A 65,205-nucleotide genomic window follows, 5' to 3' on the forward strand; every position below is an offset into this window, starting at 1 on the left:
AAATTTTGGTAGGAAACTTGGTAGGAAAACGTATTGTTTTCTTGTAGTGAAAGGGTTATCAATCCAAATGGTTGTTTATGCTGACAGGAATGATGCAATCAGAACAATGCAAGTCAAGCCAAGCAATAGTGGGGTTTTCATCTAACAATCCTAAAAATAATAAAAGGAAAGAATATAAACAAAGAACCACACGACCTAAGCACTCGATGCAAGCATTCGAGTACAGGATCGGGTGGGGTGATCGAGTAAGCAAAGATGGTATGAACAACTCGAGGGGTTACTCGATGCAGGTTATCGTGTACCTGATCGGATAAGGGTTCGAGTGATGAATGAAAATACAAGCAATTAAAATACAAAAGCTTCTAAGGATGGGGTAATAGAATCCTAAGTATTCCAGACCAGTACAGATGTCTTACATGCCTCAAGCAAATATTTCCTAGACAATGAATCTCTAAAATCTTATTAAAACAGTCTCGTGATAGAAAAAATCAACCTTAATCACTTCCCTACCCAACTCTCGTTGGAGAAACATGACCAAGCAGACATTAAGATCCGATTCCTTATTGTTAGTAAACCCCTTACTCATCTAATCTCTTAGGCTAAGTGAGTAAACCTCTAGCATTGGTTGATTCAAGCATCTCATCTACACCTCTCGGTTGTAAAACACCTTAGATCTAATCTCACCCTCTCGGTTTGTTGACAGCATTAAGAACACCAATCTAAAAGGAAATCTATTAAACATATACAATCAACTAAGACATCCTAACCGATCGAGAACACAAAATCATCTATCCCATCCCTAGAAACTTTACTACACTACTCGGAAATCATAGCAAGAAACATAACAGCATATATGAACAAAAATTACATTATAATAAATGGTAAAGTAGAGAAGTAAGGATACAAGATAGAAATCTAAAGAAATGATAAAAAGTTATGAAATAAAATCTAACAAAAGGAGAAAAGTGTTTTGAGTCGCTCAGTTCTCTCACAGAAGCTCTCGCTCTCTGGTTTGAGGGTCTGCGGCGTGCTCGTTTGCAAGGAAGGAGAGGACGAGTTTATATATGGAAACCCCTTTGACCTAACTTCCCAGTCCTGCCCGAGGGTCTACTCGATGGGGTACACGAGGATGAGGTCGGGTTACTCCTCGGGTAGATCTTTGGGTTGTTCTATCGGCTCTTGGATCCTCCTCGATCGTGTTGGGGCTCGGACTCGTTCTTCCAGCTCGATGGCTCCTTCGGGTACATGCTCGGGTTTGTCCTTGTTTTTCCCCATTTTAGGCTCTTAAGCACCTATTTTCATCCAAAATATGCAAATGCAAAAATGCAACACCCTAAATGACCTAAAAGTAAATTCCTACAATTAATGACCTAAAAATGCTAAGTTAAGTGTATGAACAATGCAAAATATGGACAAAAAAATGATGCTAAAAACATGTAAATTAGAGAGTTATCACCCATACCAACTAGCCACCTAACCACAATCACAATCAACAGCGGAAATAACCAATACCAATATCCAATAATAAACCAATAATTATAACATAAACAATATCCAAAATTCAACCAACAGAAAAAATAAAACCAGCAACCTAGCAATGTTTCTAATGACCCAACTCTAGCAACCTAGCAATGCTAGACAACAACGAATCGAGTCCCTAGAACATCCTCCTCTTCATTGCCTTGATTCCACGATCACACTTTGCCTTTACATGCACCACAAACACAAATTGAGATGCATGAGTATTCTAAAAACACTCAGTGAGGCAATCCTCTCATCTACTGGGCTATACACACAAGCAGCTGAGATACCAATATCTAAAACAATCAACAAACAAAGCAAACAAACCAGGAAGCAACACATTGTCTCGCTGGAAGGGAGGTGTCGACCGACACCAGCCAAGTGTCGACCGACACTACCTCACAGTGTCGACCGATGCTACTCACTGGTCTCTGCAATCGTGTTCCGCTCGAAGCTGAGAGTCGAATATCGATTCCAAACTCCTCCAAACCGTCCAATACTCGATCCCATAGCCATATGAATCCGTAGTGACCCTATAGCAACCCAACCAAGCAACAAAACACCACAAACAACACCAAACAAGCAAGAGAAAGGAAATCTCAGGCTTAGATAAGCCATGGTCATGCACTCACCTCTATGCAGGAAGATTCTGACAAACAATGACGAATCCCACACCCCCAGCAAGCTTCTCACACGTTCCTAGCCTTGGATCTTCACTCCCACAGCAAGATCTCACCCAGAAAGCCTTGAAATCTCCCAAAAACTCACAAAAACTCAAGAACAAACTTTTCTCTTCTTTTCTCTCTGTTTCAGCGGCGAGACAACAATAAAACACGACATAGGTCGTTTTCTCACTTAATAGTCCAATCTTATAGTTTTCCTTAAACCAAACCGACCAAAAAACGACAATTATTACAATATGGTTCGACCAGAGAAATGATGGTGTCGACTGGTGTCGGTCGATACCTACCCCAAAACGCCGAGTTTCGGTCGCGGATGTTACACTTATGGTGAAGATTGAATATGAGATCTTCATTTCAAATTTCAGATCTTTTAATTAAGTGCCAAATCAATGACCGAAGCCTCAATCAAGTGCCAAATCGATCAACTGAGATCTTCTCCAACGTCGTCAAGTGGTTTGACATCTAGAAGGGCTTCGGTTTCATCAACGACGGTGGCGAGGATCTCAGGCTTACAAAGATAACAACAGTGGAACTTATTTCTGCGTCTCCAAACAAACTCTCGATCTGATCCAATCCAATTACTACGTGTCTCAATTTTGAACCAATTAGTTGTTCTCCCAGCTGCTTACAAGGAGCGATTCGTTCATTTGGGTGAGATGAAGACCAAGTACTCGATCATCATCAGCGGTGAAAACTTCTGATCCGGATCGTCTCGCTATCATGCTTCGGTTTGTCTTGGTGCGGTGGGAGCTAAGGCAGTGGTGGCTTAGTCTTATGCTATATTCTTTTTGAGAAACTATGTGGCTACGGGTGAGAATTATCCGTTGGATTCAGAAGTTAGAGTTTTTGATGTCTGTAAAACCTGAGATGTTGCGATGACTGATTTGAGAGAAGGTGATAATATTCTTATCAGTCACACGACAGGGAAAGACTATAAACTGAAGCTTATATGGTGAAGTTGGACCTATTATTGATGTTGGAGGTATATTTGCTTATGATAGGAAAGTTGGGATGATTCATATGTTGTTACCTGATTTTGCCTTTATATATGTATGATTCAAACCAAACTATCAATTGTGTAGTGGCAAAGGTGTATAAGATGAGAACTGATGATGGGAAACATAGTGTTTTAGTAGAGAAAGATAACACAGTAGTAGGGATTGATGATGGGAAACATAGTGTTCTAATAGAGAAAGATAACACATTAGTAGGATTCTGGTTTTGTGTGAGATGATGATAATGACTTAACCACTTATAAAGTGTTTCGAATTTTGTCTGTTTATCCACTTATAAAGTGATCTTGAAGCTGAGGATTGACTTACTTTTTAGGCAACTACAATAAGTGAATGGAGGAGATTGGGTTTATGTTTCCCACATATCATCCTCCATGCTCAAGTCCTTTTTTTTTGTTTCTCTTCCATCTTTTCAATTTATGTTTCTCTCTTTTGATTATCAGTTTTGATATTGCTATGTTTTTTTTTTTGGTTATCTTAGATAGGTTCATGTAAGTCAGTGACTTACATGTTATTCATATTCTCTCTTTTTAATCCTCAATGATCTTATATGCTAGTTGTGATTGTTGTACCCACTCGAGAGCTCGGTATGCAAGTAAGTGTAGTAGTAGGCATTGAAAATTGATATCTTTATGATATGCTTGTAAATTGTTGCGTCTTTTTGTTTATGTTACAAAAGTTGTTCGAATGTTGGCTGCAAAATCTGATGTTGATGTGAAAATATGTACAGTAATGGCTCTCTTAGATGGAGACATACTAAAAAGGCATAAAAGATGGCTAATTGTTAAATTTGGATTTTATTAAGTTAAAAATATTAGTTTACTCAAAAGCGTTTCTTTAAAAGGATTTCACTCACTTCTTCTTGTGAATTAGTTCCTAGTGGTAAAACGAGAAAAGTCCTGCCACCTGGATTCGAATAGCATTAGTTATGTGGGTTCAAAATTTAACATAGTTTGACCCGACTCCAAGAGATTAGTCTATGGGACTAGAAAACCTTTAGGATCACCCCTGATTTATCAAAAAAAACAAAAATTAGTTCAGAAAGTTTAACTTCTTTTCAGGCTGACCCACCATCAATTTAGGTTGCGCGATCATGCAGACGCTTTTTTTTAAATGAAAGCCATCATGAATTTTAAAAGATCCTTCCTAAACATAATTTAATCTTTCCTGAATAATTTTGTTTCCATCCAGCCTGGTGTTTTACCTATATAAATATTTATTATTATACTTTCCATGAATGAACAAAATGACTTATTGGTTACACTCTCTTAGACAGTTCGTAAAAGCTTCGGGTTTGAATTATTTAAATTCAAAATCAAACTGAAAATTTGTTTCAACAAACAATGATTTGTTAGTTATTGATGAATAGATAAATATATAGAAAGTTCAAAAGACATGACTATTTAAATAGACACACCTATTAGAACGAAAAGTTGTGATGAAAAAATATGAATAAAAAATTGTGAAAAGACACAACTCTACAATAAACAGATACAGTTGTTTGAGTTTTTTTTTAAAAAACCAAATAAAAACAATTTTTTACAAAAAATACTACAAAAAGTTGCAACAGTTGTTCTCATTTGTTAAGATTATTATTATTATTTAATATTAAACTATTTTTTTTTAACAAAAAGTTACGATAAATAGACGCAACTCTATATTACGCTGTATTAAATTTCTATTGCTATAATCTATACTAAATAAAAGTTGAAGCTATAAGCTCCTAAGGCGTCCACATAGGATTTTAAACATCCTAATAGAGATTCGACATGTTATTTATTAACATTTTAAAAAATTTCTAGAATTTTGTATATTCATATTTTTAAACGACCAATCGAAATCAGAGATCTCAATATTTGATTTTTTCGAAATTATAATTTCTTTATTAAAATACTTATAAATAGTGTATGTAAAACGTTCCACATCGGTTAGAAAAGTTTTAGACAATAGCTGAGAACCATTATAAATAAGATTAATATCCTTCCAACTACGAAGGAGCAGGAAGCTTGATTTAACAAGCGTCCAAATTTAAAGATTGAAAATTTTAAAAAGTTTTAAATATTACAATTATGAACTTTTAAAAGGTTAAAAAATATTATAATTTTAAATAATACAATTATAAACTTTTAAAAGGTTCAAAAATATTGTAAATATTTATACTCTATACAATGTTTAAAAATGTTATAAATACCCCCATAGAAAGTTTAAAATATTATAAAAGTCTATACTAAATAAAAGTATGAGCTATAAGCTCTTAAGACTGTCCAATACGGATTTGACATGTCATTTATTAACATCTTTTAAAATTTCCAGAATTTTGTATATTCAGATTTTTTAAACGACCAATTGAAATCAGAGATCTCAATATTTGAAAATTTCGATATTATGTAAAATTTCTTTATTAAAATACTTATAAATAAGTGTATAGACAACGTCCCACATCGGAGAGAAAAGTTTTAGACAATAGCTGAGAACCATTATAAATATTCCAACAACGAATGAGCAGGAAGTTTGATTTAACAAACATCCAAATTTAAAGATTTAAAATTTTAATAATTTAAAGATTTAAAGATTTTAAAAAATTTTAAATATTACAATTATAAAAATTTTAAAGGTTCAAAAATATTATAGTTTTAAATATTAAAATTATAAAATTTTAAAAGGTTCAAAAATATTATAAATATTTAAACTCTATATAATGTTTAAAATATTATAAATACCCCCATAGAAAGTTAAAATATTATAAAAGTTTCAATACGTGTGGATCTATAGCCGAGTAAATATACATGTGAAAGAATAATTGAGTTCATGTGGTGATTATGTTTATTTATGAATTGCAAATTTTACAAAAAAGAGGCAATGATTTTGGTCTTGGAAATTGATGAGTTAATAAGTTATGTGATAGTCTAAAACAAGATTTTAAATGATTATTGAGTGGAAGAATGTGAAAAAGCTGACGAGAAAGAGGAAGAAGAAGAGTATAACGAAGAACCGGACGATAAAAATAATGATGACAATTATCATGAAAATTTGACAATGAAAATGACGAAAAGAAATATGAAGGATAAGAAAACAGTGGAAAAATACACAAAGACATTAGATGATGGTGGTCAATTAAATATGAGAAAATGAGATTAATTCATGATTCTAAAATTTTTTTGTTTGTCCCATGGTCAAAGAAATGATTTAGTATATGCAACTTCACCAGTTCAAATGTTCAGTCCGCCTCGCCTCGACGTCCAGTTAAATCCAGTTAAATTCATGATTCTTTTGAACAGATTTAATTTTTAAACACAACTGATTTTTAGATTTTTTAAAAAAATTGTGTATTTAAAGTAAAAGTTTTGCCTTAATAGCAATTTAAAGTTTTGTACAAGATAATAATTCATAATTGTCATTAATAATATAAAATTTTCACTAAAATTTATCAAATAAACCCACGCGTAGCGTGGATTCAAAACCTAGTCATTTCTAAAAATTTAGTTAGATTATAGAATAACGTTTAATATTAGATATTAATATTCAATTATTTAGATTCAACACAAAATAGAAAATTTATTTCAACGAACTTGTTAGTTACTAATGAAGAGACAAATATAAAGAGAGTTCAAAAGACATGACTATTTAAATAGACACACCTATTAAACGAAAGTTGTGATAAAAATATGAATAAAATATAGTGAAAAGGCACAACTCTATAATGAACAGATACAATCGTTTGAATTTATTTTTTAAAAAACAAAAATTTTACGAAAATGTACTACGAAAAATCATAAATGGTGTGTCTGCAATTGATTATATTTATACCTGATAATCCATATAATCTGCTTTTAAATAGAATGCATCTTTATTACCATATTAAAAAGTCAAATTCAAAAATTCATTATATAATCCATCTAGCTCTTTTTTTAAAAATTCTAGGCATTTTTATTAAATTTTATATTTAAAATTAACTAAGAGTTGTAAATTAGATTCATCATTCCAATAATCTTTTGTTAAATCAAGAATTAGAGGAATTTTTTTACTTTAAAAAAAAAGAATGCTAGAGAATAATTTAGAAAACTGTAAAAACCGTTGAGATTTGACATTTTATATTATTTTGTGTCATAGCAAAAAAATGAAAACAGTTCAAACAGACAAATATATATATATATATATATATATATATTTCAAAAGATACGAATATTCGATAAACACAACTCTACAATGAACCGTTGCAACTTTACAAAAAAACCATTACAATAAACAATCACAACTTTTCGTAAAATATACAATTTAAATTTTTTACATATTTTTTTGGAAAATTATCCAAAAAATACGATTGAAAAAACACAATTTTTTGTGTCATTTATTTGGATTGCTATTATATATAAATCTAGAAAATATCCAAACCTTCGATAGTAAGTAAAATTAGAAAAGTTTGTTACATTTTTATGTAGTCTTCATATCATAAAATGTAGCAGACAAAGCTTTTAGTTAGGTGGTTAAATATCATCATCAACCTGGATTGCATCATCTCTTAGGCCCTACTCTTCTACAATTGATATAAAGACGATCTTATCAGATATACTAATAACTACATAGTTAACTAATTTGAACCCTGGTTAAATACAAAGAAAAAGAAAATAGAAGAGACATTCGTGAAAGCAACATCATTTAATATCTACACTACAAAATGGACCGAGTCTACCATTTAATAAGTTGATTGAATATAACTGAAGGTATTGATTAGTGAAGGAAGAAAGAAAAAAATAGAGTCAACCCGACAACAACAGCTACAATAACCAAACTGTTAACGTTTGAAATCGTCAACCTTTTTTATAACAAATCCCACGAACCGACAAACACAAAGCAGAATCATATAACTATCACTTAACGAACGTAATTTAGGTTATAGTTAGGCCTGGGCATTCGGGTACCCGTTCGAGTTTGGTTCGGATATTTCGGGTTTTCGGGTTTTCAGGTTTAGAGGTATAGGACTCGTTCGGGTATTTCTAAACTTCGGGTTCGGATCGGGTTCGGTTCGGGTATTTCGGGTTCGAATTCGGATTACCCGAAGTTCACAAAACTCAAAATTTTAGTATCTAATTTAGTCTAAATTATTCAATAATACGCAATATCAACTTCAGTCATCAATTATGTTTAGTCTAAATTAGATGACTAAATTTGTATTATTGTGTATTATTGATGACTAAATTTGCGCTTCTTCATTGATACGCAATATCAACTTCAGTCATCAATTATGTTTAGTCTAAATTTTCTCTAACATCCAGTTTTCGACTAATTATGTTTTCTCTTAGGTTTTTTAGTCATCAAATTAGTATGAAATTGATTTTCAATATATTCATATATATTAAGAAAAAATGTTAACTATAAAATACATTCTTTTTTTTTTTACTAAACAATTTTCATAACTATAAACCAATAAAAAATTTCAAATTCAATTTTTAGTCAATAATTTTTTTTTAGTTTATAATCAATTATTAGAAATACACAAAAAAGCTAGAAAAATATTTTATTTATGAACGGGAAGAGTACAATGTAAGTGAGTGACAAAATTTATTTCCTAAATTAGATGAGTAACAGTTTCAAACTACTATATTTTAGGGTCAGTCTGTTGGCTGTATACATATATTTAATTTAGACATACTTTTAGTGGTAAATTTGGTTGGTCCGAGGTTTCAATATTATCTGAATCATGTGCTAATACATCAATTAAAAAACTCTAATACATGCATGTTTTTTTTTTCAATAAAGAATTCAACAATAAATCTGAGAAAATTGAATTCAAAAATGTATAACCTATCAAAACGCCACCAAAAGCTTCCACGAGCTAAAGGTGGTTGTTGTTGTAAGACGAAAATCAAAACACGTTTAACTTCCAGAACTGACGGTGTTTTATTATATGACACGTTTAACAAAAGATATCTAGAAAGTAGAAACCCACCAACCAAAAGTCTTCAACTCAGAAGTCGAAATAATATGTTACATATCCAATGAGGAAGAAGACTAATTAAGACCAATGTCCAAAGATTTGCTAGGCCTTAATCGGTGGAGTTAAAGCTAGCATAACCTTATACAAGTTTAATCTGGTATTAGTCAGTGATTTTTTTTAAAAAAAATATAATGTTAAATATACATCAATAATGTATTTTCTTACTAGTAAATACCAGTTTCAAATCTACACTTGCTATGTGAATTTTTTACTGTCCATAATAATCGGTAATTAGCCTAACCTCTAACATTTTGGAAACTATGGGTCGAATGTACTAATAAGTTTTGATTATGTTATTTGCTTGAAGAAGCAACAACAGAAGCTCGATGGCTCCTCCATTAGCCGGGGCAAAACGTAAGTTTTCTTCATCCTACAGAAATGTGTATGCATGTGCGTTTTAGGATTTGTTAATCAAATTTTTTTTTTATATACATTTGTAGATAATTCTCATCAACGGAAGTTAAAACCCATACTCGGTACCCCTTCATTGCAACTTAGCTCTCTTGCTCATTGGTGGCCATAATAATATGCCTAAGTTTCTAAGGTGTATTTTTTATTTCAGGAGTCTCAACAGCTTTAATTGTAGTGATCATTATTGTTGTGACTGCGGTAATAATGAGAGCAAAGAGCACGAGAAGAAAGAGTCACTGGAATGACAACAACATTGAAGCGGCTGTGATGTTGAAACGATATAGTTATGAAAACGTCAAGAAGATGACTAACTCATTTGCTCATGTTATAGGGGAAGGAGGTTTTGGAACTGTCTATAAAGGAAAATTACCCGATGCTAGTGGCCGAGATATTGCGTTGAAGATCTTGAAGGAGTCAAAGGGGAATGGAGAAGAGTTCATCAATGAACTAGCTAGCATGAGTAGAGCATCTCATGTTAATATCGTTTCTCTGTTTGGATTTTGCTATGAAGGAAGCAACAGAGCTATAATTTATGAGTTCATGCCGAATGGATCGCTTGACAAGTTTATATCCGAGAAAATGTCAACGAAGATGGACTGGAAAATTTTATACAACATTGCCGTAGGTGTAGCTCGTGGGTTAGAGTACTTGCACAATAGTTGCGTATCGAAGATTGTGCATTTCGATATAAAGCCACAAAATATACTCATGGACGAAGACTTTTGCCCCAAGATTTCGGATTTTGGTCTTGCCAAACTGTGCAAAAAGAAAGACAGTGTCATATCGTTGCTAGACGCGAGAGGGACCATAGGGTACATTGCTCCTGAAGTGTTCTCCAAGAACTTTGGAGGAGTTTCGCATAAGTCGGATGTGTATAGTTATGGAATGGTAATTCTTGAGATGATCGGGGCAAAGAACATAAAAAGACCTGAATCTACATCCAAAAACAGTTCAATGTACTTCCCAGATTGGATCTATGAAGATCTCGAGAGGAAAGAAACCATGAAATATTTCGGAGATCATATAATTGAAGAAGAAGAGAATATAGTGAAGAAAATGGCATTGGTGGGCTTGTGGTGTATCCAGACCAATCCATCAGATCGTCCACCAATGAGAAAAGTCGTTGAAATGTTGGAAGGAAGCCTAGAAGCTCTGCAGGTTCCACCTAAGCCTCTACTGGATTTACATGTGGTAACGGCTTGGGAAAGTGTTGAAGAGAGTCAAGAGACTTGTTTCTCGACACCGAACCAGTTAGAGAGACCCATAACTCTTTAAGTTACTCTTAAGCTTTTCTTCGAGACGTATAGGCACAAAGTATTAAACTATAGTTTTTGTATTTTGGAATGAACTTGTTTAAAACTTAAAACTTCAAATAGATGCTAAGATTAATCAAGAACTCATGTATTGATAAAATATGAAACAAACGTGGTCTTCTACTAAGATTGATTTTTCTAGTTTTCCCTTGTACTATACATTAGTTCAAATCAATAAAGTAGTATATAACTTGACATATAATATGTATAAAGTAATAGTATTAGTATTATTCATAACTATATTGAGAAGTGTTTAGCGTGAGAAACTGATGAACGTAGATTATCATATTGATAGAAAGGGAGTATAAATCTATTGAATGTGACTGTAACTCCCAAATGTTATTTCTATTATGAACAAGTAAAGATATATATAACTAAATATGAATGTGTACTGTCACAAGAAAGAATCTCTATGAGCCATTTGAAACTCACATGCGGTTAGTAGCAGATCTTGCTCTGGCCACTGATCTCGTGTAGAGTTCTTCGTACTGTGTAGCCGATGATCCCCAACTGAAATCTATACTCATCACTTTCTCTATTAGTCTCATCCATTTATCTTCATCATTCTTGTAGTGCTTGAATGCTCGCTCCAATGCATAATTGAAACTCTGTTTTAACATTTTCTTTTTCAGTACATATAAACTGCTCACCACTGTTTTCAGCTATGATGAGCAACGACTGGGGAAGATTTGAAAAGAAGAGAGAATCGTTAAATTACCTGTTCGTCCGCGGTTTGAAATGTAAATCCGTTTTGAAATTGGGATGGTATTGTATCATCATCGATGTCAAAGACACTGAAATAAAGAATGAGAATAAAAAGAAATTTATCTTGAAACCAATGTTTTTGAAGGTAAGTAATGTTCCAGACCAGGTCTTAAGTTTTGGTTTTACCTGTCGTTTAAGCCTCCGGTTTTTCGCACAATAGGAATGGAGCCATATCTCATAGCGATCATCTGTGTAAGAGAGAAAGAATCCGACAATGAGATCAGCCGATATTTAGTCAAATCAATGGTTTTGGTTTCAGATCATGTTTTGTATTGTACCTGAGTAAGTCCACAAGGCTCAAAAATTGAAGGAATGATGAACATATCAGATGCTGCATAAATCGTATGAGACAGAGCTTCATCGTACTTCAGTAACAACCGGACATGATCATGGCTCTTAAACTGTTGTTCAATACCTTCAAATTCCCTCTAGAAAAAACCAACATGCATCAAATCCCAAAATCAAGAAATTTGAAATTAGATAGACGAAATGAAGAGGGAGAAGCTAGTGAGCATCTCAAGGACCAGGTCGGTTACCTGAATATGTGGAACCGGGCTAGAACCAAGAAGTACAAACTGTCCACCTAACTCCAACGTTCTGTATATGGCATGTCTGATTAGATGAACTCCTTTCTGTGGTACTAATCTTGTTATGCAACCAACCTACACCAAAACGAATGTATTATAAATTAACTGAATCTGTATGCTCAAGACTCTCTCAGCATTCGCGGAAACATGAAATTACCAGCGGCCGTTTTGACTCGGCTGAAGAAAGTCCAAGTTGCTTTCTAAGGGCGTATTTGTTTTCTTCTTTCCCTTGTAGATCTTTAACATTGAACTGAGCCTTGAGGAAAGGGTCGGTGGCAGGATTCCATGAATCCGTGTCAATGCCATTAAGGATTCCAATGAATTTCTTGGAGTGAAGATTAAGCGTTGAATGGAGTCCTTTTCCTCCCTGTAAATACATGTTAGTTAATAAACATTGAAACAAAATACCAAAGCAAATTCTCTACCTCGGATGTTCGAACTTCTTGTGCATAAGTAGGGGACACGGTTGTCACAATATTTGAGAAAATTATAGCACCCTGGACCAAAAGGAGAAAGAGAGATGAATAAGTGTAAAATGTCGAATATTTCTCTCGGTTTATATTGGCTTTGTAATCATTATTTACCTTCACAGGATTGACTCTATCTCCAGAGGAATGATCCTGCATTCTGTCTGGTCTATTTAACTGGTTAACATCAAGCCCACAAGATCCCAATTCTGAAGCAGACGCGGTACCTTGATACTCAAAATTGTGACATGTAAAGCATATTCTCGCAGAATCTAATCCCTTTGGAGCATACAGATCCCAATAAAGCGGCGCCTGCAATAAAAATAAACAAAATAGCTTCAAAGTGTATCCTAAACAACATCAATTATGCGACTGCTTCAATATAAAGATCAAACCGTACAACAAAAGCTGTTTGCCAGTCATGGCAATGTATGATGTCGGGTTTTTTGCCGGACTGAAGAAGCAACTCTAATGCAGCTCGGCTAAAATATGAGAAGCGTCTGAAATCATCTTGCTCTCCGTAAAACTGTCCTCTCCAGAAGAATTTGCTCGGATGTTGAGGTTCAATGAAATGTACAGGCAAACCTATAACCAAAGAGAAAATTTAAAGCACTTTGAAAACCAAAAGACACAAACACAAGCAAAAGACAAGAGTCACTTCACCTTCAACAGTGCCAATCCAGATTTTGTTTTTATATAGCTTCCCATCAAAATATGACTCCACAACAGTATCCAAAGCCTGCAGTGATAAATCAACCATCATCAAGAACAACTAAAAGTTTAAAGCTAAAGTCCTCTCATACTTTATTGATTCATCATATTGGACAGCTACATTACCCTTAAGTCACGCACACGATCATACTTCATACAGTCATATTTGGGGAGAATAATCTCCACCAGATGACCTCGTCTTTGCAATGCCTTACCAAGACCTGCCACAACATCTCCCAAACCTCCCACCTACAGAAATTACATAAGGAAATTAGGAAAGGGGATAAAGTTGAAAAATTACCATGCAATATGCTTCTATTCCGGAAAATTAACATGTAAATATTTTGGGGGTTTAGCTAAACACACCTTAGCTACAGGTGCCATCTCAGCCGCAATGTGAACGACATACAATCCTGAACTAGAATCAACATAAGAAGAAGAAAATAAGTTATCTTTTCAAAAAGCTTTGAAACCCCAGAAAAACAAGCGTTTTCAAAAGATGATAATAACCTTGTTGGAGATGACACAAGCTTGAGAAATGCAGAGATGGCATCACGTTCATTCTTATCTTTGACGTCGATATAAGTATCATGAATTCTTCTATCTTTCTTCCATACCATTTCTCTTAGGGAGTCAGCATCATTGCTTACTATTTTCTTTTCAAGCAGCCATCCATCAACAGTTAAAAGTAACCGACTCCAGTAATCCCAAGGCATATCATCAACCGGTTCATCTTTTGATTTTCTCTTGCTTTCTTCCTTCAAACTTTCAAGTGTTTCCTGGAATTCTTTTATAGATTCTTGATATAACTTAACATATGAGAATATCTCTGCATCAGACTTTTCAAGCCGCTCCTCGAGTAATGTCACCTTATGTTGCATTAACTCATTGTACTGCTGAATTTTTTCAGAAGATTCTTTATAAACATTGGCCTCTTTAAGTGATTCCTCGATTTTATCAACCTTATTTCTGAGATCTTGATTCTGCTGTAACACCATAACTGCTTGTTCTGCTTGTTTAGTAGCTCTATCTAACAACAGCTGTAGATTCTCTACCTTCGCCCATAGATCAGTGCATTCGGTTTTAAGAGTAGAAAGGTTCGAGACATCTTCCTGAGAAGCCGATAACTTAGACTCCAAATCCTTCACAGAAGATTCCAAACCTGAGCACTCTTCTTCCAACACAACCACACGTTCACCAGTATTTTTAACACTCTCAAGTTCTGACTTAAGCATATCTATATCGTTTCTCAACGAGAGATTCTCCATCTTCAATGTTTCGAGCTCCTTGCTAAGAGCTAGAACATAACCATCACTTTCTGGAGGGGAAATCATTTCATGACGAAGCTTCTCTAATTGTTCTTCCAGAAGCTCCACATGTACTTTCTCTTGAGCAGCAGTTTTAATCCTGTCATCAGTCTCAGCCAATTTCATTTCCAACACATTGATTTCTCCCTGCAATGATTCCTTTTCACTTAGAATCTTGTTAAGGTCGTCAAGAGCACTGGCCCGTGATTGATCAAGCCGAAGAATATCTGCCACAATTAAGACATCAGTAATTAATAAAAGGCTTTCACAAGATCAGAAAATACACATAACCAATCAGATTGGGAAAAATTACTTTTTTCTGCATTTCTTATCATTGTCATTAGTTCCCCAAACTGTCCATCTGAAATCTGCTGGCCTCCACTTTTGTTAATGGACTGAAAAAGATTACAAAAAATTATCCAAAGAAAGCCTTTTTCCAGCAGTGGAGAGTTACGATACTACACAAAAACGAAATACATACCAAAGCTTTTGCAACCTCAGGCACAGACAAATTGTTCAAGTTCTGCCCATCATCAGTATTGGCATTAACAATCTCCTCCTTCTTCTTCGCAGGTCTACTTCTGCGCCGTGTTACTTCAACTATTTGTATATCATCTCTCTTTTCAGTATTCTCATCAGCATGATTAACATCTACGGTGCCATGAATACTATTGCCCTTTTCTACATCTGACTCGAGGCTCGGCACACTCTCAGCAGAACCATTTCCAGTTTCTGATCCCTCATCGTTGTTGCCCTGAAGACTTGAATTTATCGATAGGATCGGTTCAGGAGAGCCTTTCTTGATTTGTTGTCTTTTACTAGGGCTGCAAATTTTTCAATGGAAATCAGAAGAAATGGGAGAATTGAAAGGAATTAAAGAGGGTAGACAAGCTACATACCATCACCATATAACAAACTAAAGTCATCAGAAACTCAAAATGCAACATTTATATCTAGTTTCTAATTAAAGTCGACATTTTTATCCTCTCTAAACTCATAATGCCCAAACAAATGAATCCCAAATCAAGAAAAGAACCAAATTCACATCTATGACTATGAGCATTCACCAAAACAGGCTAAGTTGAGTGTTAAAAAAATCAAAATCAAAACTTGAAAACTCGAAACCAGAGATAAAGTTTAAAAGGTAAGACAACCACATCACGCAATATACATAAGAGTAGAATCACCAAATTCAAAAAATGCCAAATGAAATTAATTACATAAAAGCAATCAAATTCATAAATAATTCTCAAAACCCAATACAGAAATCGAAAAAACAAAAAAAGACAACACTCACTCGAAACCACGTTGTTGACGCATCTTACAAGAAGTAGAAACCAATCGACGAGACGAAGGGAGATAGAAAAATCTACGAGAAGCTCCATGTTCTCTCTCGCAGGAGATTCTTCCTGCTGCTGCTAATCCATTGGTCAAGAAACAGAAGCTCGATAGCTTCGTCGTCATCTCTAATCAGATTAAAAAAAAATTCCAAAACTAAACGAAGAAAGATACAAAAGTTGTTGCTTCAATGGAGGTTTTGCGCAAAAATCTCATTTTTATTAGTATTACTGTGTAATATCTTCTTCTTCTTCATGAGTTCTTCCAAGTATCTTTTTTCAAGAAATTAAAAATTTGGGGGAATAATCATATGTTTGCAGGTCCACCACAAGATTTAAAAGTCACGTGCTCACGCCACGTGTATTCTAAGCAATATCCAAATCGAACGGTGGTAAAAGTAAGAGACACGTGAACCAATCTTTCTCGATCTCGCCACCGCGCCGGTATTCTCCGTGACTCCGTCGCCGGTGAGTTTCTTTTTTGACGATTTTAACGATTATTTTTAGGGTTTGTGGTTTTGATTTTGATTTATTTCTCGATTTGAAGTTTTTCTCTAAATCCGATCGCAAATTTTTGATTTTTTTTTTCCTTTCTTTTCGTAGTTTTGGGGGAAGAGAAGAGTGTTATCAGGATCATGGAGGAAGGTTGCAACTGCTTGACCTCGAAGATGGTCTCAAATTTGAGCATTGGTTTGTTTATTGTTTTGGGGATCGTTCTTCTGATGGTTCGTGTGCTGTACGTTGTATACCGGTGTGGCAAACCATTTCCAAAAGGAGCTTCACAGTCTTTTACTACTCTTGTTGTTCTTGGTTCTGGTAAGAAGAGTTAATATATAGAGTGTCTTGTTTTCATTTGATTCTATGTGATGTGCATAGTATGATTAGCTGAAATGTTATTGTGTTATTAGGGGGGCACACGGCAGAGATGTTGAGTCTTCTCTCTGTTTTGCGTATGGATAGATTTACACCGAGGTTTTACATTGCTGCAGCTACTGATAACATGAGTCTCCAGAAAGCTCGTAGTTTTGAAGATTCTCTAGCTGTTAAGGTTTTATTAAATCCTTTAGTTTGAGGTTTTGTCCTTCCTCTTTTGGATTTTTCTGCCTCTAGCTTATGACTGTGTGGAAAATTTTATATTTTGAAAGGTGCCTGCTGTTAAGAAAGTATCATCACAGTTCATGCAAATTTACCGGAGTCGTGAAGTTGGTCAGTCTTATGTGACTTCTGTTTGGACTACCATTGTTGCTATTGTTCATGCTCTGTGGCTAATGATCCGGATCAGACCACAAGTGGTATGATATTTAACTAAATGCTTTCAGACTTTCTTCTAAGGGTTTTTTTGTAAAAACATTTGAATCAGGTTATTAATTAGATTTGGTTGAAGTTTTTCAGATCCTTTGCAATGGTCCTGGGACCTGTATTCCTCTGTGTGTGATTGCTTTCTTATTCAAGGTATACACTCTTCAGAACTATTTTATCACGCAGGTCTTTCCTGGGACTTGTATTCCTCTGTGTGTGATTCCTAGTCATGGTTTCTCCATTAAATCTAGAATTCTAATAAGTGCTTGTTCCATCTTGGGTGTTACAGGTGCTAGGAATTAGATGGTCATCAATCTTTTATGTTGAGAGTGTAGCAAGAGTTAAGAAGCTCTCATTAAGTGGATTGCTACTTTACAAATTGAGGATAGCTGATCAGTTCTTTGTCCAATGGCCACAACTGCAAAAGAAGTATCCTCGGGCTCACTATGTTGGGTGCCTGATGTAAGCTGACTGGAACCCTCCTCACACCAAAATTTATTACAGTAACTTAGAATAGCTACAAAGCCTACACCTTCTCTTTATATACAAGATTGAGTCACACTTTAGTAATATTTCATCTCTGTTGCTATGAAGTCAAGTTTTAAATACTGAAGTTCTGTAATCAGTTGTTCTAAAGTTGTTAATGCTATTTCACTAGCGTATGATGTGATTTGGGCGAACGTATTCAAAACTAAACCAGAGTCCAGAGTCACTCACTATATATTTACTGAAATCTACTTCCTGTTACAACGATACAAAAAGTGTCAAGCTGAGACTTAACTTCAGTTGCATCAACAGATGTGTTATTTTTATTCTCCATTGTAGGCTGCCGGACATCGTCGTCGAAATATCGACTTATTTTGATTGCACACTTGACCATTCTGCTTCTGGTGGGTCATGGGATTCTATTGTTGAGATTCCATGACTTTTCTCCAGGTTTTGTTCATCAAGATATTGTTGGTAGACATAGGAAGTGAAACCCCAAATAGCTAGGATCATAGAAATCACCTTTAACCCATTCATTTTGTCATGGAAAATGATGACAGCCAGGATAGGAACCACTGGGAGTCCCAGAGCGCTTATTGCATTTGAGAATAGAGAGGAAAGCTCGAAGATCAGTCCTGTGCCACCGATGGAGAATACCTGCCAGGTAACAGCTGTCCACACTAGGTTCATAATGTAGGATACCTTCCCAAGTTTGTAGTTTTTCATTTCATTGCTCAAAGTTTTCCACTCGCTACTAGCAAATAGCCCCACCACGCCAACACAACTGGCCACTAGACTTACGTAGATTATCATCTCCATAACTTCTGAAAATGTTTGCTTCTTTAGAACTTTACGGAAGGCTAGCTGTTGTAGGGATAAAAGTAGACCAAACCCAGCAGATGAACAAACGGTGCATATGAAGCCTTTGACATACTCTCCTTTTGTAACTTTTTTGGAATTTGATTCTTCGTTATTAAATGCAAGGAGGGTAGAAGATATAGTGAGGAGGATAAGAGAATTCAAAATGATAGGAGTAAGTTTTTGTGAGTTGAGGAAATAAGAGAAGAAAGCGGTGAAGGCTAACTGTGATGCACAGATCAGGGACAGGGTAGAAACAGGTAGGTAAAGCAGTCCGATGGAGTATAGGTAGCAAGCTGCTCCTACAAGAAGTCCAAGCACTATGTAAACCAAAGCACGGTTCGTAAGTGAGGTTATTTTGTCATCTCTTTGAGTTGTTGTATGTGTTTTGACTGACAAGAGATAATATGGAAGTAGAATAGGAAAGCCTACAGGCTGAACTACTGTTGCTAGCCATTTGCTGTTTCCTCCATTGTCATAGTATAGTCTGCCCAGAATTGTAGCAACTGATTGGCCTGTAATGACAAAGAATGTATAAACGGCTATCCGGATCCACCGTTTGTATGTATTAGAGTAAGATACTTTTTTTTGGCTGCCACTGACTGAATTTTTTTCATCCTGATCTGTTGGATTTGGTTCTTTCTCCTGCTGAACTGGTAAGTGATAATAACACAAGAAATTAGTTTACGATTTATTTGTTGTCACACATAATGAATTTCGATATATTATTGAACTATAAGATACCATAATAATCTTTTCGGTTCTTTTTTTTTTAAGATAAAAGACCAGTAGGTTCTTGACGAACTGGTTTATGCTTACTCACCAATGACTTGTAGTTCTTGATCCCCTTTCATAGTGGATATGGAATCCCCTCCTTGGAGATGGACAAGGAGGAACTAGCAATGTTCTGAACAGATTTGAAGTATTAGGTATCTTATCATCAATTTTCTTGGTTACCAATGCTACCAAGTGATTTTGCTTCTGTGGTATGGGTGAGACATGCTGTAGCTATATATTAAGGGATTAGGACCCGGTCACCGTCTAAATTTTCATTGTATTTGTCCTATCATTCAGTAAATGCCAAATTGTTTATCTTTCTCTTGCCATGAATTTAATATCTTTTGTTATCTACAACCAGAGATGTCACTATTGTTGATCTAGATATGGGTCGAGTTAAGTCAAGAAGGAAAATGATGTGTCGCCATTATTCACTCAGTAAGTCAGTATCTTAAAGCTGTGTGGAGACACATCAACCATACGCATAGATAGAAACTTAACACGCATGAACACAATTTGTATGATTGTGTGACCTGTCAGGATGACTATTTTGAAAGCTCTTCGTCTTCTTTAATTTCTTTGGGTTGTTACGTCTGATTATCTTTCTCTTATGATCAGGCATATGGATTAGGAACACATTGACTTTATGTCATAAATGTCTTATCTTTTCAAAAGAATATTGGGTGGCAGAGGAAGTCACTTTATTAACTGCTATGAAAGAGACTTCCAAATGGTACTATTTCTGGTTATTTACCTGTCTTATTAAGATTTCTTCTTTTTTTAGTTAGACATGAATTTATGTTTGCCTTGTTTCAGGTAAAACTAGAAAGCGGAGTAGTGCATTAATATCTTCGTAAGTCATGTCTAACTGGTCAATTTTTATCGGGTGACAAACTCACAAATTGAAGATATCACAAAATTGACATGGTTTTTGGTTAAATAAATGTCTGCTATTATCATTCTACTTACACATTCTCGTTATACAAGAGGAGTTACATTTTCGTAGTACTCATCATTTTTATCAGCTGTTTTGAACTGGGTAATGCCGTTTCACTGAGCTTACGATGTACTTTGGGTAATCATAATCAAAACTAAACCAGAGTCATTCATTATTTATTGAAATGAAATCTATCTCCTGTTACAATGATGCAAAAAAAAAAAAAAAAATCAGCTGAGACTTCATTTGAGTTGCATCAAAAATTATTGTATGTTTATTCTTCATTGTAGGCTGCATCCAGGCCGATATCAGCTCGATGAAGTCTGTAAACTGTGGAACACCATCTTTCAAGATTTCAGCTTATTTTGATTGCCAAATGACTCTTCTGCTTCTGGTAAGTCAGGGGATTCTGTTGTTGTGATCCCATGACTTTTCTTCAAGTTATTTTCATCAAGATATTGTTGGTAAACATAGGAAGCGAAACCCCAAATAGCTAGGATCATAGAAATCACCTTTAACCCATTCATTGTGTCATGGAAAATGATGACAGCCAGGATAGGAACCACTGGGAGTCCCAGAACGCTTATTGCATTTGAGAATAGAGAGGAAAGCTCGAAGATCAGTCCTGTGCCACCGATGGAGAATACCTGCCAGGTAATAGCTGTCCACACTAGGTTCATAATGTAGGATACCTTCCCAAGTTTGTAGTTTTCCATTTCTTTGCTCAAAGTTTTCCACTCGCTGCTAGCAAAAAGCCCCACCATGCTAACACAGCTGGCCACTAGACTCACGTAAATTATAACATCCATAACTTCTGAGAAAGTTTGCCTCTTTAGGACTTTAAGGAAGGCTAGCTGTTGTAGGGACAAGGCTAGACCATACCCAGCAGACGCAGCAACAGTGCATATGAAACCTTTGACATACTCTCCTTTTGTAACTTTTGTGGCAGTTGACTCCTCATTATTGAACGCAAGGAGGACGGAAGATATAGTAAGTAGGAAAAGAGAATTCAAAATGATAGGAGTAAGTTTTTGTGAGTTGAGGAAATAAGAGAAGAAAGCGTTGAAGGCTAACTGAGATGCACAGATCAGGGAATAGGTAGAAACAGGCAAGTAAAGCAGTCCGATGGAGTACAGATAGCTATCTGCGCCTACGAGAAGTCCAAGCACTACGTAAACCAATACACGGTTCCTCGGTGAGGTTCTTTTTCCATCTCTAGGAGTTGTTTCATGTGTTTTGAGTGAGAAGAGATAATATGGAAATAGGACAGGAAAGCCAACAAGTTGAACTACCGTTGCTAGCCATTTACTGTTTCCTCCGTTGTCATAGTATAATCTCCCCAGAATTGTAGCAACTGTTTGGCCTGAAATGACAAGGAATGTATAGATAGTCACCCGGAGCCACCGTTTGTATTTGTCTGAGTGAGATACTTCTGTTTGGCTGCTGCTGACCGAATCTCTTTCATCTTGAACTGTCAGATTTGGTTCTTTCCCCTGCTGAACTGGTAAGTGAGGGAAGATAACGCAAATTAGTATATACTTTATTTTGTTGTTAACTGTTTCATATATTGAATGATAAAATATCATAACCATATTTTGAAGATGAAAGACTAGTACGTTCACTACGAACTGGTTTATGCTTACTCACCGATGACTTGTAGTTCTTGATCCCCCGCCATGTTGGATTTGGAATGACCTCCTTGGAGATGGACAAGGAGGAACTGACGATATTGTGAACAAATTTTAAATCTTGTTATCAATTTTCTTGGTATATAAATGCTACCAAATGATTGCTCCTTTGATATGGGTAAGGTATGCTATAGCTATATTTTCAGAGATTAGGAATCGGTCACCGTCTAAGTTTTCATTGTTCTTGGTCCCACATTCAGTAAATGCCAACCATATATATCTCTTCTCTTTCCGGGATTTTAGTTCCTGTAGTCTTTCTGCATGTAAAGATGCCACTATTGTTGACCAAGAGATGAGTTAAGTCAAGGAACAATGATCATTCAGGATATTTTTCTGCAACTTGAAGAAACATGAACCACATACGTATATAGACAAACATAAACTCCACGCATACGCATACACATATATGAACATGTGCACAATTTCTATTATTGTGTGATCTTGAGGACGACAATTTTGAAGGTTTGTCATCTTTATGAATTTCTTTGGCTTGTTCTGTCCGACTATTTTTATATGGTGCTGGTGGCATGTGGATTAGGAACACGTTTGGGGTTTCCCTGGCTAGTCTTGAAGTTGTTGTCCCCCCTATCTTTTCAAGAGTAAGACATTTGGAACAATAATATCTTGGACGGCAGAGAAGTCGCTTTACAATCTATTTAGTCATAGACTTCTAAATGGTATTATTTCTGGTCATTTACGTTTTGTTCAAAGCTCTGTTTCCCCAAGGATGTCGGGACCTGTTTGTCTAAGATATATTCTTTTTTCATTATACAGTACATGATTTGTTGTTTGTTCTTGTTTCTGTTTCAGGTGCATTTCATAAACTAGAAAGCAGTATAGTGCATTGACATCTTTGTAAGTAATGGCTAACGGTTCAATTTTTATTGGGTGTCACTCTCACGTAACGAAAATATCACAAAAGTAGACATGGTTTTTTGTCTGCCTTATCACCCTGCTTGTAATATACAATTTTCAAAAAAAGAAGTTCTAGATACCTGAGATGTGGGTACTTTATGTATAAAATTATTCATGCACTTAATACTGGAAATTTGGCCAAAGAGACTTGCACATTTCTGATATATGCGTCCCATTTGCATGGACAATTACGGAAACAACAGACAAGCTTTTTATATGTAATATGCACAACTTTGTTTGTTTGTTTTTGTGACATTCAAGGCTGCTACGTTTCATCATGTTTGTGTATTTTCCTCGACAGGGTTTGTGTGGCAAGTCTTCAACTTCTTTTCGTCGAGGTAGTGCTGATAGACAAATGAAAGGAAGCCCCAAATAGCTAAAACTATGGAGAAGATCTTTGATGCGTCCATCTTATCATGGAAAACGATCACTGCTACAACTGGAACGATAGGCAACCCGACAGCAGTTATGGAATTGGAGAACACAGAAGATGACTCGAAGATTAATCCCACACAACCAACAGTGTATACTTGCCATGAGATAGCTGCTGAGGCCAAAGTCAAGATATATGACATTTTCCCCAGTTTGTAGTTTCTCATCTCACTTGGCAGAGTTTTCCACTCTCCACTTGAAAAAAGTCCTATGAGTACCACACAACTTGCAATTAGAGATTGGTAATTGGCCAAGTCCAGGACTGCTGAGGATGTATGCTTTGTGAAAAGTTTCCTGAAGAGCAGTTTTATCAGAGATAGCACCAATCCAATCCCAGCGGAAGCACCAATGGTACATATGAACCCGATCACATACTTTGCTCTAGAGACATTTGTTGTGTTTTCCGAGTCAGTGTTTACCACGAGGAGGGCAGAGGAAACCGTAAGGAGAAACAAAGAATTGACTATGAAAGGAGTGAACTTTTGTGAGTTAAGGAAATACGAGAAAAAGGCAGTGAAGGCCAACTGTGAGGCCATGATAAGGGAGAAAGTAGAGACTGGTAAGTAGAGCAACCTAACTGCTGACAAATAAGCATAAGCAGACACTAGCAGTCCAGTGCACATGTAAACCGATGCAAGGGTTCTGAAGGAAGGGGACTGACTGAAATGTGTATCTGTTGATTTGGGTTGTCTGAATCGTGAAAAGAAGCGGAAGAGAACCAGTACAGGGAAGCCAATGAGTTGAAGAAGTGTTACCACATATGTGCTTTTCCCTCCATTTTCATAGTACAATCTACCTAGAATTGTAGCAAGTGGTTGGCCGAAGATGACAAATATTGCGTACATGGAGACACGGAGCCATCTTTTACAGTTCTTCGTTTGAGGTACTGATAATGATTCAGTTACCTCATGATCTAGTAGGTTTGCTTCTAAGTTCTGGTCACCTGAAAATTTAACACTCATGATTATTATATTTCATGAAAAAAAGAAAAGGATCTGACGTTGTCAGGTGCTTGTTGCATACCATTGGCATAGTGTTCTTGCGATCTGTCCATGAGAAATGAGAAGGTGTAGAAAGAGAAACTGAAAGAAAGAATATTGTGTTTATTGATTTCTTTCGTATGTGATGTCTTGCAGATACACAAGAGACGTTTCTTGATACACAAATGGAAAGTTATAACTAAATATCCCAGATAAGTTTCACTATCAAACTTGAAAGGCTTTTACTAAATCCATAATATAGATGGGACGGGCGATATATGACAGCAGTATCATAACTTAGTAGTCTCATGTTGTTGACCATTGACTTTTCTCGTTTGGCTTACACATGACTTGAAATTCTTGTAACCTTTGAATGGCGGCTCTGAGAAAACTTTTGTTTTACCAATGCAGTATATCAGAAATTAACAGAGATACAAGAAGCCAAACTCCTGCAATAGAATAAAAGAGTTACTGTTCAAGTCACTATATTGTTTATTTTTTATGTCAGTGGCGGCGTCCAAGTGGTATTGTTTTTGTTCTCTTGTTTTTCTATTCAAAGCTCTGTTTCTCAAGGATGCATTAGCCTATCTGTCTCTCTGTCTCTCTGCTTTCGTTGTTTGCTCTTGTTTTCGGTGTTTCAGATGCACTGCAAAATGACAAAGCAGAGTATAGCATTGTATCTTTTTGTTATGGTTATCTCTGATGTCACACTCACAAAACGGAAATATCGCAAATGTAGCGTGGTTTTATCTGCTAAGAATTATTGCTTTAATCATCTTTGCTAGTATTACACATTTCTCTATAGGATAGAAGTTAAAAACAAATCTAAAATATTAATTGGTATCTTATGTACAAAATATCATGATCACTTACTTATCAAATACAGAGACATGAGCTTTATACAGTATTGCCTGATCACACACTTTGTATGTTTGTGTGACCTTCTGTAACAGGTAGGTGAGGACCTCCAGCAGGACTTGTGTGGCTATTCTTCAACTTCTTTTCGTCAAGGTAGTGCTGATAAACATATGAAATGAACCCCCAGATAGCTAAAATGATGGAGAAGATCTTTGAAGCATTCATTTTATCATGGAAAACAGTCACTGCTACAACTGGAACTATAGGCAACCCCACAACAGATATGGAATTGGAGAACACAGAAGAGGACTCGAAGATCAATCCCACAACACCAATGGTGTAGACTTGCCAAGATATAGCTGCTGAGGCCAAAGTCATAACGTAGGGCGCTTTCCCCAATTTGTAGCTTTCCATCTCACTTGTTAAAGTTTTCCACTCCCCACTAGCAAAAAGTCCTATGAGAACCACACAGCTTGCAACTAGAGATTGGTAGGCGACCATGTCCATGACCGTTGAGAATGTTTGCTTCTTTATAACCTCCCTGAGGATTAGCTGTACCAGAGATAGCAACAGTCCAATCCCAGCAGAAGCACCAACGGTACATATGAACCCTATCACATATTTTACTCTAGACGCTTCTGTTGTGTTTTCTGAATCAGTGTTGACCACGAGGAGGGCAGAGGAAATAGTAAGGAGAAATAGAGAATTCACAATAAAAGGTGTGAACTTCTGTGAGTTCAGGAAATAAGAGAAGAAGGCAGTGAAGGCCAACTGTGAGGCCAAGATAAGGGAGAAAGTAGAAACTGGTAAGTAGAGCAACCCAACAGAGGACATATAAGAAACAGCAGCCCCTAACAGTCCAACAACAATGTAAACTGATGCAAGGGTGGTGAATGAAGGGAAGTGTCTGAAATCTGCATCTGTTGTTGATTTAGGAATTTTGATTTGGGAAAAGAAGCGGAAGAGAAACAGAACAGGGAAGCCGATAAGTTGGACAAGTGTTCCCATCCATGTACTCTTCCCACCGTTTTCATAGTACAATCTTCCTAGAATTGTAGAAAGTGCTTGGCAGGCAAGGACAAAGAACACATAAGTGGAAATACGAAACCACCTTTTGTAGTTCTTCGATTGAGGTACGAACGATGATTCGATTTCCATAGTGGTAGTCATTTCCTCTTGACCTGTCAGGTTTGCTTCTATGTTTTGATGATCTGAAAACATTAATTAAAAAAAAAATCACATAATATCCATGTTTTCATATGATTAGGGGTCTACTACGCGAGCTCTTCTTGCTTACCACTGACATAGAGTTCTTGAGTTCTTTCCATGAGGGCTTTAAGAGGACTTCCCACTGACAGATTTTTAGTGAAGATGTTGTATAGATGGAGCTTGAAGGCAAGTGCATTGATATATCATGGTTTTTGTGGTTTTTTAACCATGATATAAGGAGTCTTTTAGAGTCTTTTGATGTGTTTTCCAGGATGTTTTTGAGTCTTTACAGGTTTTCTAGGATTTTGGCATGAAAGGAGCGAAATGGAGCAATTTGGATCGTTTTGGAGCAGAAATCTCGGATCAAGACAAGAGTGTCGATCGACACCACTTAAGAGCATCGGTCGACACCCCTTTCTGCCGACTCAAGACCCAAAAATTGGAAGTTTTACAAAAGTTGCCCCAAAGTTTTCCATATTTGCAACATAAGTCCCTGACGTGTTTTAGGACATATAAATAGTGTTTTTAGATTTTCCAAACCCTTAAGTTATTTTCTAGCAGTTTTTGAGAGAGATATTGAGAGCTTTTTGGGAGAGATCTGATCTGCTTTGTAGAGAGAAGAATTTCTAAACTCTTTCTTTTATTTTTAATATCTATTCATGTTATTCAGAATTATGATTTGTTCTTCTTTGATCATGTCTGAGTAATTTGCTTGTTAGGTTTAGGGTTTTTCATAGGGTTTTTATGATTTATTAGATCTGAGATTTTTAGGGTTCTTAATCTTTTATGATCTTCATCTTTGGTTGTTCTTCACAATAGTTCTTGATTGATCACCTAGAATTGTTATCTTAGGGAAATAAATTGATATGAGAATATAATTGTTTTCCTGATTAAACCATTGATGAGCAGAATTGTTTATTACAAAGAGATTTGAATGAATAATTCTGTGAACTTATCTAAACCTGTTTTTAAAGCTGATTTATTACTTGGAATTTTACAAAGAGATTTGGATTTTCTGGTTTTAAATTTAGATATTATTTGCAGTGAGAACTGATTTAATTTACCAAAAGTTTAGAGTTCTAGATCTGATTTTATTGCATGAACCTTAATTAATTTATCTGATTTAATATTTCATAATTTCCTGAGAAATTCCCTAGGCTTAGCTCTTTTGATTTTCTGAATTCACATCACTTTTATTTAAATATTGCATTGCTTTATTTTAATTCAATTTAACTTGTTTAGCGTAATTTACAAAACTTTACAGTCTATTGTGTTTGATCTTGAGTCTCTGTGGATTCGACCCCTAAGTACTGCAATTGATCTCTTGTTTGAGAGAGTAGCTCTAGGGATTAATTTGAGCATATCAAATTTTGGCGCCGTTGCCGGGGACTCTCTGATTCTACCATTAGATTTAAGTTTTTAATTTCGTCTAAATTTTTCTTTTATTTTCTACTTACACGTTTTTGTCTTTTTTTTCTTCTCTTTGGTGTTTCAGGTGCATGCCTCCTAAACCTCACACAAGGAACAACAAGTCTGGTCCTACTGTGAATTTGTCAAACAAAGAGTTGGGAAAGCTTGAACGTGAGAACAGAAAGGCAGCTAAATCTCTGAAGATGGTTAATACGATCATTCTGATGCGTGATGAGGCTGGTGTTTTGAGGGATCAAGAGGGCCACTTGCGCAATGAGCATGGCCAAAAGCTTGATGCAGAAGGAAACGTGATTCCTGAACATGTTGTCAACGAGCAGGCTGTTGTGAACCAGCAAGGTGGTGTCGTTGGAGGTCAGGCTGTTGTCAACGAGCAGGCTGATCCGGATCTTGGTGTTGATCGACACCAACCAGGTGGCATCGATCGACACCCACCTGCAGACGTGCGTGGAGCTGCCAACCACGTACAGAACCCTGTTCGAAGACAGGAGAACAACCGGGATCTGATCAGGACCATTGCTGACTACAATCGGGCTGATCTGGTGTATGAGAACCGGTCTGCTATTGTTCCTCCTCCATTCCAGAGGAATGACTTTGAGCTGAAGCCTGCTTACTTTCAGCTAGTTGGGCAGAGACCTTTCTCTGCTTTGCCCCATGAGAAGCCTCTGGACCATATTGAGCATTTTGAGGATCTTGTGACCAGTATCAAGGCTAATGGAGTGACTGAGGACTTCATATTCTGCAAGCTCTTCCCATACTCACTTGCAGGAGAGGCATCTCAGTGGTTGAAGCAGTTGCCAGCTGGATCTTTGACATCTTGGCAACAAGTCAAAGTGGCTTTCCTCAACCATTTCTATGATGATGCAATGTCAGATGAGTTGAGAGTCAAGCTATCCACTTTCAAGCAAAGACCAGATGAAGCATTCAAGGCAGCTTGGGTGAGATTCAAAGCTTATCAGAGGGACTGTCCACACCATGGTTTTTCAAGGGTTCAATTGCTGAGTATTTTCTTCAGAGGGTGTGACTGGAAGTATCAGTTAGCTTTGGATGCTGCAAGTCATGGGAATTTCAAGACAAGAATGCCAGAAGATGCTGAAGTTTTGATTGAGAATTTGGCTTCTAGCAATAGCACTAAGGGAGCAGATGCTGAAAGGAAGAGATTGCATGGAGGATTTGATTCAAACCAGTTAGCTTCTGTCAATGCTAAGCTTGATTCAGTGCACAATCTTCTTGTGGGAAAGAAGTCAGTCCAATTTGCTGCTGAAGTTGAGACATTTGAGCCAGAGCCAGAGAATTCAGAGGAGGATGTCAACTATGTGTATGGAGCTGGGTATCAGGGACAGCGGTTTGGAACTCAGCAAGGCAATAGGCCTTACAGTGGGAACTATTCAGGCTACACTTCCAAGCCAGAGTATCAGCAGCAACAACAGAATAATGGCCATACAAGGACATATGGGAACTCATCTTATCAGTCTCCACCTCCTAAGACTTCTTCTGAGAGTAGAATGGAGGCCATGCTTGAGCAGATTCTACAAGGTCAAGAGAATTTGACAGTGACATTCAATGGAAAGATTGACAATGTCTACACTGAGCTGAATGGGAAGATAGAAGCATTGAACATTCATGTCAAGAAGTTAGAGAATCAGGTTATTCAGACTGCTGGGTCTGTCAAACGACAAGAGGGTTTTCTTCCTGGAAGAACTGAGTTAAACCCCAAGCATGCTTGCAATGCCATATCAGTGAGAGATGAAGATGATGGTGACATTTTTTCTGCAGAACAAGGAGAAAAATCGGCCAATCTGTCGGATCCAGATGATGGCATCGATCGACACCACCTGGGTGTCGATCGACACTCTAGCCAGACGAACCCAGAAACTGCAAAATCTCAGGTTCCAACAGTTGAAAGGGTCTACAAGCCTAAGGTTCCTTTTCCCAAGCCAAGAAAGTCTAAGCAGGAGATGGAAGAAGCTAGATGCAAAGCAATGATGGATAAGGTGATGATTGAGATGCCTTTGTTTGATGCAATAAAGCTTTCACCACCACTCAAGCGCTATGTTAAGAGAATGGTATCAAATGGTTTGAGTCCTGAAGAAGGAGCACTGCTTACTAAGGATGTCAGTGCAATTCTGTTGAACCAGCCTGTTCAGAGGAAGAAGGAAAAGAAGCAGGAGGTGGTTGTATCTAAGGAAGTGAGTGCAATCATTCAATGTAAGACTGCAGAGAAGTTACCAGATCCTGGAAGCTTTGTACTTGATTGCTCTATCTCAGCAGGAAGGTTTTCACACTCACTTTGTGACCTTGGCTCTAGCATCAACTTGATGCCACATTCTGTTGCTGTGAGACTTGGGATGACAGAATTCAAGCCAACTCAGATTTCTCTAATCCTAGCTGATAGATCCAGAAGAACTCCTGAAGGTATTTTAGAGGATATTCCAGTTGAGGTTGGCAACTTCATGATTCCCACTGACTTTGTGGTGCTGAAGTATGATCAAGAGCCTAAAGATCCTCTCATCTTAGGAAGGTTTTTCTTGGCTACAGCTGGTGCAGTCATTTATGTGCAGAAGGGACACATAACACTGAATGTGGATGGATTGAGTATGCATTTTGAGATGGATAAGCTGAGGAGAGCTCCTACTATTGATGGACAGACTTTTTCTGTTGAAAAAGTTTCTGCAACACGAGCATCAGGCTCAGTGTCGATCGATGCCACCAAGACGGTATCGATCGACACCCCTCCACGACCGAGACAGAACAGCTCCAAAACTGATGTTCCAAGTCAGAATCCTTTTCCCCAACAGAAAGTCTCTCAATCCACACTCCAAAGCCCTCAGGTAAGGCAAAGGTACACCTCTCCTTCTCCTAAACCTCTTCAAATCACCAATAAGAATTTCAAAGAGATAAAAACTGTTTTGCAGTTAACCAAGCCACGAGATTATCGTAGAGCGCTTGTTTCTTCTGTTGATGATTTTGCAGGGCATAAGAAAAGCAATCCCATACCTAAATCCCGCCCTGGTCCTGTTCCTAACATCCTTGGCAGACCTCATGCACCTAAAGCTTATACACCACCATGGATGAAGAGGATTTCAATGCCATGTTCTGCTCCACCAGGTTCCTGAGCTCCAGCACAGTCAAGCTAATGACTGAAAACAAGCGCTTAGTGGGAGGCAACCCACTGGTAGGTTTTTCTTTTTCTTTTGATTTTGATTTTTATTTATTTTATTTTTATTTTTGCTTTCCTCTTACTTGATAACACTGGGGACAGTGTTGTTTAAGTCTGGGGGAGGTTAGTACTAACTATGTTTTCTGTTTTTGAGTTTCAGTTGTGTCAGTCAAAACCATAAAGTTTGAGTCAAATTTTTCAAAATTTTTCTTTTTATCTTTGGGAATTATGATCTTGACTAATGATTTCTCTTATTTGGCTAACACTCTAATGATTATTTGTTTATGCTTGATCTCAGAACTGAAGCTTAGAAAGACTATGAGCCTTATCAACAATCCTGAAAGCCCTTATTCAATGGATATCTGATTGATCTAACGTTGTCTCAACTTTTATCAGGATTTTAACCGGACTTAATCTCTTACTTTGGGGTTGGAAATCAGTGGACTAGACTTCTTCTTCAGGCCATACAAGACAGTGCAATTTTTCAAAGTATGTCTCCCCTCTCTCTTCCCTTCAGTGCTTAAAAAAAAATCAGAAAAAAAGAGAATAAAAGATGAGATGATTTTGATCAGTTTAGAGAGGTAGGTAAATTACCAGTGACCTCATTATTCTACTCTTGAGTCAAATGATCACACAAAGCTTGGAAGTGAGGGGTAGGTAAATTACCGATGACCCCGGTATTCGCTTACACCTTTGATTAAGAAAAAAAAATAGAAAGAAGAAAAAATAATGGAAGTGAGAAAAGGGAGAGGAAAGGAGATGTAAGAAGAATGTCTTGGCCTGAAAAGAGTCCATATGCCACTGTTCGATACACCCAAGGTAAGAACTCACATGTACTTGCTTTAATTTATATAATGAGATGACAATGGAGATTTCAGAGATTCTAAAGGATTGTGGGATTTGAGTAAGGAATGTTGATGCTAATCATGGTTGAGTATAAGAAGTAAGTTCTTGAGTCAGGTAAATGAAGAGTGTGAATAAGAATAATCTGCAATTGAGTGAGTTCCCTGTTTTCAAACCTCTTTCACAGGTCTAAGCTTATGTTTTGCTTGAGGGCAAGCAAAGGTTAAGTCTGGGGGAGTTGATATATCATGGTTTTTGTGGTTTTTTAACCATGATATAAGGAGTCTTTTAGAGTCTTTTGATGTGTTTTCTAGGATGTTTTTGAGTCTTTACAGGTTTTCTAGGATTTTGGCATGAAAGGAGCGAAATGGAGCAATTTGGATCGTTTTGGAGCAGAAATCTCGGATCAAGACAAGAGTGTCGATCGACACCACTTAAGAGCATCGGTCGACACCCCTTTCTGCCGACTCAAGACCCAAAAATTGGAAGTTTTACAAAAGTTGCCCCAAAGTTTTCCATATTTGCAACATAAGTCCCTGACGTGTTTTAGGACATATAAATAGTGTTTTTAGATTTTCCAAACCCTTAAGTTATTTTCTAGCAGTTTTTGAGAGAGATATTGAGAGCTTTTTGGGAGAGATCTGATCTGCTTTGTAGAGAGAAGAATTTCTAAACTCTTTCTTTTACTTTTAATATCTATTCATGTTATTCAGAATTATGATTTGTTCTTCTTTGATCATGTCTGAGTAATTTGCTTGTTAGGTTTAGGGTTTTTCATAGGGTTTTTATGATTTATTAGATCTGAGATTTTTAGGGTTCTTAATCTTTTATGATCTTCATCTTTGGTTGTTCTTCACAATAGTTCTTGATTGATCACCTAGAATTGTTATCTTAGGGAAATAAATTGATATGAGAATATAATTGTTTTCCTGATTAAACCATTGATGAGCAGAATTGTTTATTACAAAGAGATTTGAATGAATAATTCTGTGAACTTATCTAAACCTGTTTTTAAAGCTGATTTATTACTTGGAATTTTACAAAGAGATTTGGATTTTCTGGTTTTAAATTTAGATATTATTTGCAGTGAGAACTGATTTAATTTACCAAAAGTTTAGAGTTCTAGATCTGATTTTATTGCATGAACCTTAATTAATTTATCTGATTTAATATTTCATAATTTCCTGAGAAATTCCCTAGGCTTAGCTCTTTTGATTTTCTGAATTCACATCACTTTTATTTAAATATTGCATTGCTTTATTTTAATTCAATTTAACTTGTTTAGCGTAATTTACAAAACTTTACAGTCTATTGTGTTTGATCTTGAGTCTCTGTGGATTCGACCCCTAAGTACTGCAATTGATCTCTTGTTTGAGAGAGTAGCTCTAGGGATTAATTTGAGCATATCATGCATCATCCTATTTTATTAGAGGTAGGCTCGTATTGTAATTATTGGCTCGAGTGTCCCACATGATAAGGAAAAACGAAAAAAGTGTATGGCTTTGTTTTTTTCTCTTATTTTAATCTTTTAGTGGGTCGAGTGTTAGTGTCTATTTAGTGGATTTAGAAAGTCAACAAACGATACAACAAGACAAGGGGTTTCAACTACACTTGACATTTAGAAAGTTTTTAATTTTCTTGTTGTGGTGTCTAGTCTAGTCTACTTTATATGTAACTGCTTACTTGAAATGATATTAGTGCAAAATTACAAGAGTTTTGGTTCTTGTATCTTTAACTAAGCTTGGATATGACTGTTTTCTTCTGGTGCATCTTCTTCAGGTTGAGAAAGCTTCATCATCTCTTCTTCCTCTTTCTCCTGAGTTGCTTCTTCTGGTTTTTGATCATCGACATAGTCGTTATAAGCATAAGAAACAAATCCCCATATGGCCAAAACCAATGCAATCAACTTGATTCCACTCATCTCATCGTGGAAGAATACAACACCGAGAAAAGGAACAATAGGTAAACCAACAGTGCTTATGACATTTGAGAAAAGCGATGAAACTTCAAGGATCAAACCCAAACAACCAATGGAAAAAGCTTGCCATGATATCGTGGAACCGATATTTATCAATATGTAAGACAGTTTCCCAAGTTTAAACTCTTCCATATCTGTCCTCAACGTTTTCCACACACCACTTCCAAAAAGTCCAACCACAACTACACAAGTAGCTACTAAAGATGGGTATGTGTCCATATCTAAAATCTCTTTGAAAGTGTGTTTCTTTAGAACCTTTTCAAAAGCATAGTCTATTAACGAAAGCGTCAAAGAATACCCAGCTGAGCTACCAAACGCACAGATGTATCCAATCACATAATTGTATTTGGCCAAGGACTTTGAAGAAGATTCAGGCTCAGGTTGGATGACAAGAAGTGTTGAAGATAAGGTCAAGAGGACAAGTGAATTGAGTATAAAAGGTGTAATCTTTTGTGAGTTTAAGAAGTAAGAGAAGACGGCATTAAAAGCCAACTGAGACGCAGATATCAAAGAGAAAGTTGAGACAGGAAGGTAGAGTAATCCAAAAGAGTATAAACCACTCTGTCCAACAACAACCAAGCCAATTCCAATATACACTATAGATAGTGTCAAGAAGGAGGTAGCTTCTTTGGTGATGGATTTAGTCTTGGAAGGCTCAGGGTTTATGTAATAATAACAAGGAAAGGTTAAAGGAAACCCAACAAGTTGAACCAAGGTCTCAAGCCATGTACTCTTACCGCCTTTTTCATAGTAAAGTCTACCTAAAAGAGTGGCCATTGTCTCTCCAGCTAAGAGGAGAAATACATAGAGAGACACTTTTATCCTCCACGAGTAGCCGTGACTTCTTTGTTCCGTAGAAAATTTCCTTGCATGTTCTATCATTAACAGATAAAACAGAACAAGAACATGAGTATATAAAGACAAGATCACAAGAGGCTCTATCTATGCCGGATTTTCTGATTGTTTGATTGATTGAATCATGTTCTTGAGTGTAAACTACTTACCACCATTGACGTGGAGACAGAGTTCTTGAGTTTCTGATTCTATTTCCATCATAGAAACCAGAGGGGAGCTATATCTCAGGGAACAAATAAAGATGATGTATACTTGATTTACTAATACATGCAAATGCGTTACAGAAAGTATCTATTATATAAGAGAAAAAGAATTGAAAAGAGAGGAAGGTCAACAAACCATCTTAAGGTTTTAACCAAATAAAAATAAATTAGTCATCAAAAAAAGATTCTATCATAAAATTTAGTTAAATAAAAATTACCAAATATATTAATATATTAGTCTTAAATATTTACATAAAACCACATAAAGTAGGAATATAATCCAGAAACACAAGTGAAGATATAATAATTCAGGTAAATGTTTCCATCCTAAAATCTTATATTTAATAAAATAATTTAGGTAAATATATTATTCTTTTATTTAATAAAAATATATATTTGCATATAAAATCGAGGGGAAATAAATGTTGTCAGTTTTGAAACTTAACAAATTACCAAAAAATGACGGGAATTTTAAAAGGTGGCATACGTGGAGTAAATTATAAAATGTGGGTAAAGAAGTCTCCAAATCTCTATATAATAAAAACAAAAGTGAAGTGAAACAAACTTTGACAAGCATGCATATAAATCCTAGGTAACTTTGTCAGTGTTGAAACTTAAAACTGCAAAATAGTAATTGTGGTTTTGAAAATGAAAGTCACAGAACATGGAATAGAAAATTCAAAAATGGTGAGTAAATTGGTAAATGTCTTAATTCTATATAGACAATTTAGTCTTTACAGTAATTTGTTCCCTCATTTTAGAGTGTCTACTTGACATTTTTTTCTTTTCTAACTTGATGTTGATGTATTTGGTTTTGTGTCCTCTTATCACTTGAGTCTTGAATTGTATTCAGAAGTAAAAAAAGATACATGAAAGACAGAGAGACCCTTGAGTACACTTAATATTTTAGTAAGTTTCCAGTATTATTCTAGTGTTTATAATTTAAACTGTTAACTATATTATATTGTTGGTTCACATTTACAAGCTTTGGTTGGTGGAACTTTGTCTAACTCTAAGCTTGGACATAACTTTTATCATCTTGTGTTACTTCTTTTTCTTCTTCAGGTTGAGGAAGCTCTTGCTCTTCTTCTGGATTTCGCTCATCGACATAATGCTGGTAAGCATACGAAACAAATCCCCACATGGCCAAAAGCATTGCAATAAACTTGATTCCGTTCATCTCATCGTGGAAGAACAAAACAGCGAGAACAGGAACAACGGGTAAACAAAGAGTGCTTATGACATTAGAAAATAGAGATGAAACTTCAAGAATCAGACCAATACTACCAATCAAACAAGCTTGCCATGATATCGTCGAACCGATAGCTATCAAAACGTACGAGCCTTTCCCAAGTTCAAACTCATCCATCTCCATCCTCAACATTTTCCACCCACCACTTCCAAAAAGTCCAACCACAACTGCAATAGTAGCCACTAAAGACGGATACGTAGCCATATCTAAAATCACCTTGAAAGTATATTTCCTTAGGATCTTTTCGAACGTGTAATCTGTTAAAGAAAGCACCAGGGAATAGCCAGCTGAGCTACCGATCGCGCAGATGTATCCAATCACATAATTGGACTTAGAGGAAGAAGAATAAGAAGATTCAGGCTCATCTTGGAGAACTAGAAGTGTAGAAGATGTGGTTAAGAGAACAAGTGAATTGAGTATGAAAGGAGTAATTTTTTGTGAATTTAGGAAGTAAGAGAAGATGGCATTAAAAGCCAATTGTGACGCAGAGATCAAAGAGAAAGTTGAGACAGGAAGGTAGAGTAATCCAAAGGAGTACATAACACAGTGTGCAGCAACAAGCAAGCCAAGTCCAATATACACTAAAGATAGTGGCAAGAAAGAAGAATAAGCGTTTTTGGTTTTGGTTTTAGTGTTGGACGGCTCAGACTTTATGTAGTAATAGCAAGGAAGGGTTAGAGGGAACCCAACAAGCTGAACCAAGGTCTCGAGCCATGTGCTTTTACCGCCTTTTTCGTAGTAAAGTCTACCGAAAAGAGTGGCTATTGTCTCTCCAGCTAAGAGGAGAGTGACGTAGAGAGACACTCTTAACCTCCATGAGTAGTTGTGACTTCTCTCTTTTGTTGGAAATTTCCCTTCAGGTTCTACATCAAAACATGAAAACCGAACAAGAACATAAGTAGTAAGACAAGAACACAAGAAGCTCTACGCCGGAGAATCTGTTAGAATACTTACCACCATTTACGCGAAGATGGAGTTCTTGAGTTTCTGATTCTAGTTCCATCTTAGAAACCGGAAGGAGCAATATCTGAGGGAACAAATAAAGATGGTGTTGCTTACTTATATAACAGGCAAAGGCGAATGCATAAATTATTCTTATATATAAACAAACTTGGTTTTATTATACATTAAGATTTCAGTTTAAAAAATAAGTGCTATATTGTTATTATTTTGTGCTATTAGCCATTACCCGGAAATTGTTAAATGGCACTCTTGGAATGAACCATTTCCTCCATTTTTGTAGGATCCAATCTTTTAACGAACCAAATTTTATTACCAACCACTATTGTCTAATCATATTTCTTTTATTATTTAGCCAAGATTGTATCCTAATAAGGGTACTAGCAATTTATGTATAGAAAAAATTTTCAAACTTAATCTGACCCATATGAAGAAAACGTGTCCCAAAAGAAAGCACAATAGTTCATTACAAAGAGAAACTTCAAAATGATGAATCGATCATAGTGATGATGAATGATGATGATTAGTGACATGGAGGTGGGAGTTGAGTCCCGATGTAATTAACTCTAACGTTTCTACAAGAAGAAGAGACAGCTTCGTCTCCTCTGTTTCTGCTCTGTTTTCTTCCTCCAAAAGAAGAAGAAAGATCAAGATGAACATTCTCCAAGTATACTTTTTTACATGGCATTCCTCTGCTACAATGCAGCTGCACCGCGACCCGTGAAGATGATGTGCCTCTTATGTTCTTAAAGTATATATCACTCAGCTTAACCTTCGAAGGTACCTACAAAAAACAACAAAAAAATCAATCAAAACAAATCTCTCAGACCCATTTCAGTTAAAAACATTATTATCTCGAGTGTTAAAGAAGACTCACATTTGTAATGCAAGAAGAGAAAGGACAGTAAGACTGATCAATAATGATTGGATTAGTCACATTGTTCATAATAATGTTCTGAAAAGTCATGTTGGTAGCAGCACTTAGACCAGGAGAATTAGCCCAAGTTTTGATCCTTATCCCATTAGTCGTACCACTCATCTTACAATCCTTCACCACCAGCCCCTTTACATTTTTCTCATTTGGATATCTCCCTAAACTCCCAACGCTTTAAACGCAAAAAGAAAACAAAACCGTTTAATAAACTCAACAGCAGAAACAAATTACAAAACAAAAAGCGGTTTTGTTACATTTTTACCTGATACCATGTCCTGGTCCGCATTTGATACTTGTGATTGTGATCCGAGAATTTCCTTGTCCTATGGAAACACAATCATCTCCAGTTGCGATATGTGAACGCGAGAAATACACATTCGAGCTGCGTTCGATGTGGATACCATCTGTATTTGGACTATCAGATGGAGCAGTGATGTTGAGTCTTGTGCCTTTGAAGTCTCTGCACTCTACTAACGCTATGTGAAAAAACTTGCTGTTCACTGAGCTTATCCTTCTTACAACTGTTCTGTTCATCCCCACAAACTTCAAGCTCTGAAATCAACAGCATGGTTTTGATTAAAGAAAAGAGAAAACTTAAAATCAAAACTCAATGATTGTAGAGTATATCTCACAGTTGGGAGGAGTTTGCACTTAGAATCAGAAGTGCAGTTATTAAACGGCCAAGCTAAAGCGCCTTGACCGTCAAATGTACCACCTCCGGTAAGAGTTAAGCCATTGATCCATTCAAAATTAATCCAACCACCGCCTGATCTATACTTTGACAGATCAGTTGATGCCTTGAGATGACCCTAATTTCATTTACGTGAGCAGAAAGAAACCATTAAATCAAACACAAATGACAAAACAAAGACAGATTTGGAGAGTGTACGTTGGAAACTACAGTACCTTAACTCGGACAGTGAGATTTGATACGTTAGTGCAAGGACCAGAGAATCTAAGAGGACCAACAGAGAATTCACCTCTTGGGATTATAAGATGTACAGAGCTTGAAGATGATTTACATGCCTTGTCCCATGCTGCTAGAAAGGCCTTTAAAAGAAAAACATCAATTCATTAGCTGATTCTTGTAACTAAATAGATGAATCTACAAATAAAAACACAGATCTGTAGTAAACCTTGGTGTGGTCTCTGTGATCATTAGCTCGAGCACCGAAGCTACGGACATTAACAAGGGAAACAGAGCTTTTGTCTTCTCTGTTTCGCAGAGACAAGGTTCCTGCTACAGAGGAAGATAATGTGGAGATGAAGATTAAGAAAATTTTCAGGTAACGAAAACTCTCCATCTCGATCAGTGCTACTAAAGATTGAAAACTGCTTTCAAGAGTGTTTTCGAAAGTTCACTTCTGCTTTGCAAAACTGTAAATTTTAATTGTAAGGGAAAAAAAAAAAATCATTTTTTACAGTTTTTTTTACCGTTTTCTTTTTACCCCCACGATCTCTCTTTTCTTCTTTCCCACCACCTGAGCTTGTAGGAGCTTCCAGAGAGCTTAACCGTTCATTGGATCACAACTTTGGGCTGCTCAATTTGAATTTTTATTATTTTCTGGCCCATTTGTTACAATATTTGGAGAATTTTTAGGAAACGATCGATTTGGATAATTTCGTGTTAATACTTAATAGTGTTGTAGTGTGTAATTTATTTATGTCCAGTAATAAGGTTGACACTTAAATAATTGGATTGACGTGCCTAAAATTTGGATTATTGTATTTGTATTTCATTTGGATAAGAAGAGACGTATCAAAGATGTATGATGGATAGTGAATACATTGTTTATTTACCAGCAAACTCCAATTATTGATTAAGAAGATTGGTCATTCGAAACATATCATATACTTTCAAAAACATTATAATATGAAATGTAAGTCAAAAAGGAGGTGGTAAAACAATAAGACCAATGATATCCCTATAAAGCATATATTACAAAAGCTCTATATATTACACAGTAGTTGTTTACTTGTTTATAAACTCTATATATTACACATGTTTTTTTAATATATTTTGTTGATAATACAAAGGATTTCATATTTTTAGTATTTTGCCTGACCCAAAGTGAGTTTATGTCTTCATGTGTAACATTTTGCATGAACCCATGATGAGTTTGTCAACTAAAAACATTTTGAACAATATCCATGCATTTTTCAATTTGATGAATAGTACAAAACCAATCGGTCATTGGCAATTGACGTAATAAATTTATTCTCTTATAAAATAAAAGATTCTTTTTCAGTTTTTAAACAACGGAGCTTTCTAGACTTGTATGTAAGTATGTTTTTGCTATATTCTAAAATGTTTTGTCATATCATTATAGTTGTCTAGGGACTAGGAGGTTTGGCAATTACTTGATTCTCCCGGAAGATCTTTTATAACTTTGCTTCTCTTTCTAACATTCTTGCTTTCTTTTTTGTTTTTGTTAGGTGAATGTGATAACGACCCCGAAAAAGTTTTTTAAAAAAAAATCATTATCATTGAGATTTTGTTTGTATCAGCAAATTAATATATTGCTGAAAATTAGTAAAATACTAAAATATATGTTTCATCTAATACAGATTTGTGTCAAATAGATTTTTCCGTATGAATCGATTTATGATTGGACTTGGTTTGATCACATCTGTGTAGGCCAAAACATTCTCAGTCAAAACATGTACGCATTTAGTCAAAATCTAGAATATATAAAGGTTATATATATTATATATATATATATATATGTATGTTTCACAAAATTGCTATAACGTTTTTGCGAACTTACCTACCATCTTAGCTTTGTTAAAATTATTGATAGAACTTTCAAGTTCTCTTTTCTTGTCTAAAAATACTCCAATGCGAATTTTGCGAGTGAGAACTGTGAATGTGTCACAACTCACAACACTTAAATACTACTGTATGTTGGAAGTGACTTAATACAAATTGAGTATGATAATTAATCATGAACAGATTCGAGATTGGACATATCAGTTGAATTTTAAAATTTAATATAGTTTTTCAAATAGGAAAATGAAAGTTACATGATCTAATATCTATGATGGAACTATTTTTTCTATAAAGATTTTTGTAATTACATTGGAGCACGCATGTTGGAATTCAGAAAGCCACATGCATGATCTATGATATGCTCTCTCATGAATCATCACATCTGATGTTTTCAGCTAATTAAATTCAGTGACCTTGGTATATGACATAAATGCGCTCCAAAATACTACTACTACTACTATTACTTTTAGTCAGAAATTTGGTATTGTTTTCGTCATAAAATACATTTTATTTACAGAGAATTATTGCATTTTATTTACCTCCTCTCGGATTGTAAGATATAATTTAATTACTGTTTGCATCAACACTTTTAGTTGGAATTTGCTATTGTTGGATAAATATTTGGATTTTTTTTCTTCAAAATATGTTATCAATAAACTAGTTCTCGTACGTTCATCAATCATAAGGTTACTAAAGAGATATTTTTCTCTGAGGTTCTTTCTTCGCATCGTTCTCTTTACAAGTTTGAGATTTGGTATATATTCAAAAAAGAACGTTTTATTATTATTATTTTGTATTCTTACTTAAATTTCTCACTAATGGAATTTAAACATTGTTTTCAGTTTTGATGGTAGGGGTAATATTATTGGTCCACAGACTATATGTTTCCATGTGTGTGTGGATAAGATAGAAAGCAGAAGGTTGTCAAATCTGTATTTGGGTCCATTTCTCTTAGGACACAAGCTAAGGTAGAACTCAACTTGGTTTGGTTTTTTACTTCACTTGTTCACACTCATAGATATTCGTCGTCCACAACTTAAATTTTTAATATCGACGACACCCTTATATTAAAATTTCAATTATATATTCTTCATCTCATATGAGCTTGTTGATATTTTCAAAGTATCTAAATTTTTAAAAATTGTGAGAATTAGTGATCAATGTTCACAATGAACAACCATAATTTTAAAATAATAAGCTTATAGTTTGAACTAGTAATTTAAAAATGAAGTTTCCCAAAAAAACACATATATAATCAACATTTGGGAGGAAATATCCTAGAATCCTAGCTAGAGTTATGTCTTTTCCCTTCTACATATGATGATAGAAACAACAAGGAAAAAAAACTACAACATAATATCATAATGTTCAAAAAAACTACCCAAAAAAGGAAAATATAATTTTACAAAGTCGAAGCGAAAAAAGTATCAAACATCATCAAATATAATCAAAACCCAATCTCCGTCTCATTCTCTCATGAAAAGATATGTACATGCAAACAAGAGAGACAAACTAAGATCTTAAGTTATACATATAAGTTTTGTTCTCTCTCTCAATATATATACTATCTCTCTCAATATATATGTATATATATAGTAGTATATATGAGTGCATATATGTAGTTATAACAATGATCCATCAAGGCTCTTGCTTGAAGAAAACTGAAGGAAAAATCTCCCTCAACAGCTCATATTGATCACCCCCATTATGATTATACTCTTGATGAGAAGTAGGGTTTGCATTCACATTACCATAACCACTTTGTCCATATCCATAATCCAAGGCAGCGGCCGCAGCACCGCCGTTAGTATAAGCCGCCGTCCGAAACATATCATGTGCAAAGCTTCTCGGAGTCATGAGGCCGTCTGCGGAGAACATAGCAGCCGCGGCAGAACTTCCCCGGAGATTAGTCGGAATTGGATGGTTGTGTTGACCCTCGTAAGTTGTAATCACAACCGTTGGATCTTGAAACGATCTCTCCACTCGTTTCTTCACGTTGCACCTTTGCGTTGTACATCTATAGTAACTCCTATATTTTCGATTGCATTGGCTAATATCAGTTTCACTATAATGGTCCGCATTTTTCTTACACATTTTTACGGTCAAACTAATAACAATAGACTCTATCAAGTTAGCAACGCAAATGCAAAAAAAAAAAGAAAAGAAAAAGGAAATAAGTAATTTTACCTTGGATAAGGGCTATTTTTAACAGCCTTTTGGCCGTATTTTCTCCATCTATAACCATCTTCAAGATGATCAACTTCACTTTTAGTCATAAAAGAGACTCGTGGCTCTCTTTGTTTCTTCACCTCGTTCTTTTTTGTTTTCCCACTGAAATCATATATACACACCATAAAATTAGTATACACATGCTAGAATAAATTGATATTCCATATATTATTCCATCAACAATCCTATATATATAATTATGACTTACACTTTTTTGGAACTTTGATCTTCTTCATCTCCGATTAACTCTCGTTTCCTCCCGCTCTTACCGGAATCTTCACCGGGATGATCAGCCTCACTAGAGGAAGAGGATGCAGATACCCTAGTTGTAGTCTCGGTGCATGCACCACCATTGATTACGTCATTATTAGTAACATCGCGGTTGGATTCTTGATCGATGGAAGAGTTGAAAACCTCTGAGGAAGAGGGAGATAGACCAAAAGTTTTGTGAATTAGAGGTTCATACGCTCCTGGAGTACTTTGGAGGCAATCGGTGAAGGAGTAAGAAGAGGGATCTACTTGTGATGAGATGATGTTTCCATAAGAAGATGGATTTGAAGTAGGCAGATTCATCATTTCGTGCAAGGAAAACGATGGAGGGTATTGGTAGTTGTAGAGATCTCTGGTTTCATTAGACATGGTGAAGAACAACAATGAAGAGAGAAACAAAAAGAGCAAAGAGGAGACAAAGAAGAAGAGAGGAGAGAAGCCTTTTTAGGTTTGGGGATTAGGTTTTTAGGTTTTTTTTTCCTAAGAGGTCTAGCTAGATTGGTGCTTGGACATTAATTGGGTCTTCGTCTCCCTTTCTCGTATTTATGCATTTTGAAACTCAAAAAAAAAAAGGTAGAGAGAGAAGAATATTATTATGATTTTGGTTTTGGCTAGTTGGTTTGGAAATAAGTAAATTATGTAGTAAAAAGTATAAATGGGATATAATTCAATGGTACGTGTGTGAATTCATACTCGTGTTGCTACTTTTGTTTTTCTCTATGAACTTTGTTTTTGACCAATTTCAGTTTTAAATTGTATAACTTTTTTCTCTATGCAGATTCATTTTATGATTCGCCTGTTAAAAGATTTCATTTTTCATTTATCAAATTTTTCCTCACGTTTATCAGTAGAATTGTGAATCCATATGTAGAAAAAAAAAACGAAAAAAAAAAGTCATTTTTTTATTATTTTATCAGTCAAATGTGTTATAAAGTTTAATGTGGACTCTCTTTAAGCAAGTTATCATATATATATATTCAACAAAAAAAAAGATATAGAAGTGGATATTAATTTTTATGTATGAGATCATGTAATGCCTTTTGAATGACTTTTTTTTTTGGTTTCTGGCAATAAGAACTTTACATAAAGCTAAGTTGACAAAAATAGAGCTGCAAAACTGGCTTCTAGTGAGGAAACATACTTAATTAGCTTATGTATTTTTAAAATACATACTATATATAATGCTTTATTCCAAAATTTATTTAATTGCAAGTCCTACTACATACCAGATATATATATTTATTTCTTGAAGTCTTTAAAATTGCGTATCATCATCATCTTTAAATCTCCCAAAACGTTTACTTTTTATTTTTTCCACATTTTGATAAACATGGGTAAATTTTGGGGGGTTCTATTTGTTTACTTCCTTTATTTATGGGGCCAAAAAGCAAAGACATGAAAAGTAGTTTCTCTTCTCACTTTCGATTATGTTTTCACTTTCCACCACTCTTACACGTGACACAGTGGACGGAATAAAGAAACACGCGCTACGACTAAGCGGCGCGTGGAGAGAAAAGGCGTCGTAATTGAAGGAGTCTTAGTCAGCGAGAAGACTATATAGTGACCGGAAACCGGAAACAGTCCGTCACCCGCCGGTTGGCTTGGTGTGAAGAACGAAGTAAGAGGCAGTCAAAGATTCAAACAGAACAAAAATAAAAAAGTTATGAAAAAATGAAAATAAAAAAATGGTTTTTGGGAGTATTAGGCTGCCACGTGGGAATAATGGCACCGGCATTTGACCGTAGCCGACACATGACTTGGCACGTGCTAGAGAGACTGTGTTCTCTTCTTCTCTTCTTCTCTTCTTCTTCACTTACTGCTTCACGAACCTTAATATACAATTCAATAATTCATAGTCAAGAGGCAATAATTTAGACCCTACATATTTTTTGCGTATTTGAAATATATCTATGTATACGTTTCTCTTGATATTGAAAATCTTTAAAATGCTATAAAAAAAACAAATTATATGTGTAAGAAATTGGTATAATATTCAAAGGAAAATAGTAAACATATATATATATGGGACTTTATTTTTCGAGTGACGTAGATATGTGGAGTGGATGGGTTACTTATGCTGACGGATAAATGAGATCATGGTTACGCTATGTATAACGATTTCTTTTCACATTAGACCTTTCTGTTGGCAAGTTAAAAAAAAAAAAAAGAGCATCTAGTTTTATAAAAATATATATTTTATTAAGGAAAAGATGGTCAAACTAAATTGTTGCATAAATTACGAAACATTATGTTAATCACTTTATATACAGTCAGAAAATATTATTCGTACAATTTTTATTTTGCGACAATTGTGGGGAAATTGAAGTTGTTATGGATTGAACCTTATGATTGCTTTCATGTAGCTAGTAATCGCTTTCATCAGTTTGTGGAAATTGATAAGAACATATACTCTATGAGTAAAAAAAGCAGACATATGTATAATGCCTAACCGACATGACAAATGAGAAGGGGACATACATCAACTTTAAAATGTGGTCAAAGTGAAATGCTTACTATGAAATAAATATGGCTAAACCAAGTCGGCTCCAGTGGTAAAAAGAGAAAAGTTCCACCACCTGAATTAGAGTTTTCTCCAGCTTCAGAAGATTAGTCTTTGGGCCTAGGATATATATGACTAAATTATGTCCAAAGAACACATATTTGGAATGCATAAGCTTTTAAAATTTCACTATATGTCATGGTTCTTGTGATTTCGCCCACAACTCATTTGTTAGGTAGGTGGAGGGTTTAAAATCTTTTTTTTTTTTTCATTTCTGTTTTTTGTGTCACACCTAAGATTTTAGATTATAATCTCTAATTCTCTATATATGTTTCTATCAATTGCCACAAGTTACATACATGCCGATAGATAGTCAGTAGTGACTATGTTATACAGTTACTTAGAAAAAAAAAAATGAATCAAAAGACTATGGGCTTAGGTGTAAAATGTTTTTGATCGATGAAAAAAAGTTAAATCATAATTTCCATGTTTTTAACGCTTTTTGGTCAAAACAAACTATGATGAAAAACGTTTTCTAGAAAGTCGATAAACAATCTATGGTAGTAATCTTTTGTCGAAGTAAAAGGAGCGAATAATTTTCTTCGAACACAAAGGAGACATTATAAATATTCTCTCATTTGACCAAAAACATCTAATCGTACGTATACATGCTTTAAAATTGGAAAAAAAATAAAGTAAAACCGCAACTATATATTATCGGACTCCATTAGTAGTAGTAGTAGTACAATACTAGTCTCTCTAAACACAAATAAATTTCAACCTTCGAAGTCAAATATATTCAATCTTCTATTACATATAGTAATGCCATAATGGTAGTATCTATCCACTTCTTGCACCTAACCACATAAATGTATGTACTAAGTAGAAGATGTCAATAAAACAACATTTATAGTTTAATTTAGGCACAAGCTGAACGCCGTAATTGGTGCCTAACTGTTTACGTTATCATATAGTACATGTATAAATCTTTAACTTGAATATAAGATAGACCCACATTTAAATTAACTTCTTAATTACCCTTAAGTTAGACCGTGGACCTCTTTGTATTTGTAACTTGTCGTATGATAGTATAAAAATGCATTAGCTATACACACTGACACATAACTGTATCTGTCTGCAGTTGAAAAGTCTGACCTATTTTCGGGATATGTGCCTAACATGTAAAGATATCATTTCTACTTTCTAGTAAGCATATTATTATAACTATTTTTTTTTTTTTTGAAGAAAACATAAGTTGAATTTAAAACCGTAAAGGAAAATAAAAAGAAAAGAGAATGAAATTGTTGACTTTAGCTTTTAAAATAGAATAGTTGGGGCAGGTTTGTTGTTAGGTTTGTCATGTGTGACATTATTATTATTATTGTGCTATTATATATATATAAACTAAACATGAATAAAAAGGAATCTCTTGTATTTTCTGTTCTTTCACACACATCTTCTTTCTGAAATTTGAGTAGCTTTTTTTTTTTGTCAACTGATATTATATTGATAGAGTAGGAAATACACTTCCAATTTACAAGACCTTACCACAGCCATGTACCAGGCCATACGCCTTACACAGTCCCCATGTTACAACATTCTGTTACTCCTAAGTCTTACTCATGCAATCAGTGCAGACCTATACAAAATAAAGGCTATACTACTCTAGCCATTAAAAACTTAAATTCAATCAGAGGACAGTCTCCTATCTTCCGCAAAGACAAAATGCATCCACTCTGGAAATTTGAGTAGCTAGAGCTGATAAATTTAAATATATCTAAAGAGATATTATGTGTATATATAGAATTATAAAGGATAAGAAAACTCTTTTTTTTGTGCAAAAGAAAATACATCTAAGCATCCATTTTTTATATGAAAAAAAAAACATATTTTTCATTGCTTGTTATCATGAATATGTTGAGTTACTATATGATATTATGATCAGTTACATTTTGGCCACAATGCAAATTATCTGCATAGAAATATTTTGAACTCTCATTTGAAATTTTATTTATAGGTAGAATGTTCCTGTTTATTTCCATATTGGACCAAACAAACTTGGATCAAACATAATCAACCCAAATTTGTATATACCCATATAACTTTTGATCCTAACTATCATAATCATATCTGCAAAAATTACATGGGTTCCAAAGTAAATCTCTGATACAGATGAGAAAACATAACTTGCCATCGTACCAAAGTAAACCGATTGACATAACCATTTGGCAACATATCAAACCGGTTAACGAAAACCCAAAATTCATCCTCATGATCTTATGTAAAAGGAGATGTTTACATTTGGTTGTGAATCAGTGAATCCTGCTTAACCAAAATTATGCAAGACAAGGCCAAAAGACATAAGATCGGTCCAAAACGGTTTAATTTAACCGGAGACTGGACTCATCATCATCAGCATCGTTGATCAGTTTCTACTTTGTAGTATGCATTTGTAAACTAAGCTAGAACAAAAAAGGTTGCAGAGGATTAATCGCCACTGCTACTATCCAAGAGATCTACAAGAGTAATCTTTCCATTGCTGCATCGGTCGAGTTTGTCAAACTGTTTGGAGATTGGAATTATGTCCTTATCGGTTATCTTCTCCATCTCCTTCAGTTTGTATATTACATACTCTGCTTTACTGGCAAACACACAAAAACAAGCAGAAGATATCTCAGATTTGAGCTTGCTAGCAAAGCATTTACATGTATCAAAACCAATGTGAAGAAGTCTCTCCTTTAGATAAAGCTGAAAACATCATAATCTCTAGGTGATCACAATGACAACAGAACAATGCTTTGACATCACATATTCACAGATCTTCAACTCAGCATAATAACTTAAACTATGTTCTTGCATGAAAAGTTCCAAGCCAAAAAGAGCAGAAGATGCATTAAATTCGGAATCTAACACCTTCAAGAATCTAATGAACTAATGAGCAAAGAGTGCTTTTGTTTTCAAAGATACTCTACGCAAACGAAAATGGAAAGACTAATGCCAACAATAACCTAAGATGGCACAAATGGATATTTGCTCACAAAACTAAGGATCACACAATCAATTCGGAAGCCAGTTTAAGATTCATAAAACCTTAAAGGACTGAGTCAGAGCATATAAAACGGATAGGGGAATGAGTCAAATACCTCACACAGCCATTGTTATCAATATCAGCAGCAAAAAACTGAGAGACAGACATAGTCTCACAAAGCACTTTCTTAGCCCGTTCCCTATTCCTCTTATCCACTCTCGCCTCAGCCAAGTACAAAAAAGCCCGAGCCACAGCTAACGTAGAAACAAGCAGCCATATCGCAGCGAAAAGCCTACCGGGCAATGTCTTAAACGCCCTATCTCCATAGCCAACAGTAGTAACAGACATAACTGACAGATAAAACGAATCCAACCACCCAATGTTCTCAATGAAATGCATAATCCCAACACCAACAGCAATGCATAAAACCACAACACCTAACGCCAAACCCACTTTCAACCTAATCCTCATCCTCCCTTTCTTAACATCGATTATATAAGACCTCCTCTTCTCTGGCTCATCCCTCCGCTGAGCAGAGTTTAACATATAGCTCTCTTGAAGGTCAAGAACATAAGAGACCATCCCACTAAGCAATATATCAATGAAACCAAACCCAACAAGCACAAACATGATAGAGAACAGCTTAGTAACCACACTGTTCGGAGTGATGTCACCATAACCAATCGTGCACATTGTAACGATACAAAAGTACAAGCCATCAACTACAGGATGGGTTTGATTCACAACGTAATGATCACGGTTAAGCCAATAGATAAGCACACCTAAGGAGAGGTACACAACGAGAAGAGCAAAAGCTTGTCTTACAACAGATCGTGACGCCTCAGTGAGATCTTTCTGACGAATTGGGTGATGCACATCGTTGATCACAGCCATCGCTGGTGCGGTTTTGGAACGGTGAAGTGGATGGCCACCGTGAGAATGATTCGAGTATCCATCGGAAACCCATAGCTCCGGTTGCGGTGGTGGTGTTGTTGATGGTGGAAGGAGAGGCTCTAGGGTTGTGGAATCGGTGAAAGGGGTAACGGCGGCGGAAGAAGAAGACGGCGAGGGTTGTTTCTGAGACTGAGAGATGGAATCGATGAATTGAGAAGACGAATCACGCGGCGAACGTGAAAAGGGTCCGAAGATTAAACGGTCTTTGAACTCCGACGGTGTCATCGGCATCGGAATCGCGACTTCGTTGTCTTCAGGTAATGGAAACAGAAGCTGCGGTGGTCTTTTCATTTTCGGGCTTATCATGTATTGAAGTAATGGGTCAGTCCCGTCGTTGGCCATCTCGCCGGAAAACACTAAACCGGAAAAATTCGATTTTTTTTTTTGTTTTTTTTTTTTTGGGTTTGATCAGAAGTCGAAACTTGTAGGGCTTGAAGAGGTAAGAGGTGGGACGTGAAACGTGGGGAAAAGGAAGAAACTTTATCTCTCTCTCTTTCTCACAAAAGGATCGAAGTAAGAAGAAGCAGAAATGGCGCTTTCTTTCCTCCTTGTGGCTGTTAACATTTTAAGAGAGAAATTTGTGTTTTTTTTAATTCATTATTTACATTAAATATGATTAGCAAAAGGAAACAAGAAATATTACATTATTATTTTTGATACTATAATTATTATGGTGTTATTATTGGAAAATGAGGAATCTTCTTAGTAATATAATCAGATCAATTTCTTTTGTTGTATATTGTTTTGATGACTAAGATGCACAAAATACACATGTTGAATTTGTTTTCTTGTGACTATTTTTGAAAAAGAATGCCCTTATTAAGTCTAAATTGAATTTGAGTCCTTATATTATTCTTGATTTTACTCTGACTTACTCAAACTTTTAAATCTAGGATATGTTAGTCTTTTAATTCCAACAATCGAGCAACATTTTTAAATATATTCTTTGTGTTCATTGTTAATTCATGTTTTTATTTTATGTGAGTTTGATTACTAGTAACTTTTCACCGCAATTGTTATCTATAACAAAATTAGAAAAAATTAACGATAACAAGAACAATATTATGATTATTTTGTCAACAACTCAATTAATCAGATGGCTCAAATAATTTAGTTTGACAGAATATTATTTACATTTAAAACAATATATGGTTGTACACGAATAATGTGTGTCAAACTATCGTTTATATTTATTTGTTTAAAAATAAATTTTATGAAATAAAAGTAAAAATTTCATATTGTTACCATTTACTATTTATCCCATGTTTTTGTGGATTTTATTCTCTAAAAAAAAGTTATGTTTTAATTATTTTGTATAAGATCTAATGTAAATTTTAATATAATGGTTTGTATCGTTAGGTCTATATGATTTGACTAACAGGTAATTAAATTTTAATCGTAACATAATAACATATAATAAGTTTATAAAAATTAGCCCCATGTACTCCTCTTTGTAAGTACGTACTTATGTTTTATGTATGTAGCGATGTAGGATTAGGAGGCGTCAAGATGGGTAAGATAAGTTAAAATTTAAAATGGAGGGGTCAAATTATAAAGATTGGATTCCATTAAACACCTGGACCGAATTAAAACAAATGTGTCAAGTGTCAACTATGTTTGACAAAACAGCACGGCGTCTCTCTTATATCAAAGACTAAACTGACTGAAGACTTGAATGTTTCTGAGCCGAAGGAAGAAGATAAAACGGCGAGATGTGTCGTCTTTTCAATAAATCTCACATGACGTGGTTTCCCAGATTAGATAACTAATCCTATTAAATAGTATGTGTAGACTAGTAGTCTAGTACCAATCAATATAACACATGATTAGCTGTCTTCATTCATAACTTTTTTTTTAAACTTAATTCATGATTAGTGGCTTGTATTCATTGTTTATAAAGATATTTTATTTTTTTGCTTTAAAAAATCATACAGTATATTTTTACATTGATTCCGTTACAGTTTAAACATTATTTAATAATTTAATTTTTTTCTTTATTAGTATTATATCGTATATATTTGATAAAAATTTCAGTTTATTCTTATTGTTTTAATTTACTGAATAATATAAATATTAATGAATAAAACAAATATATAAATATTTGTTTTGTCAGTATGAAGTTTTAAAGGACACTTAATCTGAAACATAAAGAATATTATTGATTTACAACTTGTTTGATAATCTACAGTAAAACCTTTATAAATTAATAATGTTGGGACCATGAAATTCTATTAATTTATAGATAAATTAATAATTATTAATTTATTGAGAAACTTTCCTAATTTGGTAAAAAAGTTTTAAAATAAGATTTAATCGTTATAACGAATATTTTTGTAAAATCAATTAAAAGAAAATTAACAATTATCATGTTTTGAAGATAGTACTCAAAAATTTGTATATGATAAAAATATTAAAAATGAACTCTAATAAAAATTAATGTGTATATATATACATATATTTAAGATAATTTTATATAATTATTAATTTATATTATTGATGGGACCATATATTTACAAAGGATTTTCAGAAAAATTATTATCTTATTATATTATCGAATTGTGTCTAAAATTACACTAGTCCCAACTTGGGACCGAATAAATTTATTAATTTATAGAGATTATTAATTTATAAAAGTTCTATTGTATATTAATATTTTTGAATTATGCCCTTTAAGTTTTACTTATTTAATTTTTTTTTACAACATTAACACTTAAAACAATTCCATAAATAACATTACAGAGAAACTCAAATACTAAAATTTCTTAAATTGACCAATATTTGTTACATTTATTGTCATAAAATCTTAACAACATCTATACATTCTGATTTTTCTAAAAACAACTCTATCCATTAAATTTTTAATCATTAAATCTCCAAAACTATTTTTATGGAAGCTAGAATCTCTCAAAATTTAAATGATATACAACAGATTTTCCATCACAAAAGTTTACAATCTCTATAATTATATTAACATTAATAAATTTTCTAAACCGAAAATCCAATTGTACAACGTCACATTAAATATGTTGAAAACCCTCCATATAATTTGGTTTATTTTTTATTTTTTGAGGAATTACCAAAAAAATTAAAATTATATTAATTATCATAAACTATATATAATGACATGGAAAATTTATAAACTATAAAATATGATAATTTGGTAAAACAATTAACATAATTAAACTTGATAAAAAAACTTATTTTGATTATTTTTTTTAATGCAAAAACTTATTTTGATTTTGGTGAGACGGGTTGGCATTAATCCCGTATAGGGAGTTAAATGGAATTTTTTTTTAAAACACTTTTAGATTTGTACCAGGAGATAAATGTATTACTAGACCATACATATACCACACGGGTTAAAACTTTGAAAATACTACAAAAATCCTATACTTTGAATACTTATATCAAATACCTGTAAAATTTTATATTTTTAAAATTAATAAAACAATAATAAAATAACAAATAAATATAATATAAATTTTAAAATTTAAAAATTAAAAATATTATCACGCGGTGTACCGCGGATTAAATCCTTGTAGTAATACAGTATAATAGAGCATAATCACACACTGAAAATGTGTGTATAGTAATCTATTTTTCTTTTTGTCGATGTGTGTATAGTAATCTTATTTCCTCTGTTTCCAAGTTTTTAAATTGTCTATTTCTCTGCTACCTAAAATTATATTATATTCAATTAATATATGGAAATCATAAACTTTTCATGGGTCAAAGATTGTTATAGTCACAACATGTAACATATCCTAAATCTAAACCTTTTTTTTTTCTTTTTCACCAATAACATGTAAACTACTAGATTACAATATGAAAGTATGAAACTGAAATTTGAGGATTGTATTATAAACAAGTTGGGATAGATGTGTATTAGATGCCACTAAATTGGGAGATAATGATGTCAAGAAAATATATATGTGAAAACTCATATCACTGACTAACCTATGAATTAACGTGAGACATCAAAGAAACAAATTGCTGTAACAAAAACATTAAAGAAACAAATAACAAAGCAACCATAATCCTAGTTTTGCGTACTTGCATCAATTACCATTATCATAATCCTAGTTTTTCGTATTCAAACATATTTTGACTATATTCTGATAATTTTTAGATCCGTAGCTAACCCCGGTTTGTAGTCCGGGTTGGGTTTTAAAACACTGCTCCAATGTGAAGTTTTAGTCTGATATAGAAAGGGTATGTAAGACTAAAGAGTTGAATGGTAAGAAACAGACACAAAAGAAAGACAAGAGTTTTTTTTTTAGTAATACAAGAAGGTTAGCAAGTAAACAAGCCAGCCATTGAAGGTCTCTCACAAAATCCCTCGTTAGACCTTACCCCAAACCACAAACACACACACACAACACATTGCCATTTTCACAACAAGGAATCATCCCATCGCTGCTCAGGAATGAGAGTAATGGGAAATAAGGGGAAAGAGGGATTTGATTGATTTGCTTTTCATCAGTAGTTGTTGGGCCATAACTGTTGCTGCGTCTGTTTAGACGCGTCTCTAGCGTTTTGTTGTTGTTGGTGCTGGTGATGGAGATGGTCTAATGACATTGCACCTTGTGAATGGTAAGGACTGACATAGCCATGTCCTCCAAAATGCTGTTGTTGCTGCTGAGACGGCTGCTGCTGCTGCAGTTGTTGGGCTTGACGGAAACCAGGAGGCTGCTGATTCTGATGACCTGGGAAGCTGTAATATCCACTTCCCGGAACCACTCGCGAGTTGGGTTGTTGACCTTGATGCCATGCTGCTGAGTTATCGTTCTGCAGATCAAAGCAAAACAAAAACAAACCCACTGGTTAAGGTTTGGAATAACAGAGACGGGCACATAAAACTACGATCCAAAATTTCTAAACTGAAAAAATCCGTCTAAAACACGACCAGCACTGAAACATTACCTAGCCAAAACCAAACCTCAACCAAAATCAATAGATGAAATTCATGTTTACTAAATAAATACAATTTTAACTAAGAAATGTTATTTCTTTTCTATATTATTCTTAGTCATATATCTATATATCTAAAACCAGACCTAAGCAGAAACCAAACTTCAGCTGACTAAACTGAGAAAACCAAACCAAATTTCATGATTTACCTGCTGCTGAAGTGATGATACCAAATGATTGCTATCCTTAAACTGCGAGCTCAAGACATCCTCGTACGAGTTTGTAGCATTTGTGGGATTCAGAGGGAAGTTGTTACTTGAAGCGGCGCCACCTCCAAAGCCGTAGGCAGAGGGAGGAGGAACAGGAGGAGCGGTTGCTTGCGTTTTGTATTGAGGAAGCATAGCAGCTAAGGACTGATGATTACCAGTGGGAAACGCTTGCTGATAACCTGAAGCCATGTAAGGGTTGTAACTTTGTGCCATGAACGGGTAGCTTATCAAATTACCATAAGGCCCTAAAGGCATCCCTGGCTGATGAGAGTATGGGTTTAAGGCAAGGTGTTGTGCAAGACCTGCTGCTTGTTGTCCTGCACTGGGCATTGCGTTTTGAGTAGAAATACTCGCAGCTCTCAGTGCCTACAAACAAATATGAGTAAGCAATGGTATTAAGGGAAAGCTCTGAATATGTTTATATGGAAGAAAGAGGGAATTTGGTTACCTCGGCCATGGACATTGCTGGATCGTTAAGTGAAGAGGGAGCAGCAGTGTTGTATTTTGTTGGGAAAGGTGAGTAGTGAAGATCAGATTCCCTTGCGTCTTGAATGCCTGATGGGAGTAGAGTGTTGGGTAACGTACTTGTGTATCCTTGCTGCTAAACATTTAGAAGAAAAAAAAATAGAGATTGTTAAAAAACCTTTTCAGTGATCTTTCGACTGTGTGATGAATTTTTAAGGTTTAATAGTGTTTGGTTTTTTACCATTACGCTGGGGAAGTTGTCAAGATTCTGCATTCGAGGATTTGTTTCCAATGGAGGATTCAACTGTTGGCTGTTATCATATCCGTAATCTGCAGGAGATGAAAACTTGTACTGATGACCTTCTTCTTGAGGAGGTTCATGTTGCACGGCTTCTGTCTCAGACTCAGTGGGAGAATGGTAATTCTGGGTACTTGGATCGATTTGATAGGACACTTGTTCATTAGTAGCAGGATTTCTCAGCTGTTCTTCTTCCTCTCCATAGAAGTTAGTGTCGGTATGTCTGAATGATGAATCATCCTCTGCTTCTAGTGGTTCATCCAAGTTATCATTCAAGCCACTAGCTTGACCAGATCCTAACCCGGAGCCAAAACTACCGAACATTAAGTGCGAGCATTCTGAGGTATTGACTTGTAGGTGATTTGGGATTATCACTGCAGGTTTGTCTTCTTTTGGTAATGCTTCCTGCTCTTCTTCATTGTCTATAGTAAGTTGCTGGAAACCGGTAGCAACAGATGCTGAAACATCTTCGGCTGAAAATAGTGGAAAAAACAAACAGAACTCAAAAACAAGGACAAAGTGTAAGAAAAAGCTAATAAAAAGACTTAACACTGAGAATATCTCACCTCCATTTTCCTCATAAGAATGTCTCTCAGCTTTGTTATTTTCATCATCACACACTGAGGAGTCTCTAGAATCATCATCAGCCAAATTTCTGCTTGATACTGAAGCAGGCGGATTGTGATCCGCATTAGGAGGCGACTCAATTGGATATGTTTTTGTTTCCTGATGAGTCTCATCCAGATGTTGAGACTCACTAAATTGGTCGGCAGACATCTTAGATTCAGCAGCAGGTTCCAAGACAGAGGAAGATTGATGAGAAACATCTTGTTTCTCAATTGAAGGCCATTCATCTTTCAAAGGGGCTTTACTTTTGCTTTCTTGAGCCTCTGAAGAACGAGGCAAAGCGATATTCTTCTGCTGTTGAGGCCTACCCATTTTAACAATATCAGCCATAGTTCTTTGCCCGGGGTTAGCACTAGCCCAAGCGGATTGATACGCAGGAGTAGGCAACGACGACGAAGTTACTGCATCACTTGATCCCGTTGGTGCTTTCTTGACTTCAGCGCTTGGAGGATCACTGCAAAGGCAAAGGAGATACTAAGATAACACAAAAAAATGACATTTTTAACAAAATAAGATAACCAAAAGACCACATGAGAGGGATGAACCTGTTTGATAAAGGTTGGCGTCCAAGAACACCAGATGAGGAAGAAGAGCCAGCCCAATGATTACGTGGTGCTCCGTTATCTCTTCTGTTTGCAGGTACACCTTGAGCATTTCCAGTCCCTGAACCAAAATCCAGTTACAACTTATAGAGATAACCAAAAAAGACCACAACCAACAGAAGATAAAGAGAAACACTATCTTGCAAGAATCTGCATCTTATTTACCATTAGAGTTATACTTGTTTCCACCACCTCGAGAGGTGTTGTAACTGTCATTACCACTTCTAGCTCCGCGATTAGGGATGTTCCTCGTCCAGGAGTCTGCAGGATCTTTGGTCTGACCAAAAAAAGTGATAAGGCATTAGATTAAAAATTTAAAACATACTGCCTAGTGCATATAACTAAACTAGTTGCTGTTTGATGTTAAATCCACAAACCTCCTTCTTCTTCTCTCGTTTGCTCTTCACCTCATGAAAAGTATCTGAAAACAAGTTTTAACGAAACAACATTTTAAGACACACATAACCAATAGCTTCAGCAACGAAAAACAAAAATAAACAAAAACAAACAAAGGAGAAGGCAAAAAAGACAAAAAAAAAAAAAAACAGAATTTTAAGTTATTTCCAGAAACAGGTAACAAATGGAGACTGAAGATTCAACCAAATCCAATAAAACATTACCATTTGAAGAAACTTAAGTTAAACAAAATATAAAGTTCTGACACATTCTTACACAAGTCGTAACACCTTTTAACATGACTACTCAGAACAAGAACAAACAAATTCTTCATAAGCTTCCTTTAAAGTTTTGATTTTTTTTTTTTATTTAATGCAGAGCTCTACTTCAATTAAACAAATTGGAAGGTAAAACCCAGAAAGAAGAAGAAAAGCTTATGGAGGGTTGAAAGAGAGAGAACCTTGAGAAAGAAGACGACTAACAGTTTCATCAGGATCCATATCGCACTCAACTAGCATCGCATAGATCTCTACCTCAGAACAGTTGACGATCTCTTTCAAACTCTGCACAACCTTTCTCGAAGACGCCGGAACACCCGTGTTGTTCGCGTTACTAACGCCGCCGCCACCTCTACCGCCCATTATTTCCCCTCTCTCTATCTCTCTCTCTCCGGATTACCGGAAAACAGAACGAATCAGATCTGAACTGAAAAGAAACTTCTTCAGCTCTCTCACGATTCCTTCTCCAGCGATTTCTACAAAATTAAAGGATTCTCTCGATCTTCGTATCTTCTCTCTCTTTCTCTCTCTTTCGTTCTCTCGCTATTGGCTTCGTCGAAGTATTTGAAGAAGAAGAAGAAAAAAAACCCTCTTTTTATTTCTTAAGCTTCTCTTTGGGTTTGGGGCTAAATTGGTTTTGTGAATAAAGGAAAAAGATTCAAATTTCTGGAAAGTTATGTTTTATCAAAATGGTAATTAAACTAATTAATGATATACCCAAAAATAAAAAAGTTATGTAATAAAAAAATTTGGTAATTAACTTATTTCTTTTGGTAAGGTTATTACCATTTTTATTAATTGTTATTTATTAACTTTATATATTTTTAGCATATGAATCTATTTTCATATTAACTTATTAAGACATGGATAGGTTTTGGATAATGATGGAACATATTTAAAACAGTTGTTGCTTGTTGCTGAGATTCGGATTAAATTAAGTCTTTTAAAAGAAGATAAATAATTGAGATTTGATTTTTTTTAAGATTCCTGAGGAAATGAAGTTCACGCGCTTTAAACAACGCGTGGAGACGTGGAGAGAGAATCTGAGCGTTTTTAAAAATGATTGAATAATGGATGAATATTGGATAAGGACGTAGTTGAGGGCCTACACGTCATATGGGCCTTAAGCCCATTATACCTAACTTGAAACCAAAACAATAAAATTTTAAAAACAAATTTAAAATGATGAGTACGTGTCAAGATAAAGATGAGCTGGATGAACTTTATACGTGGCAGGTTTCTACAGGTTAATAAACCGCCCACAAAAAAGATTTGATCGTAGTCGTAGCCGACGGGTCTCTAATCTCATTAGAACAGAAAAGCTCAATCTCGAACTCCTAGCTTCTGTGGTCTTTCAGAAAGGAGGAATGTCGTTACCATCATCATCGGGCGACCGGTCTGGTGGTTCCATGTTATTTATAATAAGCTATTTAATCTATAACTCACATTATAAGTTTCATGATTCTGCTTGCATGGTCTTTTTATGTGCAAATCATTTAATCATCCAACGCCGCCTTTATTTTGATTACGTGTAAGGAAGTGACCTGAGTTTTTAGGTATAAAGCCAATGTTGTTCTTTGTGTAAACATGTCCCTCTCAGATTATTTTAATGGTTATCTCCCTAACAAATACATGCCAATATGTAAACCTCTTCTACACTGGAACTTGTAACATTTGGTCACATTGTTGTTGTCACTAATGAAATAAACCAGTGAGAAGAAGAAGCTCACCAAAACCAAAAAGGTCACTGATATATCTTACCTTTAACATTAATCATTTAGATGCTTTGGAGATTTTATTAGGTAAACTAACTTATCGTGGGTGGATCTTCACTCCCCCCCACAAGGCCCGGCCTAAAGAAAATCCAGGAAAATCTGCAAGTTGAAGAAGGGTATCTTGGTCTTTTTGGGGGACGAAACGACATGATTATCTATCTCTCTTGTCCAAAGTTTAGAATCAACGAGCTCGTAGCTCGTCTTTTGTCCTACATTTCATTATTTTGACTCGTCTAATTTACGTTGTAGCCCGTCCTTTTGTGTCTCAATACCGATTTATAAAGAGAGTTTCTATCTCCTTTTATCGAACTAAACATTGTAATTATGACCGATCTGGACTTCAACATACCTCTCGACAAAATAGTTTCAAATTTTTGGCACAAAAGAAGTTTTTTTTGTTTCAGAAGTATGGTTGGAAATTTTGACCAAAGAAATTGAAATTCGATTATACAGAAAAACAATAATACTTTTATACGATCAAAGGAAAAAAAAATCGAGTACTTTTTTAAAAATTCACAAAAATAAAACAATTTTTTTAAAAAGGCAAAGTTGAATCGGTGGTCACAGAACAATCTGTACGTGTGGGAGAGAAGCAAACAGAGCAGCAAAAAATAAAAACATTGAAGAGAAAGAAGAATCTTGAGGTGGTAAAACGAATCCAAAATATCAACGACGACATCATTAAAAAAAGAAACCTTTTTTTATTTACTTTTCTCACTCTGTCTCTCGCTTGCTGCAAATGATAAAAGAATCAGCTTCTTCTTCTTCTCCTCCTCCTTCTGAATCAGAAACTCACTCCACACTTCCCCCAAAGCTATGGGATTCGAGAGCTCTTCATCAGCTGCTAGCAACATGAAACCTCTTGGCGGCGATTCTAAACCTCAAAAATCCAATACTGCTCAGTACTCTGTTGATGCTGGTCTCTTTGCTGATTTCGATCACTCCATTTACTCTGGCAAGTCTTTCAACTACTCCAAATCTGTCATTTCGCCACCAAGTTACGTTCCTGATGAACACATCACTGCTTATCTGTCTAATATCCAAAGAGGCGGTCTTGTTCAGCCTTTTGGTTGTTTGATTGCTGTTGAAGAACCTAGTTTTAGGATACTTGGTCTTAGTGAGAACTCTGCTGAGTTCCTTGGTTTGTTGTCTCTTGCTTCGACCTCTCATTCTGGTGGTGGTGAGTTTGATAAAGTCAAGGCTTTGATTGGAACCGATGCAAGGACGCTTTTTACTCCTTCTTCTGGAGCTTCTTTGGCTAAAGCTTCTTCCTTTACTGAGATTTCTCTGTTAAATCCTGTTTTGGTTCATTCTAGGACGACCCAGAAGCCTTTTTATGCTATACTTCACAGGATTGATGCCGGGATTGTCATGGATTTGGAGCCTGCTAAATCTGCTGACCCGGCTTTGACCCTTGCAGGAGCAGTTCAGTCTCAGAAGCTCGCCGTTAGGGCTATTTCTAGGTTACAGTCACTTCCTGGAGGAGATATTGGTGCTTTGTGTGATACTGTTGTGGAAGATGTTCAGAGACTTACCGGTTATGACCGTGTTATGGTCTATCAGTTTCATGAAGATGATCATGGTGAAGTTGTTTCTGAGATTAGAAGATCTGATTTGGAGCCTTATTTGGGTTTACATTACCCATCAACAGATATTCCTCAGGCCGCTCGGTTCTTGTTCAAACAGAATCGTGTCCGAATGATTTGTGATTGCAATGCTACTCCGGTTAAGGTTGTTCAGAGTGAGGAGCTCAAGAGACCACTTTGTTTAGTCAACTCTACTTTAAGAGCTCCTCATGGATGCCACACGCAATATATGGCAAATATGGGCTCTATAGCTTCTCTTGCACTCGCAATTGTGATAAAAGGCAAAGATACAAGCAAGCTTTGGGGGTTAGTTGTAGGCCATCATTGTTCTCCTAGATACGTTCCATTCCCTTTACGTTATGCTTGTGAGTTTCTGATGCAAGCATTTGGACTTCAGCTTCAAATGGAGCTTCAGTTAGCATCACAGTTAGCCGAGAAGAAGGCTATGCGGACGCAGACCTTGTTGTGTGATATGCTTCTCCGTGATACTGTTTCAGCTATTGTGACACAATCTCCGGGTATTATGGACCTTGTGAAGTGTGATGGAGCTGCGTTATATTACAGAGGGAAATGTTGGTTGGTTGGTGTTACTCCTAATGAGGCGCAAGTTAAAGACTTGGTGAATTGGCTGGTGGAGAATCACGGTGATGAGTCGACGGGTTTAACAACTGACAGCTTGGTGGATGCAGGATACCCTGGTGCCATCTCACTTGGAGATGCGGTTTGTGGTGTGGCTGCCGCGGGGATTTCTTCTAAAGATTACTTACTTTGGTTCAGATCCAATACTGCACGTGCTATCAAATGGGGAGGAGCTAAACATCATCCAAAGGATAAAGATGATGCTGGAAGAATGCATCCGAGGTCATCCTTCAAAGCGTTTCTTGAAGTTGCGAAGAGCAAAAGCTTGCCGTGGGAAATCTCTGAACTTGATGCTATCCATTCGCTGAGGCTTATAATGAGAGAGTCATTTACGAGCTCCAGGCCAGTTTTGTCTGGTAACGTTGTGGCAAGAGGTGCTAATGAGCTTACTTCATTTGTGTGTGAAATGGTCAGGGTGATTGAAACCGCAACTGCACCTATTTTTGGTGTTGATTCTTCTGGATGTATCAATGGTTGGAACAAGAAAATCGCTGAAATGACGGGATTGCTAGCTAGTGAAGCCATGGGGAAGTCACTTGCCAATGAGATTGTTCAAGAGGAATCACGTGCAGCTCTTGAGACTCTCTTGTGCAAAGCTTTACAAGGTTATATAGAAAAAAAAGATTTTATTGTTACAACTTTCATGTTATGAGTTTTATAAACTAACAAAAAACATTGATTTGTTGCGTTGTTATTCAGGTGAGGAGGAGAAAAGCGTAATGCTAAAACTGAAGAAGTTTGGTGAAAACACTCATCCAGATTCTTCTTCTTCTGATGTATGTGTTCTCGTGAATTCATGCACGAGTCGGGATTATACTGAAAAAATCATTGGTGTCTGCTTTGTTGGTCAAGACATCACTAGTGAAAAAGCAATAACAGATAGATTCATCAGACTGCAAGGAGACTACAAGACTATTGTTCAAAGCCTAAATCCGTTGATTCCACCGATCTTCGCCTCAGATGAGAATGCTTGTTGTTCAGAGTGGAATGCAGCCATGGAAAAGCTTACCGGATGGTCAAAGCACGAGGTGATTGGGAAAATGCTACCCGGTGAAGTCTTTGGAGTTTTTTGTAAAGTGAAATGCCAAGATTCGCTCACAAAGTTCTTGATCTCTCTGTACCAAGGAATTGCTGGTCATAATGTTCCTGAGAGTTCACTGATTGAGTTCTTTAACAAGAAAGGGAAGTACATAGTAGCATCCATAACTGCGAACAAGAGCACAAACACTGAAGGGAAAGTTATCAGATGTTTCTTCTTCTTGCAGATTATTAATCGAGAATCGGGTTTGAACTGCCCCGAACTGAAAGAGAGTGCTCAAAGCCTCAACGAATTAACTTACATAAGGCAAGAAATCAAGAATCCTCTCAACGGTATCCGATTTTCACATGAGCTTCTTGAATCCTCAGAGATTTCAGCTAGCCAAAGGCAGTTTCTGGAGACTAGTGATGCTTGTGAGAAGCAGATCACGACAATAATCGAAAGCACAGATTTAAAAAGCATCGAGGAAGGGTAAAGCATTACATTTTGGATCTTTATCTACTGTTGCTTTTACATTTTGATTCTGAAATACAAAATGTTTTTCTTTAATGATATCAGGAAGTTGCAATTGGAAACAGAGGAGTTTCGAGTTGAAAGCATCTTGGACACAATCATTAGCCAAGTGATGATTGTGTTGAGAGAGAGGAACTCACAACTCAGGGTTGAAGTTGCAGAGGAGATCAAAACTCTGCCTCTCTATGGTGACAGATCAAAACTTCAGCTCATTCTTGCTGATCTTATGCGCAACATTGTGAATCATGCCCCGTATCCAGATAGTTGGATAGGAATCAAGGTCTCACGAGGCCATGAGCTTACACACGAGAATGACCACTATATCCATCTACTATTCAGGTGAACAGCGACTGAAACAACCAACCTTTTTTACAGATACTGTGTGTGTTTTAACCGAAAATGCAACACTTTTTTGCGCATTTTGAGCTAACGTTTGATGTTGTTTTATGATAGGATGATACATCCAGGTAAAGGACTTCCTTCAGAGATCCTTAGTGATATGTTTGAGACTGGAGATGGATGGGTCACGCCTGATGGTTTAGGGCTTAAGCTTTCACGGAAACTTCTGGAGCGGATGAATGGTCGTGTGAGTTATGTTCGAGAAGACGAACGTTGTTTCTTTCAGGTGGATATTCAAGTCAAGACAATGTTAGGTGTTAAGTCCGGAGGAACATAGGCTGTTTCAAGCATAAAGTAGAATTTTTGAGCCTAAATATAATCAAATGTATCAATGGGAACAAAGGTTTCATTATTTATGACCAATAAACGTATGTCAACTATACCTATGTACACATTTTTGGAGAGATACCAAGACAGAAACAAAACACAACCATCAAATTACATGTCTAGATCAAAGAATCCTTTCTGATTCCAGAAAACAAATAAAAAGCTAGAAGGAACTGAGAAAACCAAGAAATTTTTTAAAGGTGCTATGCAGTCTATTGCTGTTCATCATCATCGTCATCATTATCATCATCATCATCATCATCATCTCATCCTAAAGTCTGATATTTACGTTTTAAACCAGAGGCAACAATGGGATTCACTTGACTGTCAGCTTTGATGCGTGCTCTCGCCGAAAAGAGGATGAAAAACTGTCGAATTTGATGCCTCGAGCTGTGAATTCTCCAGGATGATCTATTTCAGATATGGATATATGTATGAGACAAGTTCATCAGCTAAATCACAGAACATATAAATGATCATTTTTAAGATCATGTATTTGTTGTAAGAGATCGTTTACCGGATATCTAGATTCTGATCCATCAAAGACAATAGGTTGGCATCTCCTATCTTCGTTCATCAAGCTTGAGTTCTGAAAGTGAGCAACAAGCGCAGTTTTACCTTGGATTCGTGCATAAGCCAAGGAAGCTACTTTCTCGCTGTTGAACTTATCCCATTTCTTTCCATTAAAAGCCTATCAAACAGATCAGAAGCATAAGTTTATCCCCAAAATTTACAATCTCTCATAAAACAACACCAAAGATTCAATCAGGTTTTGTACCTCGTACAATGCAATGATTAATTTAGGAGAGACCATATTGATAAATGCATATCCCACATTACATTTATTCTGCACACAAGAAACAAAAAGAGAGCATCATAGTAGAATTCAGATCACATGATGTCAAAAATTTCAACACGTAACCTAAGTGGTCTTTACCTTGAAGTCAATAGGCAAATATAAAAAATCATAAGTTCCACTGTTTTTCTCGTCGATGGCAGCTACCAGCATATTCCTGGTATACCTGAGAACAAGAAAAAATGGCAGTTCTTTCAGATCCCACAACGGTAAATGAACCAGACCACAACACAATCAAAGTATAACTCTTACTTATTAGGGATGTTTTTTATCATCAAGGTTGTTCGTGAATCTTCACCCCTCATAATCTTA

The 65,205-nt window shown here is 35.6% G+C and overlaps 15 protein-coding genes, 1 long non-coding RNA gene and 1 pseudogene across 21 annotated transcripts in view; 4 read left to right on the top strand and 13 right to left on the bottom strand.

Moving 5' to 3' along the window:
- The first annotated feature begins 9,517 nt into the window (after positions 1 to 9,517).
- On the top strand, positions 9,518 to 11,135 carry LOC104699372 (PR5-like receptor kinase). The gene is made up of 3 exons (XM_019246423.2): positions 9,518 to 9,566; positions 9,653 to 9,688; positions 9,775 to 11,135. Exons 1-3 carry the CDS (start codon positions 9,539 to 9,541, stop codon positions 10,896 to 10,898), a joined length of 1,188 nt encoding a protein of 395 aa, XP_019101968.1. The 5' UTR covers positions 9,518 to 9,538; the 3' UTR covers positions 10,899 to 11,135.
- A 68-nt stretch (positions 11,136 to 11,203) lies between these two features.
- LOC104792993 (putative starch synthase 4, chloroplastic/amyloplastic) lies at positions 11,204 to 16,391 on the bottom strand. 3 transcript variants are annotated; one of them, XM_010519264.3, is made up of 16 exons: positions 16,071 to 16,391; positions 15,255 to 15,597; positions 15,087 to 15,168; positions 13,977 to 15,000; positions 13,833 to 13,884; positions 13,593 to 13,715; positions 13,419 to 13,494; positions 13,156 to 13,340; positions 12,873 to 13,067; positions 12,714 to 12,785; positions 12,446 to 12,655; positions 12,238 to 12,363; positions 11,980 to 12,129; positions 11,828 to 11,889; positions 11,655 to 11,730; positions 11,204 to 11,544 (listed from the first exon to the last, which is right to left on the bottom strand). In XM_010519264.3, exons 1-16 carry the CDS (start codon positions 16,235 to 16,237, stop codon positions 11,365 to 11,367), a joined length of 3,123 nt encoding a protein of 1,040 aa, XP_010517566.1. In that variant the 5' UTR covers positions 16,238 to 16,391; the 3' UTR covers positions 11,204 to 11,364. The 3 variants fall into 3 exon arrangements, 2 of the variants coding, with proteins under 2 accessions (XP_010517566.1, XP_087333721.1); XM_087477595.1 differs by having other exon boundaries at positions 13,833 to 13,879; positions 16,071 to 16,213; XR_015573879.1 differs by lacking the exons at positions 11,204 to 11,544; positions 11,655 to 11,730; positions 11,828 to 11,889; ... (4 more) ...; positions 12,873 to 13,067; positions 13,156 to 13,340 and having other exon boundaries at positions 13,440 to 13,494; positions 13,833 to 13,879; positions 16,071 to 16,237.
- A 328-nt stretch (positions 16,392 to 16,719) lies between these two features.
- Positions 16,720 to 19,351, top strand: LOC104792994 (uncharacterized). 2 transcript variants are annotated; one of them, XM_087477598.1, is made up of 6 exons: positions 16,746 to 16,926; positions 17,019 to 17,158; positions 17,256 to 17,402; positions 17,503 to 17,562; positions 17,699 to 17,871; positions 18,456 to 19,351. In XM_087477598.1, the coding sequence occupies exons 1-6, from the start codon at positions 16,746 to 16,748 to the stop codon at positions 18,499 to 18,501; spliced, it is 747 nt and encodes a 248-aa protein (XP_087333724.1). In that variant the 3' UTR covers positions 18,502 to 19,351. The 2 variants fall into 2 exon arrangements, with proteins under 2 accessions (XP_010517568.2, XP_087333724.1); XM_010519266.3 differs by lacking the exon at positions 18,456 to 19,351 and having other exon boundaries at positions 16,720 to 16,926; positions 17,699 to 18,170.
- On the bottom strand, positions 18,094 to 19,835 carry LOC104792995 (purine permease 21). The gene is made up of 2 exons (XM_010519267.3): positions 19,577 to 19,835; positions 18,094 to 19,406 (listed from the first exon to the last, which is right to left on the bottom strand). The coding sequence occupies exons 1-2, from the start codon at positions 19,605 to 19,607 to the stop codon at positions 18,265 to 18,267; spliced, it is 1,173 nt and encodes a 390-aa protein (XP_010517569.1). The 5' UTR covers positions 19,608 to 19,835; the 3' UTR covers positions 18,094 to 18,264.
- A 780-nt stretch (positions 19,836 to 20,615) lies between these two features.
- LOC104792998 (putative purine permease 10) lies at positions 20,616 to 22,249 on the bottom strand. Its single transcript, XM_010519269.3, has 2 exons — positions 22,115 to 22,249; positions 20,616 to 21,968 (listed from the first exon to the last, which is right to left on the bottom strand). The coding sequence occupies exons 1-2, from the start codon at positions 22,143 to 22,145 to the stop codon at positions 20,815 to 20,817; spliced, it is 1,185 nt and encodes a 394-aa protein (XP_010517571.1). The 5' UTR covers positions 22,146 to 22,249; the 3' UTR covers positions 20,616 to 20,814.
- On the top strand, positions 20,758 to 25,937 carry LOC109125275 (uncharacterized). The gene is made up of 9 exons (XR_002032375.2): positions 20,758 to 20,861; positions 21,018 to 21,121; positions 21,417 to 22,617; positions 22,694 to 22,832; positions 22,966 to 23,010; positions 23,372 to 24,385; positions 24,639 to 25,006; positions 25,436 to 25,493; positions 25,583 to 25,937. It is a non-coding gene; the product is annotated as an uncharacterized LOC109125275 (long non-coding RNA).
- Positions 23,166 to 24,653, bottom strand: LOC104699373 (putative purine permease 22). The gene is made up of 2 exons (XM_010414687.3): positions 24,526 to 24,653; positions 23,166 to 24,445 (listed from the first exon to the last, which is right to left on the bottom strand). Exons 1-2 carry the CDS (start codon positions 24,554 to 24,556, stop codon positions 23,346 to 23,348), a joined length of 1,131 nt encoding a protein of 376 aa, XP_010412989.1. The 5' UTR covers positions 24,557 to 24,653; the 3' UTR covers positions 23,166 to 23,345.
- Positions 25,227 to 26,897, bottom strand: LOC104792997 (putative purine permease 8). Its single transcript, XM_087477597.1, has 2 exons — positions 26,638 to 26,897; positions 25,227 to 26,551 (listed from the first exon to the last, which is right to left on the bottom strand). The coding sequence occupies exons 1-2, from the start codon at positions 26,666 to 26,668 to the stop codon at positions 25,398 to 25,400; spliced, it is 1,185 nt and encodes a 394-aa protein (XP_087333723.1). The 5' UTR covers positions 26,669 to 26,897; the 3' UTR covers positions 25,227 to 25,397.
- A 1,961-nt stretch (positions 26,898 to 28,858) lies between these two features.
- On the bottom strand, positions 28,859 to 28,959 carry LOC147930520 (small nucleolar RNA R71; annotated as a pseudogene).
- A 4,617-nt stretch (positions 28,960 to 33,576) lies between these two features.
- Positions 33,577 to 35,120, bottom strand: LOC104731717 (putative purine permease 6). Its single transcript, XM_010451191.3, has 2 exons — positions 34,963 to 35,120; positions 33,577 to 34,833 (listed from the first exon to the last, which is right to left on the bottom strand). Exons 1-2 carry the CDS (start codon positions 35,012 to 35,014, stop codon positions 33,716 to 33,718), a joined length of 1,170 nt encoding a protein of 389 aa, XP_010449493.2. The 5' UTR covers positions 35,015 to 35,120; the 3' UTR covers positions 33,577 to 33,715.
- An 800-nt stretch (positions 35,121 to 35,920) lies between these two features.
- LOC104731718 (putative purine permease 6) lies at positions 35,921 to 37,373 on the bottom strand. The gene is made up of 2 exons (XM_010451192.2): positions 37,223 to 37,373; positions 35,921 to 37,131 (listed from the first exon to the last, which is right to left on the bottom strand). The coding sequence occupies exons 1-2, from the start codon at positions 37,269 to 37,271 to the stop codon at positions 36,029 to 36,031; spliced, it is 1,152 nt and encodes a 383-aa protein (XP_010449494.1). The 5' UTR covers positions 37,272 to 37,373; the 3' UTR covers positions 35,921 to 36,028.
- A 250-nt stretch (positions 37,374 to 37,623) lies between these two features.
- On the bottom strand, positions 37,624 to 39,596 carry LOC104731719 (exopolygalacturonase-like). Its single transcript, XM_019233566.2, has 6 exons — positions 39,299 to 39,596; positions 39,069 to 39,212; positions 38,795 to 38,971; positions 38,425 to 38,714; positions 38,106 to 38,334; positions 37,624 to 38,012 (listed from the first exon to the last, which is right to left on the bottom strand). The coding sequence occupies exons 1-6, from the start codon at positions 39,464 to 39,466 to the stop codon at positions 37,752 to 37,754; spliced, it is 1,269 nt and encodes a 422-aa protein (XP_019089111.2). The 5' UTR covers positions 39,467 to 39,596; the 3' UTR covers positions 37,624 to 37,751.
- Positions 39,597 to 42,294: 2,698 nt separating this feature from the next.
- On the bottom strand, positions 42,295 to 44,059 carry LOC104731721 (WRKY transcription factor 28). Its single transcript, XM_010451194.3, has 3 exons — positions 43,370 to 44,059; positions 43,120 to 43,263; positions 42,295 to 42,961 (listed from the first exon to the last, which is right to left on the bottom strand). The coding sequence occupies exons 1-3, from the start codon at positions 43,798 to 43,800 to the stop codon at positions 42,571 to 42,573; spliced, it is 966 nt and encodes a 321-aa protein (XP_010449496.1). The 5' UTR covers positions 43,801 to 44,059; the 3' UTR covers positions 42,295 to 42,570.
- Positions 44,060 to 48,231: 4,172 nt separating this feature from the next.
- On the bottom strand, positions 48,232 to 50,531 carry LOC104731722 (two-pore potassium channel 3). The gene is made up of 2 exons (XM_010451195.3): positions 49,075 to 50,531; positions 48,232 to 48,572 (listed from the first exon to the last, which is right to left on the bottom strand). Exons 1-2 carry the CDS (start codon positions 50,253 to 50,255, stop codon positions 48,419 to 48,421), a joined length of 1,335 nt encoding a protein of 444 aa, XP_010449497.1. The 5' UTR covers positions 50,256 to 50,531; the 3' UTR covers positions 48,232 to 48,418.
- Positions 50,532 to 54,097: 3,566 nt separating this feature from the next.
- Positions 54,098 to 58,675, bottom strand: LOC104731723 (uncharacterized). 2 transcript variants are annotated; one of them, XM_010451196.2, is made up of 9 exons: positions 57,942 to 58,675; positions 57,463 to 57,506; positions 57,251 to 57,362; positions 57,029 to 57,146; positions 56,423 to 56,937; positions 55,800 to 56,329; positions 55,542 to 55,694; positions 55,034 to 55,459; positions 54,098 to 54,701 (listed from the first exon to the last, which is right to left on the bottom strand). In XM_010451196.2, the coding sequence occupies exons 1-9, from the start codon at positions 58,120 to 58,122 to the stop codon at positions 54,393 to 54,395; spliced, it is 2,388 nt and encodes a 795-aa protein (XP_010449498.2). In that variant the 5' UTR covers positions 58,123 to 58,675; the 3' UTR covers positions 54,098 to 54,392. The 2 variants fall into 2 exon arrangements, with proteins under 2 accessions (XP_010449498.2, XP_010449499.2); XM_010451197.2 differs by having other exon boundaries at positions 55,542 to 55,691; positions 57,942 to 58,661.
- Positions 58,676 to 59,943: 1,268 nt separating this feature from the next.
- LOC104731725 (phytochrome E) lies at positions 59,944 to 64,148 on the top strand. Its single transcript, XM_087479008.1, has 4 exons — positions 59,944 to 62,364; positions 62,459 to 63,269; positions 63,357 to 63,650; positions 63,765 to 64,148. The coding sequence occupies exons 1-4, from the start codon at positions 60,351 to 60,353 to the stop codon at positions 63,985 to 63,987; spliced, it is 3,342 nt and encodes a 1,113-aa protein (XP_087335134.1). The 5' UTR covers positions 59,944 to 60,350; the 3' UTR covers positions 63,988 to 64,148.
- Positions 64,046 to 65,205, bottom strand: part of LOC104731724 (protein MEI2-like 3) — a 4,351-nt gene continuing 3,191 nt past the window's right edge. For both annotated transcript variants that reach the window (XM_010451198.3, XM_087479009.1), the window contains exons 7-11: positions 65,146 to 65,205; positions 64,975 to 65,059; positions 64,816 to 64,884; positions 64,555 to 64,728; positions 64,046 to 64,448 (exon numbers count right to left, since the gene is read on the bottom strand). The exon at positions 65,146 to 65,205 is cut by the window's right edge and continues 822 nt beyond it. In XM_010451198.3, coding sequence (XP_010449500.2) covers positions 64,365 to 64,448; positions 64,555 to 64,728; positions 64,816 to 64,884; positions 64,975 to 65,059; positions 65,146 to 65,205 — 472 coding nt within the window. In that variant the 3' untranslated portion in view covers positions 64,046 to 64,364. The remainder of the gene's footprint in view (positions 64,449 to 64,554; positions 64,729 to 64,815; positions 64,885 to 64,974; positions 65,060 to 65,145) is intronic.

Source organism: Camelina sativa, chromosome 12, assembly GCF_030686135.1.
Source record: "Camelina sativa cultivar CO46 ecotype springtype chromosome 12, ASM3068613v1".
In the NCBI taxonomy this organism is placed as follows: domain Eukaryota; kingdom Viridiplantae; phylum Streptophyta; class Magnoliopsida; order Brassicales; family Brassicaceae; genus Camelina; species Camelina sativa.

What these genes read in the sequence shown, in the direction of transcription:
- LOC104699372 (XM_019246423.2), top strand. Translation starts at nt 9,539, where the DNA reads ATGGCTCCTCCATTAGCCGGGGCAAAAC. An exon ending in TCCATTAGCCGGGGCAAAAC is followed by an intron (nt 9,567 to 9,652) that starts GTAAGTTTTCTT and finishes ATACATTTGTAG; the next exon opens with ATAATTCTCATCAACGGAAG. An exon ending in GAAGTTAAAACCCATACTCG is followed by an intron (nt 9,689 to 9,774) that starts GTACCCCTTCAT and finishes TTTTTATTTCAG; the next exon opens with GAGTCTCAACAGCTTTAATT.
- LOC104792993 (XM_010519264.3), bottom strand. Translation starts at nt 16,237, where the DNA reads ATGACGACGAAGCTATCGAGCTTCTGTTTCTTGACCAATGGATTAGCA. An exon ending in CCGAGTCAAAACGGCCGCTG is followed by an intron (nt 12,364 to 12,445) that starts GTAATTTCATGT and finishes GTTTTGGTGTAG; the next exon opens with GTTGGTTGCATAACAAGATT. An exon ending in ACCGGAGGCTTAAACGACAG is followed by an intron (nt 11,731 to 11,827) that starts GTAAAACCAAAA and finishes TCTTTATTTCAG; the next exon opens with TGTCTTTGACATCGATGATG.
- LOC104792994 (XM_087477598.1), top strand. Translation starts at nt 16,746, where the DNA reads ATGGAGGAAGGTTGCAACTGCTTGACCTCGAAGATGGTCTCAAATTTG. An exon ending in AAGATTCTCTAGCTGTTAAG is followed by an intron (nt 17,159 to 17,255) that starts GTTTTATTAAAT and finishes ATATTTTGAAAG; the next exon opens with GTGCCTGCTGTTAAGAAAGT. An exon ending in TCCGGATCAGACCACAAGTG is followed by an intron (nt 17,403 to 17,502) that starts GTATGATATTTA and finishes GAAGTTTTTCAG; the next exon opens with ATCCTTTGCAATGGTCCTGG.
- LOC104792995 (XM_010519267.3), bottom strand. Translation starts at nt 19,607, where the DNA reads ATGAAAGGGGATCAAGAACTACAAGTCATTG. An exon ending in TCAAGAACTACAAGTCATTG is followed by an intron (nt 19,407 to 19,576) that starts GTGAGTAAGCAT and finishes ATCACTTACCAG; the next exon opens with TTCAGCAGGAGAAAGAACCA.
- LOC104792998 (XM_010519269.3), bottom strand. Translation starts at nt 22,145, where the DNA reads ATGGCGGGGGATCAAGAACTACAAGTCATCG. An exon ending in TCAAGAACTACAAGTCATCG is followed by an intron (nt 21,969 to 22,114) that starts GTGAGTAAGCAT and finishes CTCACTTACCAG; the next exon opens with TTCAGCAGGGGAAAGAACCA.
- LOC104699373 (XM_010414687.3), bottom strand. Translation starts at nt 24,556, where the DNA reads ATGGACAGATCGCAAGAACACTATGCCAATG. An exon ending in GCAAGAACACTATGCCAATG is followed by an intron (nt 24,446 to 24,525) that starts GTATGCAACAAG and finishes TTAAATTTTCAG; the next exon opens with GTGACCAGAACTTAGAAGCA.
- LOC104792997 (XM_087477597.1), bottom strand. Translation starts at nt 26,668, where the DNA reads ATGGAAAGAACTCAAGAACTCTATGTCAGTG. An exon ending in TCAAGAACTCTATGTCAGTG is followed by an intron (nt 26,552 to 26,637) that starts GTAAGCAAGAAG and finishes TAATGTTTTCAG; the next exon opens with ATCATCAAAACATAGAAGCA.
- LOC104731717 (XM_010451191.3), bottom strand. Translation starts at nt 35,014, where the DNA reads ATGATGGAAATAGAATCAGAAACTCAAGAACTCTGTCTCCACGTCAAT. An exon ending in CTGTCTCCACGTCAATGGTG is followed by an intron (nt 34,834 to 34,962) that starts GTAAGTAGTTTA and finishes TGTTAATGATAG; the next exon opens with AACATGCAAGGAAATTTTCT.
- LOC104731718 (XM_010451192.2), bottom strand. Translation starts at nt 37,271, where the DNA reads ATGGAACTAGAATCAGAAACTCAAGAACTCCATCTTCGCGTAAATGGT. An exon ending in CCATCTTCGCGTAAATGGTG is followed by an intron (nt 37,132 to 37,222) that starts GTAAGTATTCTA and finishes GTTTTGATGTAG; the next exon opens with AACCTGAAGGGAAATTTCCA.
- LOC104731719 (XM_019233566.2), bottom strand. Translation starts at nt 39,466, where the DNA reads ATGGAGAGTTTTCGTTACCTGAAAATTTTCTTAATCTTCATCTCCACA. An exon ending in AGTGCAAACTCCTCCCAACT is followed by an intron (nt 38,715 to 38,794) that starts GTGAGATATACT and finishes TGTTGATTTCAG; the next exon opens with AGCTTGAAGTTTGTGGGGAT. An exon ending in TCTCTTCTTGCATTACAAAT is followed by an intron (nt 38,013 to 38,105) that starts GTGAGTCTTCTT and finishes TGTTTTTTGTAG; the next exon opens with GTACCTTCGAAGGTTAAGCT.
- LOC104731721 (XM_010451194.3), bottom strand. Translation starts at nt 43,800, where the DNA reads ATGTCTAATGAAACCAGAGATCTCTACAACTACCAATACCCTCCATCG. An exon ending in GATCAAAGTTCCAAAAAAGT is followed by an intron (nt 43,264 to 43,369) that starts GTAAGTCATAAT and finishes ATATGATTTCAG; the next exon opens with TGGGAAAACAAAAAAGAACG. An exon ending in AAAAATAGCCCTTATCCAAG is followed by an intron (nt 42,962 to 43,119) that starts GTAAAATTACTT and finishes TCGAAAATATAG; the next exon opens with GAGTTACTATAGATGTACAA.
- LOC104731722 (XM_010451195.3), bottom strand. Translation starts at nt 50,255, where the DNA reads ATGGCCAACGACGGGACTGACCCATTACTTCAATACATGATAAGCCCG. An exon ending in GATAACAATGGCTGTGTGAG is followed by an intron (nt 48,573 to 49,074) that starts GTATTTGACTCA and finishes TGTGTTTGCCAG; the next exon opens with TAAAGCAGAGTATGTAATAT.
- LOC104731723 (XM_010451196.2), bottom strand. Translation starts at nt 58,122, where the DNA reads ATGGGCGGTAGAGGTGGCGGCGGCGTTAGTAACGCGAACAACACGGGT. An exon ending in TAGTCGTCTTCTTTCTCAAG is followed by an intron (nt 57,507 to 57,941) that starts GTTCTCTCTCTT and finishes ACTTGTTTTCAG; the next exon opens with ATACTTTTCATGAGGTGAAG. An exon ending in ACAACTTCCCCAGCGTAATG is followed by an intron (nt 55,695 to 55,799) that starts GTAAAAAACCAA and finishes CTAAATGTTTAG; the next exon opens with CAGCAAGGATACACAAGTAC.
- LOC104731725 (XM_087479008.1), top strand. Translation starts at nt 60,351, where the DNA reads ATGGGATTCGAGAGCTCTTCATCAGCTGCTAGCAACATGAAACCTCTT. An exon ending in TTAAAAAGCATCGAGGAAGG is followed by an intron (nt 63,270 to 63,356) that starts GTAAAGCATTAC and finishes TAATGATATCAG; the next exon opens with GAAGTTGCAATTGGAAACAG. An exon ending in TATATCCATCTACTATTCAG is followed by an intron (nt 63,651 to 63,764) that starts GTGAACAGCGAC and finishes GTTTTATGATAG; the next exon opens with GATGATACATCCAGGTAAAG.